General features: G+C 39.7%; 3 protein-coding genes across 3 annotated transcripts; 1 reads left to right on the top strand and 2 right to left on the bottom strand.

Moving 5' to 3' along the window:
* Positions 1-6073: 6073 nt before the first annotated feature.
* LOC139739008 (RWD domain-containing protein 3-like) lies at positions 6074-10955 on the bottom strand. The gene is made up of 5 exons (XM_071649626.1): positions 10841-10955; positions 8829-9155; positions 7805-7968; positions 6961-7076; positions 6074-6212 (listed from the first exon to the last, which is right to left on the bottom strand). Exons 1-5 carry the CDS (start codon positions 10953-10955, stop codon positions 6074-6076), a joined length of 861 nt encoding a protein of 286 aa, XP_071505727.1.
* A 4256-nt stretch (positions 10956-15211) lies between these two features.
* On the bottom strand, positions 15212-28388 carry LOC139739007 (1-aminocyclopropane-1-carboxylate synthase-like protein 1). The gene is made up of 12 exons (XM_071649624.1): positions 28115-28388; positions 25496-25555; positions 24324-24464; positions 23380-23446; positions 22609-22706; positions 21899-21976; positions 20960-21060; positions 20387-20528; positions 18905-19046; positions 17657-17799; positions 16315-16468; positions 15212-15261 (listed from the first exon to the last, which is right to left on the bottom strand). Exons 1-12 carry the CDS (start codon positions 28226-28228, stop codon positions 15212-15214), a joined length of 1290 nt encoding a protein of 429 aa, XP_071505725.1. The 5' UTR covers positions 28229-28388.
* Positions 28389-31019: 2631 nt separating this feature from the next.
* Positions 31020-56770, top strand: LOC139739006 (probable inactive 1-aminocyclopropane-1-carboxylate synthase-like protein 2). The gene is made up of 12 exons (XM_071649623.1): positions 31020-31272; positions 36263-36322; positions 36842-36982; positions 38884-38950; positions 41744-41841; positions 42817-42894; positions 44385-44485; positions 45101-45245; positions 46706-46847; positions 47982-48124; positions 48543-48696; positions 56706-56770. The coding sequence occupies exons 1-12, from the start codon at positions 31153-31155 to the stop codon at positions 56768-56770; spliced, it is 1314 nt and encodes a 437-aa protein (XP_071505724.1). The 5' UTR covers positions 31020-31152.
* Positions 56771-57727: the final 957 nt, after the last annotated feature.

Below are 57727 nucleotides of genomic sequence, written 5' to 3'. Positions count from 1 at the left end.
TGATAAACATTGAATGAGTGTCATACACAATGTGGAGAACTATTCAGGTAAACTAACATATTTCACATGATTGCCTCATACTTGATATGGCCTTACACTTTCCACCACACTTTTCATCAATGCGTGCATGTGGAATACTGATCGAGCTAAGATGTAATTGCATAATGTACATTGTATGCACACTTTTCATAATTGCTATGCATGGATGTACAATGTACATTGTGTGTTTACGAGTATAAGAGTATATGTATATACTGGAAGCCCCTATAACGAGGTCACTAAAACAGCTGATTTTACCTCATTAAATCTGGTACCTCATAAAAGTATGAGAAAAATGATACCTGCTGAATATACGTAGTAATGAAAAATCGGGACTGCCATATTCACCTTATTGAAAGTGGTGCCTCATTGTCAGCGAGCTTGTTTAGGTATACAGCTGTAACGGAATTTCCCTGGAAAATGTACATGTATGTGAAAAGCAACAAATGTGCTCACAATAAAGAAATGATGCCTTGAAACTTCAGAGACATTCCCTTGTGCATCATTTCCACTTGTCCTTTTTCATATTAACCTGTTGGTTACAAGAACCACAGGTGGCATGCTTACATTCGACAGGGAATTATGATTCCTGTAAGGTAAAGGGTTGAATTGTAAAAGCAGGGGCGTCACCAGCTTTTTTTCAAGGGGGTGCGTTTTGACACTAAATGTTTACGAGATTTTTTTGGACAGACATTTGGAATATAGGAAGCTCTCAATCCCTAGACTTTTACTGTTTTTTGAGGGAAACCAAGCGGGGAAAGGGCAACGGCGCGCCGGTAGCTAGGATTTCATCGGGAGGGGGGGGGGGGGGAGGGTGTGGAAGTGCCGGAGAGGGTTGCATCCCTTATAAATGAATGATGGAATGACGGTGTGAAACGACAAATTACTGGCAGCGATATCAGGGGAATGGCATAACGACTACATACGAGCGAGCGAGCTTGGAAATTTTGACATTTGACAGTCCAAAAAACTGCCGTTTGTAGCCATATTTTTTTGCTTTGTAAATTAAGGGGGGCGCACCGAGCGCAACTGCTGGCAATTACTGGCAGCAATATTAGGTGAATGGCATGATAATTAAATGCGAGCGAGCAAAGAGAGCGAGCTTGGAAATTTTGACATTTTACAGTCCCAAAACTGCCATTTGGAGCCATATTTTTTCGCTTTGGAAATAAAGGAGGGGTGGGGCGCAACGGGCGCAACTGCCGGTAATTACTGGCAGCAACATCAGAATGGCATAACGACTACATACGAGCGAGCGAGCGAGCGAGCTTGAAAAATTTGACATTTTAAAGTCCAAAAACTGCCGTTTGTAGCCATAATTTTTTGCTTTGTAAATTAAGGGGGAGTCGCACCGAGCGCAACTGCTGGCAATTACTGGCAGCAATATTAGGTGAATGGCATAATGATTAAATGCGAGCGAGCAAAGAGAGCGAGCTTGGAAATTTTGACATTTTACAGTCCCAAACTGCCATTTGGAGCCATATTTTTTCGCTTTGGAAATATAGGAGGGGTGGGGGTGCAACGGGCGCAACTGCCGGTAATTGCTGGCAGCAACATCAGGAGAATTGCATAACAACTAAATACGAGCGAGCGAGCTAAAAAATTTTGACATTTTACAGTCCCAAAACTGCCGTTTGTAGCCGTATTTTTTTGCTTTGGAAATCAAGGGGCGCACCAGGCGCAACTGCTGGCAATTACTGGCAGCAACATCTGGTGAGTGGCATGACAATTAAATGCGAGCGAGCGAAGAGAGCGAGCTTGAAAATTTGGACATTTTACAGTCCCAAAACTGCCATTTGGAGGCATATTTTTTCGCATTGGAAATAAAGGAGGTGGGGGGGTTCACCGGGCGCAACTGCCGGCAATTACTGGCAGCAACATCAGGAGAATTGGGTAACAATTAAATGCGAGCGAGCGAGCTTGAAAATTTGACATTTTACAGTAAAAAACAAACTGCCGTTTGTAGGTATATTTCTATATTTAAGGGGCCCATCGGGCGCAACTGCTGGCAAATACTGGCAGTAATATCAGGAGAGCATAATGATTACATTCGAGCGAGCAGAACGAACGAGCTTGAAAATTTTACATTTTACAGTCCAAAAACCGCCGTTCTTTTCTTAGCCATATTTTTTCGCTTTGGAAATTAAGGGGGAAGGGCACCGGGCGGAACTGCTGGCAATTACTGGCAGCAACATCAGGTGAATTGCATAACGATTAAATGCGAGCGAGCGAAGAGAGGGATCTTGAAAATTTTACATTTTACAGTCCAAAAACTGCCGTTCTTAGCCATATTTTTTCGCTTTGGAAATTAAGGGGGAGCACCGGGCGCAACTGCACGCAATTACTGGTATCTAGCAACATCAGAAGAATGGCATAACGATTAAATGCGAGCGAACGGAGCGAGCGAGCTTGAAAATTTTGACATTTTTACAGTCCCCAAATTGCCGTTTGTAGCTATAATTTTTCGCTTTGGAAATTAAGGGGGGGGGGCGCACCAGGCGCAACTGCCTGCAATTACTGGCAGCAACTTCAGGAGAATGGCATTACGACTAAATGCGAGCGAGAGGAGCGAGCGAGCTTGAAAATGTTGACATTTTACTGTCCAAAAACTGCCGTTTGAAGCTATATTATTTTTTTTTTCGCTTTGGAAATTAAAGGGGGGGGGGCGGACGCCCGGTGCGCCCGGCGCGCCCGGTGCGCCCCTCCCCCTGGATCCGTCACTGGTAGTCAAGGGTGTGGGTTTATGTTCATGACTGGGGGAGGTATGATAGCGAGGTGGCGTCGAAGTGACCAAGCGGGGAAAGGATGTCCAAAATCTGCACTTTAGAGCATCCCCTAAACTAATTGTGCGTGTTTGTTTGTGTGTGTGTATTATATGTACATGGAAAAGTTAGGAATTAGCCCAGGTCAAGTCTTTTTATTGGCAATGCAAGACATTTTTACATAGACTAATATGTAAAGCAACACTGCAAAAGCAATGATCTAGCTTTGATACAACGAAGCGTAAGGTACAAAGGTGCTGTACATTCTACATCACATTGCGAACCATTGTAGCGACTCTTCGTTCGGATGTACTGAGTACACTGCGCACATCCTGCTTATATGCAGAATGCCAACCAGGAATCACGCTGAATCACAATCTTTTGTCGGGTCCGGGCTTTTTGAACAATGTTTCACACTATATACCTATCTAATTATGGTTAAAAGAAATCATAGAAAAATATCTTATTTCTTGATCACCCTTTCATTCAAAAGCAGTTTACTAACACTTGAATTACTATTTCGGTAAGTCTTTTTTTTTTACCAGCGGATTATGAGGGGGCGCACCCCCCCCCCCCCCCCCCCCCCCCCCCCCCGTAGTTACGCCACTGCTTTTGGGTGAAATAATTGGACAGATTTCTTGAATTCTAACAAAAAAGCAAGACAATCTTTTCATCGCGGGAATTATGATCATGAGGGGTGGGGCAAATGGTGCGCTTGCCTTCCAATATTTTTATGGGGGCAACATTTTTGTTTTATTTCAAAAGCAAGAAAATTTCTCATTTCGGGAATTATTAATTATGGGGGGGGGGGGCAAAATTAAATATGCTTGCCCCTCCAATATTTTATGAGGGTAACTTTTTGTTTTTCGGTCCAAAAAAAAAGATAAGAAAATCTTCTCGTCTCTGGAATTATGGAGGGGGGGAGGTATAAGTGCTCGGTATCGTAGGGATGTACAGTACGGTCGATAAATAGTAAACACTGTAGAATACTAATAGATATGTATAAAATCAGTGCTGCCAGAACCAGGGGTGCGAATTGATTGTGTGTGTGTGTGTGTGTGTGTGTGTGTGTGTGTCCCTGGTGCAAAATATGAAAAAAAAATAGAAAAGAGTAATTATTTAGCGTCCGGCATTGAGGTCGCTCGCAGACTGATTTTTTTTTTTTTAAGGATCTGAAGGGGGGTGCGTTCGCACCCAACGCACCCCCCCTGGTGACGCCCATGTAAAAGGGGGGTTGGGGATAAAGGAAGGGGAAAGAATTACATTCCACCAAACAAAACAGACTACCTGTACATACTGTAAAACGAGAAATTTTCGCGTGCATTTTAATTTCGCGAGCGCCAAAATTCGCGAAATTAAAATGCACGCGAGAGTTTTTGTCTACAATACATGCATTGAATGCCAGTGGCAATTCGCGAAAATTTCATGCCGCGAAAAAGGCTGTCAGCTCCAATTCGCGAAAATTTCATGTCGCGAATATATCTCGTTTTACAGTAGTACATGTACACTCACACAAATGTTGGCATTGATGTCTCTTATGTGTCTAAGATGGATGTATCCGCTAAATCACCGTATGAAAGATGCTGGATTAACCAACCTAGTGTCTTGGGATGTGATTTCATGGGGTCAGATTGGCCATGTGATGGACCAAAGATATGGTACTCGTGGACGATGTGACCGTGTGTCTGCTTGGCCTGGACATGGGCAGGGTGGAGATGGACATCATTTACCTGAACTCCATTTTCATCATCATAATCATCATCGCCATCATCAATACCATCAATGTCAATACAAATGTATTATCCATACCATCATCATCACCATTGGTGTAGACTTTGAGCTCTGAATTCCACCTGCAATACCACAAACAAACAAATTTACTGGTGTCTTTGAATTTTACAGCACAAAGCAAAGCTACATTGTATTTTTATGCTTAACACGTCTTCTAGGAACTGTGATATCTGTCATAATTGCAGAATGGATACACAATTTTACCAGTCCTACCAAGTCTCCCATCTTTGGAGTCTCTCTCGCGTTGAAACACCTGAAAAGCTTTTCCTCACACCTCATAAACAAAAACAAAAACAAAAACTTGAAACATGGATTTCCAACCATAGGTTTAAATTTTTACAATCTTTTTGTTGTTCTTCTTTAATCAGAATAAGTGAAAATATTTTACAAAATTTGGTACACACCAAATCACACTACGTGTATTTACAGCTCAATAAGGCAAAAGCTCAATAAGGCAAAAAAGGTTGGGGGGGGGGGCGGGGAACTCCCTCCCACACCCTCCGATATTAAACAAAATGATGACTAGACATAAAACCTTGGAGTCATAGTCATCACAATAATCATTATCATTAATACAGTTACCATTATCATTATGACCATTATAGGTATGATAGTAATTTCATTGAAACGATCATATCTATAGTGCATGTTTCCCAGAACCTACCAACCTAGTACTAACCACATTGAGTTAAAAAACAGAGAGGAGATATTGCAAGAAATAAATATCCTCCACTGTGAATTCATTATGAGTAAAAATAGCCTAGTACTAGCACACTTTCATTTAGGATATTTACTCATATATAATCTAAATGATTGACTGTAAAAGTGCTAGTAGTCATGTGATAAATTTTCATACTCAGTTGAAAAAGATTGAATTCATGTGTTTTTACTACAGGCGACCCCCGTTGTAATAAATTCTCTAGAACTGGCAGTTTTCTTTCGTTATATCAAAATTTCTTTGCAGCCAAACATAAAGATATATACATGTAGATGATAATTTGGGGACCTGAATTTTTACTTTGTCACAACAGTTTTGTGAAAACTGCATTTGTTAAAACAGGAGTGCACTGTATTACAGATCGCTTTGCCTTACAAGAAAGTGAATACACTTTGTAAATTCATCTTGACGAAGCAATGTAATGAAAGAACATTACATGTGCCCTGGCACAGTGGACTCCTGTTATAACAAAGTTTTTGGGACCGGCAATTTTCTTTCGTTATGACGAAATTTTGTAATAACCGAACAAATAAACAATAAAAATCATAGAGAGGATAATGTCGTGGCCTGAATTTTTATTTCGCTGCAACCAGAATTTCGTTATAACCGTGTACGTTATGAGGGGAGTGCACTGTAGTTCTATTTGACAGTGCATGGCTAGACAAGAGTGTAAATCGTGTAAAGATTTTCACACCGTCCATGATACAATCTCTGGTTTACTTCGGCATTCGGTTCATCTAGCTTGACATAGAATCTCTTCCTGTCATGAGGCCGTTCCTTGATGCGAGTGACGTAGAAGAGGTTGAACGCACTGTGAGTATAGCTCTGCTAAATCCACTACATCAAATGCACACTTCAGTTCATGTATGCTGTTCAACTCGGCAACATCAAAAGACTCAAACCTGTCACTGCATAGGGAAAAAAAAAGATTCAAGGAAGAAAGAAAAATGCAAAAATGCCTAATTACAATGAAGCAATGTGCATTTAGGACACATTCAATTTATGGGTATACAGTGCACTTTTTTTTCCAACATCATTTCATGAATTGTTTTTCATTCATTTGGAAAAACTCTGCTTTGAGATTTCCCCTTTCATTGTGAGCATTACAGAGATATCATTTGAAGGATATTTATGAATCAAAGCACTTGTTGCATGTTGCCTTTACTTCATTGCTCACATATAAAATGCAACTCTGTGTATAAACAATTAATTGTGAGATAATGATGCCTAACAGTCACAGTTCAGGGCCCTGCTTCTTGACTAGTGAGCTGCGGTGTTGGCCCAAAAAAAATAAAGAATACTTGTATTCTATCTAACAGGCCTTTCAAAAACATGTAGGAGCCAAAGTGGACCTCGGGTTGAAGAATGGTTGAGAAGCATTGGTTTAGGGGATATTCTACAGCTTTGCGAGGAAATGGCTAAAAAAAATACATACACACATGGCTAAAAAAGTTTCAAACTGAGTAAAGAGCTTTCTTAGGTGATGTTAGTAGACGACAGGTGTACAGGTATCAGTTTGTGCCTAGCAAAGGAGTTCAAAAATTGATTTGTGCGATGTAGATTTTATGACATACATTGTATATTACTGTATCCAGTGATCACTTGGCGAAGCAAGCAATTCTTTATGTAACAGGTAGGTCATAAACTCACCTAGGACTGTCACCAGCAGAGGGTGCTTCTTTTAAGACTGTCATCATCTTTTCCTTGCAACTTTTGCCGCTTGAGTCGACGTCCACCTTCTGGGTGCGCAGTCTCAACACAAATTCCTGAACAAATACCAAACAAAAATGACCTCATAAGCTTAACCCATTGAGGACGGGCTGATTTTGCTACAACACACATTTCCCTTACAGACACTTGCCCGAGTATACTCAGGACTTATCCTCAATGGGTTACTTGGCATCAAGAGTAATTTCCATGTTCAGAATCAACACCGCACCCTGCAAACTCAACCACATATAGCATGTATACATGGTTGTCAACAAGTAGAATTTACTGGATCAAATGATATATCGCAGCAAAAACTGGAGTGTTACAACAAACATGTACCTAGTTTCTGTGCATTGGGATATGATGTTCAGATACAGTGGAACCTTTTTAAAATGTATACACAATGTCACAACTAATCACATTGGACAACGAACACAATAACAATAACAACAAGAAATGGCTACAATTTCCTGCAACTGAGTAACAAATTACCCGACATCGATGTCAACTCAAAAGACAAACAAACAACAACAAGAAACTTGACAGAAGGATTTCATGAATTTGACCAAAATGTACAATTTCCCTTACTGTTTTTAAATTCTGTTAATTTTACTGCAATCTTACTTCACAAACTAGTGTGTATATATATATATAAAAGGGCATACACAAGAAAACCTATGGAGCATTTCACTACAAAACCTGGCTTTGTGTATGAGACAAACATCCTTTTTGCCACATCCCTGACATTCATAGCTATCCTCCACATCTTGCCATTACCACTGACCTTGACATTTTTCTGCTGACCCTCCAAAAGGACCAAAATGAGTTTGTCGACAAACAAGATCTTCCCCGTTAGGGACAAGTCGGAGGCCCAGCCTTGTAGAGTCCGGATGTAGCGAGTCTTCGCCCTCATGTGATCTATTCTCAGCAGAGATATCATCCTGCTATCTAGGTTGAGAAAAAAAAAAGGGCTTTAGAATCTCTGCAATCTGATTGGTCAGTTATCATGCAATTGATTTCTACTGATCCACACTGAGCCATGCATCCAGTAAAATCCGAACAAGTGGCTCAAGCCTTGCATAGTTGTAGGTATACCGGATGCATGATGGGGGAAAAAGGATGAATTCCGTGAATTTACAGGCACATGTTATAAAACAAATGATGCACTGCAGGCCTATTTCATGAATGAGTGAGAATTTGATGCTTTCTTTTAACTTTGTAACAGTCTAAAACCCACTCACTACACTCATGGGTTTGGATAAGCAGTTTCAAAGATAAACTTATGCATCCAACTCTTACCAATCCACTCTGTTCTTCGACATGCATCATTTGTACATGTATAAGTCCTACTCGTAGCCCTTCTCATAATATTTTGCACTCACAATCTTTTTTCTCTTTTCTTTCGTCTGCACTCACTGTTAATCATGAAGTGACAGGACTACAGTGTATGCTACAATTTTACTTCTATCTCTGGTATGAGAACACTGTCATTCAATGTCAAACTATTGTGGGTATTTAGGTTGCCATGGCAACATAGATATCTCTCAACCCATTGCCCTCACCGGTAAACACATACACACAAACACAGACACATGCATGTACACCACTTCTGTTATGCTCTGTCTTTTTATACAGCTTCATTTGCAACAACCAATAATAATGTACTGTGTAAATCATAATTTAGTGCAGAGCATTTAATAATCACAATGATTACAATACTACTCTGTGGGATGACACAGGGTACACCAATACTCTGTGAAAACTGGCTTTCTGCATAATTATTGTAGGGATAGCCAAGACAGTCTCACCATTTACATCATCTCCCTGTGAAGCCATTCCTGCTGACAGTTTTTCTTTGGCTGTATAGCTGCTTATGTGTTGCTGGATCCATTCCAATGTCTGTATGACCACAGGTTCTCCTAACAAATGCTCCCTAACGAATGTCATTAGGTCTCTCTTCAGTTCTTCGGCAGCCTTTCGGGTCAAGGCACTGGATGTCACCATGATTTGAGGCGGTGAGAGCGGATAGCCTGGCTCGATGACGAACTTGGCAGCGAAGGGTATACCGTCGGCATCTCTGCTGGCAGGATTTCCCTCAAGACTCACAGTCGGAGTAATGGTAAAACAGGCTGAACCTGTAAAATGAGACAAAAGATGTGCAGATTTGAATTCAAGTACGGTACGATACAGATACTCCAGCTCACTACAACATGCATTGCAGACAGAAGTTTTAAATCCCAGTCTTGTCATCGCAGTATGAATTTCCTCTTACACTCTTAACAAACAAACCAACAAACAAAAATTACATGACATGATATGATCAATACCTGAGAGCAAGCTCTGTGGTGAATTCCAACTCGAGGGGGGGGGGGGTTGTTTCACGAAGTCGAACTTAATCTAAGATTGACTAAATATTATGGTATGCCACTGGTTTCCCTGTTCAATTTCATTTAAGGCTATTAAATCATCACCCACTTCAAATTATTAGTTATGTTTCACAGAATAATTCCACTGTTATTTAGTTTATCTTGTATTATCAATGGCTATTATACATGAAAAATGTCTCCAAAATCTTAATTTTCATTAGAAAGTTGGGCAACATTGAGGACACACGTACACAGCATACCATAATTTTTAGTCAATCTTAGATTTTATGTTCAACTTAAAATCTTCGTGAAACACCCTCAAGGCAAGTGTAAATCTTACTAAATGTACAGATATAAAAGTGCCCATGCATAGTGTACAAATTTAAAAGATAAATACATAAATAGATTCTATGTGCCTTTTCATTTAAAAGAGCATGTGGTGTGACCCAACATGAGACATATATCCTGCATCACTTCTGCAGTTATCCCGTTCCTCCCATAATTCTCTGAGCACCTTCAATCATCAATGCACCCAAACGAAATTCTTTTTTTGCAGGGCGACAGCTGGAGAACAAACAGGTTTGTAATCTGCCTGTGCGAAAGCAGTCAAGGGATACTGTAAAATTTACCAGTTTTTGACAGTCAACTATACATGTGCCATGGAAACAATGAAAAACCAGGTGCTAGGTATGAATGCAGCCTGCACTGCACTGATGGGCTCCCAAAATATTTTGTTCTACACAAAAGAGGCACCTGAGTGGGGCAGCAAACGCAAAAATCTACTGAGATCAGCCTCGTCGTTGCTTGCTATGTAGTATGTACCGGTACAATCTTCTTCAAACAATTACTCTGTCTCTTGACTCTAGTTCCTATACTCTACAGTCTCTAGCAAAACAAGCACACCATGCACACTGGAAAAAAAAAGGCAAACAATACTGCTTTTATACAGAAAGATAACTGATATTGATAGAATCAACTCTAATCTTTCTATTCTATTATAAATTCATCAGTTTGAAAGTTCTATAGATTTCTAATTCTACTACAAGAAGGTCTAGAATAAAGTAGAATAGAATGTCTAGTGCAAAACAAAAAACAAACAAAACAAAACAAGGGCAACGCCAAGTGGTTCCATAAAGCCATTTTAGGAATTGAATTTCGGCCACAAATAATGGAGACACTCTTGTCCTGTCTACATCCTAAATTTCGGGAACCTGATATTATATGCAGTCGTGCGGCGTCTGGTCAGGCTGCCGGGCTATATAAATCATCATTATTGTCAGTGCTTTTGTTGTGTGACAGTCAAACCAGCAGCAGTGGCCGTGCGTAGTTACTGCTAACGGCGTTAATAATACGTGGGACTGTTCAAACCACTTTCCATCGCGTGCACTCGCAAAAAGCAAAACTTTCGAAGCAAATCTAGCAGTAGTTAGTATAAGAGGTACAAGAAACCTTACCAACATCTTGCCGGATATCATGCAGCACAAACTCGCCATCCTGACAATAAACTGCTTCCAATACGTGAAGTTCGTCTGCAATCGCATCGCCATCATCACCACCAGCAGCGGACATCGTGTACACATACAGTACTAGAGTAGTATACGCCGCCGTTCCGGCCGTACGGATACAGTCACTAGCAACTTGTTGTTCTTGGAGGGGATTATACCAATACGAGCAGGAGGGATGTAACTGTTGTTATTGATGAGGGAAGTTGGTAGAGAGGCGAGGGTAATGGCCTACGTGAGATGAGCTGATTCAAACGAAAAGACAGGATCTTTTTGTTTGTGTTTTGTTGGATTTATTGGCATTCTCCGTGTAGGATTGAACATTTACACATGTTCTAAAGTGTCTGTCAATTCTTAGTCCAGTAGGGCCTGTAGGCCTACATGTATGATACAACGGAGTGAAGGATTATTTTTAGAACTCATCTTTCCAAAATGTGGAGGTAGTATTTCTTTAACAGTAGTTAGTTTTACAAAATGTATGAATTCCCATGAGCAATTTCCTACATAAAAAAACAATGAAATAGTTCTGTAGTCTTATGCTGTTGTTATTTTTTTAATGAAAAAAGTGGGGCCCTATGTGAAAAATAATTTGCTTCATCGTGCAACCAGAGTTGATATCGAATCAAGCATCGTGAACATATCAAATGATATCATAATTTAAACCTGTGCTGATAAGATGTCTCCATGAGGGAACTTATAGTAATGATAGCAGTCTCCATATTCAAAAGGAGCTCATGAGAAAGAGAGAGAGAGAGAGAAAAAAAAAAGTATCCATAATAGAACAGATGGGCCATAGTCTTCATACATAGTCTTATATTTGGTTCCAAATAGAGAGCTATAACATTATACCTCCATGTCACCTACCACCATCACCAGTTATACATCATACCATCATTCTTATGACTGGTACACATTCCATCATTTTTCATAACAGATATCAAATTGTCAATATACAATGTAATTGCATTATAATTACAGCACTACCACAATCATCATCCTATGAAATTGGTGTTAAACTTTTGATCTCAATACAAAATATCTGCCTCCAAAATTTCCAGCTGTCACACAAATTTTCAACACAGACAAGCTTCTATCTTATCATTATCTTGTCATCTTAATCATATCTTTATTATCATTATTATTATCAACATCATCATTATCGTGAGAGTCATCAACTTATCATCGTTTTTAGATATCTATCATAACTACTGTACAATCATCATCCTCTACATCTTTATCAACCTTTTATTATTATATACATGTAGTACTATCATCACTTATTATACAGAAACACATTGATCATCATCAATTTCAGAGTAAATTGCTTAGGCCTATACATGTTACTTCCACATCACAGGGTCAGATCCAGCTAGGAATTCTGTAAAGGCAGAGACTCCAACTCTCCCGCTCTCAACAGGAGATCTCCTGCCAAAAGCCCATTTTTGCAAAATCTCCTGTTCTCCCGCTTGAGATTTAATTTCTCCCGCTTGAAATGATTTTTTTACTCAGTGTCATCATATATATGTAGAAAAATAAGCCTTAGATAGCACAAGATAACATCTAGAACACTAGAGTTGGACCCCGGCAGCAAGGAACTTTGTGCTTCGCGCACATCAAGTTGGAGTCTCCCGTTTGCTAGGGGTTTCAGGGAGAATCTCCAGATCAGAAGGTACTTGGGGTTGGAGTCTCTGTAAAGGGGAGGGGCCTTTACAAAAAGGGAGGTGTATGGATGTTTTCCCCCCCCCCCCACCCCCCATTCGTTTCTTGTATTTCTTTTGTTTTCACAAAAAATAAGGAAGGGGCATGCACTGTCAATTCCTCAATTCCCCCTCTGGATCCACCCCTGCATCGAATCATCCTCAACTATAAGCTCACTCCCAAAATTTCGGGGATTACAAAGGAACCTCATGTTACCAATTAACAAGCTGCTGAATGGGACCACTGAAATCTCTTCATTGTGTTGGGCATTTCATGACATCATCAATAAAAACAGAAATGGACCTGTGAAAATATAACGAAGTCCTCAGGACTGGCAGTTTTCTTTCATTATATCAAAATTTCGTTATAACCGAACAAATAAACAATAAAAATATGTAGAGTAGATACTGATGCGGCCTGAATTTTTACTTTATTGTAACTGGAATTTCGTTATAACCATGTTCGTTATAATGGGAGTGCACTGTATCTTACTATTCTTCTTCTTCTTCTTCTTCTGATTAAGTCTGCCTCCTTCAATAGGCTGAAGATTCTTGCAGACTATTCATGTACCCATCCTAGTTATGACGTTCCACTGTATCACTCACTGCCAGGTGCTTTACAACCTCATCATCATTAAAGGGACGCTAGCCTATAGTTTTGGTTGAGATGTGGCTTCAGGTTTTTAACTTTTTTTGTAAGATAATGAGAAACCACTTATGAAATATGAAAGAGTGTGCAATTCTAAATGGAATTCAAAGTTTATTTTGATGAAAATAAGTTTTGAAATGGTTGAGATATCCAAAAACAAAGTAAAATAAAAGTTGGGGACCACCTTTTATTAGCACCACTCTTATTTTCATCAAATAAACTTTGACTTCCTTTTACAATTGTATGCTCTTTCATATTTCGCAAGTAGTTTCTCATTATCTTACAAGAAAAAAGAGATCTGAAGCCCCATCTCAACCAAAACTATACAATCCCTTTAAGTTACGCTCACACTTTCTTGCAGGTGACACCAAAGAAGGCACATTGTTGCATTGCATTGTACATGTAAAAAATATTGATTATAATATATAGTTCACTCTCTTACTGAGAATGGGTAGGCCTACACAGTGCATCAAACCCCTGTCATTTTAAGGAATTATTGTTTAAAACTGTGTACACAAATTTGATAATACGTTCTCTCTACACATGATCCAAGGTATCATACAGTTTGGGCAAGTATAAAGGTGAACAGTCAGACCTGTCTTCTTTTGATTTTTGTTTTTTGTTTTTTGTTAAACAAATTTAAAGCAAACCACACTATACGTTACACAACCTAAAATTACCATAAGAAGATGTCATTAGAACTTAATGTAAAAAAACAACTAAAGTAACAAAATTTAATACACTTTCTATACAACATTTCGTGAAGATTTTCTGATTTCTAGTTTTAAAAAAATACAACAAATGAATCTCTGCTCCTTGAAAAATTGTCAAAATATCTACTTTAGGACTTAGGGAAATAGCTTGAACAAATATTAAAAGACAAAATATTATATCACAAAGCAGCTGCTGTATTAGTGTCATTCTTGTCATGACTACATTACCTTCGGTACATAATCACACAGTAGGTGAGACCTCCTTCATACAGGTAGAATGATACAAATGTACTCTGTTTAGAGTCCCCCTAACTAGGTAGACTTCAGGAGGACATCCGGACGACATAAAAATGAGTGTTTGTTTAATACTACTCAAGAGAGACCCCCCGTTTAGAGCTCCCTGGTTGTCTAGCGCAAGGTCAGCATATGTTTCTATGAAAACCAGTGGGTGGGCATTTCACCTGAAGAGAGGCGGCAGTTTCTCTGGGCGCGTATGTGCACTCTGCCACAAACAGCGCAGGCCACTGGAAGTGTGTGCTGTGCTCACGCCGAGATAATTTAGAGTCCCCTCCTCTATGGTAAACATGGCTAGGCTGTCTACCACAACAGCTGCCTTGTGCCCTGACCATTACGAATCCACATACATTTGTAAGTTTTATGCAAATTCCCTTGTAAGCTATATCTGAGGTATACAAAGAGACTATTCCTTTATGTTTCTTTGGTTTTTAGTGCTTTGGCTTTTGAATGAATTAATGAAAGAAGCAGTGAATTATGTGACTGCAGACAAGTTCAGCAATTTATAAAACTAAAAGTTATCATATGGCAATGTTTTGAGCAAACACAAATTAATCATGATATAGATACTGATTACACTGAGTACAACAACAGTGAAAAGAACTTTATGTGTTGTATATTCATAATCAAATATGATGGATATAATTAAAGAGATCAATCCTGTGACATATTTCATATGTCAAGGGCAAACATGAATAATTAGTATTCTGGTTATTCAGATTATAATTTATCATACTCCCCACACACACGCAATAAAAAAAGAGAAGTGAATTACAAAAGTACAACCCTTTTTTCTCAAAAATTTAGAGCAGCATTTGAATCTAAATGATATATTTGCTATGCTGACATATGTAATTGCCAAGGAGAGGTAATGTAAATCATTGAAGCTGGAAACAGCCGAGCCCAAAAGGATGGGGATCAAACGAGGCCAGGACAGCTAATGATGAAAGAAAGCATCCGTGATGTTGGTCTAGGTCCTTGATGGGAACGACAAGCAAGCTTCCTTCATCCTCTTCAGTCCTGAATACATGAGCAACATTGGTAAAAAAAGAAAGAAAGAAAGAAAGAAAGGAACATGTTGGATTAACTCTAGTCTTTATTTAAGAGGATGTGACATAGAATAATATTATGTGAGACATCAAAATGTAAAGTTTGATCGTTATACACATTAACCCTATATACATGAACAAATACTGTACTAATTTTTCGCGCTTGGCCGGGTAAGAAGAAATTCACATGTTTTCAATACCGCGGAATCAAGACATCAACTACTGGAACATATGGCGGGCAAAAATATTTGCATGCTTTTATTTTCGCGCTTGCTTTTGGTTGCGCGAAATGCGCAAAAATTTGAACACCGTGAAAATTTCAACTTTTACAGTAACTCAAAAAACATCAACACTTTTGACGATGAGGATTGGAATGCTGTGTGATATTTCTCCAGCTCAGGGTAGTTGTTTAATTATGACTTTATTCAAGTTCAAGAAAGTGTTAGAATGACATGTATACAAAAGAACCAGGTCCACCATTTCATTCAAAACGAATGGCAGGTTTAGACACATACATGGGGTACAAAAAAAAAAACAACATTAGAGTTTACATTACTGCATCCAAAAACATGGCTATCATATCAAACATAAAATATCAAATATTACCGGTAATCAATCAATCAAATATCAATACATATACTATTTCTACGTAACAATAACAACAGTGGTGTAATTATCTTCCACAGTATTAATACAATAATCCGCATTAAAAAATGATAAAATAATACAAACATATAATACTTAAGCCTTATTATCATCATCATCATCATCTCATCAAATCTTCACCAACACAGATTTTTATTTGGCTCTGTGCCCCATACCCCCACGACATATTATAATAATCAAAACCCATCTTTACAACTATATCATAAATCATTTTCAACAAATATGACTCTCATTTCTCATAAAATAAAATCATGGAATATGGTTTGCTAGTTTTTATTCTTAATGGCAGCAGAATTGTCAGCCTTCTCCTTTTTCTATTTCTTTAAAAAAAAATCACAACATTATTTCGTTATCCTACCTTCTCTGAGTTGATGCGGGGGCACTGCAAACATGATCCGGTACCAGCCGAACTCTCCGCCACAGTAGCCAGCCGAGGGCGACAAACCAACCCCGCACTTCAGCAGATGATCGGTCAGTTTTGCTTCTTCCTCCGGCGTATTAGCTGCAAGAAACTAACCATAGCAGACCAGAAGACTTTCTTTTTAATAATGTAAAAGTGGTTTCTTTCGCATACAGATACTTTCGCAGTTTCCATCGGTGCCGACTTTTTCGCGTGTGTTAAAATTTGAGGTCGGCAAAATCTGTGAATTCACAGTCGGCATAAACTGTTTTATTTTGCACATGAAAACCCAAACTACAATCCAATTATTCTTTTATCTATCGAATAGAAATTGAAATTAAATGCAGGCTTATCTGAAATCCCGTCTCTCGAGTACTTTATAACATGACATTGCGCGGTATCGCTCTGTGTGTGTTGACCATCATTACACTCAATGTGCGGAATCTTTGTGTGTGCATGTGCACAATAGCGTTGTAACAAGCGGCGAGTTCAAAACATTTTCTTGCATGGTTAATTTTGCGTGACTTTTCAAAACATTTTCACGTGATGTTAAATTTGCGGTTCAAACTCAAAGCTCGAAAAGCGTGTAAATAAAACCACCGCGAAAGAAACCACTTTTACAGTACATGCTGCACAAGGCATCATCCATTGGATCCAACAACATTCAAATGGAGGGTGAGGGGGAGAGTGGGGTGGAAGGGGGGTGGAAGGGGGGGTTGGGTCAGGTTATCCCAGTAATGTATTTTTCATTGTGCATACACAGACTCCAGTTTGTCCAATACAAATGGAATTATGCTGTTGCAAATTAATACCAAACTCTGACAATGAATGACAACCTTGGAACTCAGGTAAACTCACAAATTTTGGTCTCATCTTATCTATCAGATATTTACAAACAACAACTGACATATCACACAAAAATACCCAATATACATGAACTCAAAGAACGTCATACATACTGTTGAAAATAAACAGACAAGAAAATAAATGCCTCCGGAGTCCCCTATTGCCACTAAAATTTATAAAGCATAAGTTTTTCATTTGACAAGACTAGAGTTAATTCAAAAAATCTATATGCTACACACATAAATATTTGGAAAAACTAATTTCTGTAACCTTTAAAGAAGGTTTCACAGACAAAAACTATCTTAGCAACAAGAGGACATAACTCCCCATTCATTTACCATTGAAACCGACGGAAAACATATTTTGAGTGCGTGCCTATGAGGCTCAGGAGAGTTTGAACTGCATTTTTTGTGGCCAGACATGCAAAGATTAAAGAAAATGATAATAAACTGACCTTGCTGAGATCTGTCCAAATGAAGAGCCCAGCACTGGGCTTGAAGTATGAGGCTCCTATCTCATCCAGGGTTTCCATGGCAACAAGAAGTGCCGCCCTCAGCCTGAACAGGTTGGTGGGGAAGAAGGTGCCATGCAGCCAGTCTTTGGGGTATCAAGAGTACAAGCAAAGTGATTAAGTCCTTCGAAAGAAGGTGCCTTGAAACATTTCTTTAATCACTGAGGTACATCTTGGAGAGAGGTTACTTGTAACCACATCCTTTGGGCACTAAGGAATGGACAAATGTTTTTTCCTCTACTTGCAAGAAGATACCTTACAATGAATCGTGAGGTATGAAGATTAACATACTTCGGGCACTGGGAAATATTTCATATACATTGTCAGTGAATGAATGAATGAATGAACCTTTTTGAAGCAGCATTATCAAAAGCTGAAGAATTATCAGATTATCAGCGGTATATTGATAAAAGTGAACAAGGCATCAGTAGGCCAAGCCCGCTATAAACTCAGCCTGCCTGTTTCCCTTGAGTAACTCGTATACTGCTCATGAAACTAGGTCTATTATTTGTGTATGGTAAAATTGTCTCTGCCTTGATATTTTATTCTTTTAAGCTTCAGTGTAGAATATAACACTCCTTCATGAATGCAAGAAATGGAGTGTGTTAATGAAGAAAAAGCTGCAATCTCCAATGCAAAAGAAGAAGAAGAGGAGGAGGAAGCAGAAGAGGAAGAGAACGAGGAGGAGAAAGAAGAGAAAGATGAGGAGGAAGAGGAGGAGGAAGAGGAAGAAGAAGAAGAGAAGAAGAAGAGGAGGAGGAGGAAGAAGAGAAGAGAAGAGAAGAGGAAGAGGAGGAGGAGGAAGAGGAAGAGGAGGAGGAAAAGGAGGAGAAGAAGGAGGAGGAGGAGAAAGAGGAGGAGGAAGAGGGGAGGAGGAAGAAGAAGAGAAGAGAAGAGGAAGAGGAGGAAGAAAGGGAGGAAGAGGAGGAGGAAGAGGAGGAGGAAGAGGGGAGGAGGAAGAAGAAGAGAAGAGAAGAGGAAGAGGAGGAAGAGGAGGAGGAAGAGGAGGAGGAAGAGGAGGAGGAGGAGGAGGAGGAGGATGAGGAGGAGGAGGAGGAGGAAAAAGAGGAAGAGGAGGAGGAGAAGGAGAAGAAGGAGGAAGAAGAAGAGGAAGAGGAGGAGGAGGAGGAAGAGGATGAAGATGGAGAAGAAGCTGTAATCATGAATCCAGGAAGGTAATTGTAAACAGACCTTTATCTTCCAGAAGTCTAGCAGCAGGAATCTGAACTGAGCTGGCGGCTTGCTGAAAGTCATTCAGCCGAACACAGACCTTCAGAACGTCTGGATTCCACGTGTAGAGGGCGCCCAGAGGAGATCCAGGTATACCAAAGTCCTGACAAAATCAACCAAATAAGCTACAAGGCAATGTAAAATTTAAAAAAAATGCAACCACAAGTAATTGGTAAGGAGACTTACTGGATCCAAACATGATTCAGAATGAAAAGTGTGCATGAGTACAGAAACTGCTGCTCTATAAATGAATACATGAAAGAATGATACATAGATCCTCATTTGATGATACAAACTAGAGCATAAATACATACATATGTTAATAAGAGTTAAAGGGTGTGTACTATTCTTGTTGAGGTGAGGATTTAGCTTTTAACGTTTTGCGAGATATTCAGAAACCACTCTTTGAGATGTCAAAGAGCATGCAATTCTAAGGGGTATCAAAAGTTTGTTTGATGAAAATCGGTTTTGAAATGGCTGATATATCCAAAACCAAGGTGAAACAAAGAGATCCTAATAAAAGGCGTGGCCTGTCGCCTTTTATTATTATCACTTTTTTGGATATCTCAGCCATTTGAAAACCAATTTTCATCAAATAAATATTGAATCCTTCTTAGAATTACATGCTCTTTCATATTTCATAAGAGCTTTCTCATTATCTCACTTTAATAGGAATGTTATAAACCTGAATCCCCACCTCAACCAGTACTGTACAGTCCCTTTAAGGTACAAAACTGGTATGTATGCTCTTTTTAAACAAAATTAAATACCTGTACAGGGATGATAAAAGGAATTGCAATATTACACACAACTGATCAACTGAACATCATACAAATACCAAAATAAAATCAAATATCAATTTAGATACTATAATACAACATTATGGAACTGCTACAAATTATTTCTTGCTCTAAAAAAAAAAAAAATCTGTTTTGTTTTGTTTTTCCAGCTGTGAGTCCATGCATATATCATAATAGTGTATTTTGTGTTGCCAAATAACTCTTTGTCTGCCGTGTTCGCATGCCCAATCAGTCGACGGTTTGCCAACTTTTGTTTCTAGCAAATTTTGCTCAAACGCACAACACAGATCAATTATAGTTGCAATATACCACAGTACATCAAGAGTCCTAGCACAGGTCTGCCATATATTCATATCACGGCAAAGATTGTAAGTTTCTATACCACTTAACAACTGTAGGCCTACTGCATTTCTTGCATAAACATTTCTACCAAATGTTACATCGCCTTGAAAAATGTCATATTGATAAATAATGTAAAACAAAAATCATAAAGAGCTCATTCGTTGTGAAAATAATGTGGTACACAGGGGGTTTACAGCTGTAGCACAAAGGGAGCTTACAGGGAAAAAAAACACACCAAAACGCACCCTCAAAAAAACACAATTGGCACAGTACAACTCCTCAATGCACAAGTCCAACACACCTTGCTAAAACCATACAACACATGGGTTCTCATCAAGTCAGGCATGTCATCTAGGGGAATTCCCAGTACACTGGAGTTTGGCACAGACTCGTCGTGGTTGCTGAACTGGTAAATCTCGTCCATGAGGACATGAAGCTTGTGCCTGAAATTTCATGCATTTTTAGATATTCATATACAACTCATTTCCATACAGAGTAAATACAAAAAAGAAGAAGAAGAAAACATCTTAATGCTGTGTCTAAATTCTCCCTCTCTCACTCAAAAAGAAAAATGACCAAATAGACTTCTATATAAATATGAGATCATATGTCATAATATACGATAACATAAAATAGAACAGTCATAAGATTATTATTGAATACCAGTATAAGTTTTTAATAACTCATTGTTTATATTGGGAAAGTTTGGAAAATAAAAGTACATGTATTTAAAAAGTGAATATGTACAAAAATTGCAACAAATAAAACACAAGATTGGAACAAATTTCATCCAAAATGGTCTGTCATATAAAGATATAGTACTTGCTTGATTAACTAATTCATAAACAGGAGGAATACTTTCATCCCATCTTACTGTTTGCAGAAGTCAAGGTAAGTGAGAACCTCATCTCTGGTGTACACACATCCAATGGGGTTGTTTGGGTTGACCAGGAAGACACCTTTCACTTTATGGCCCTGTGCATAGATGACAAGAAACGCAATGTTGTCAACACTAACTCATCAAAACTACATGTACAGTGCACTCCTGTTAATAACGAACACGGTTATAATGAAATTCTGGTTACAACGAAGTAAAATTTAGGGCTGCAATATTATCAACTCTATGTATTTTTATTGTTTATAAATTCGGTAATAACAAAATTTCGATATAACGAAAGAAAATTGCCGGTACCGAGGACTTCGTTATACCGGAGTCCACTGTATACCCCTTACACGCTTAACAAATTTTTTACAGGGAGATCTTGTAGCATCAAAATATCTCGCAGGTAATATCCTGGGTAAAATTCTGGTTAATTATTTTGAAACTTTCTGCACATACTGCCCCTGGAAGAACTCCTGGGGGCTCCTGGGAGCTATTTCAAACACTTCAGTAACAAGTCACAGGAATGTGTTCCTTTCAGAAAACATTCCTTTTTCACTTTCTTTATATAGGAGTAGTTCGATAGGTGTGGCATCACAAATTGTTGTAGTCTTCTAACGGTCAGTAATGATGGCACATGAAATTAACCCAGCCTTTAAAAGCCTTTTTAACCCATTGAGGATGGACTGATTTTGGTATAACACACATTTCCCATAGGCATCTGCCCAAGTATTCTCAGGACTCTTCTTCAACGGGTTAACAGATTGTCTGATTTTCCACAAACTTCGCTGATGTGTTCTACTCATACTTTTGCATTCACTGAATACATGTTGTAGGTAAATCCCTCTTCAGTTATTATATCTTTGAATGAAAATAGATGATGATGGAGGATGATTTGAAAGACGAAAAAGAAGAAAGAAAAAATCCCATTACCTCCTGAGTGGCTTTCTCTAGTGCTGCCTTCAGGTGCTCCGCAGTCAATTCAAATGGTTTCTCTCCATTGGGACCAGGCTGAACACAAGTAAAAACAAACATCAAAGGGCACAATTAAAATGAAATGCTTTGGAAATACGCAAAGTCCATACAGACCTGCTCTCCATTACACATCACAGTGCTGCAAACCCACATATTACCATCCACTACAAAATGTATTCATGGATAGAAAGATATACAAGCTTGTACTACTGTTTATGCTGTTATTTTCGCGAACTGACGCCGATGCTACACGTAACATAAATGCACTATCATCCAAGTGCATAGAGACATCTTCGCATGTTGTTAAATTCGCGATCCAACTGTGATTCGCGAAATTCTCGAAAATTAAACCCTCGCGAAAATAACAGCTTATACAGTAACTGCAACATATCACATGATCAGTATCTCATTGGAAATGCACAATGTTAAAGACAATTTATCATCATTATTCTCAGATAGGTGGCATGAATAATGTTGTGACTAACATTTGTCATTATACTCATTCTGTTTTTTTTTTTTTTTCATGTGGCTTCTTATTCCATTTTTCGACTTTCAGAAAATCAATTCTTTATAATGCTAGTCCTTGATTGGCATTTGGACAATGACCTGTTCACTCAAGCTGCAACAGAAACGGGAAAAATTTCACATGAACTATTTTCCTTTCTTACCTTGCTGCTGAGCTTGACAGGGTATATCTTGACCCCGGCTACGTCCATGATGTCACGAGGAATGGAATAGTACAATGGCGCTGGGCACAGCAGGGTGTCTAAGGAGTGGACATTGGACAAGAAAATGAAACCCCCAAAAAAGAAGAAAAAACACACATTATTGCTTGGCATGAACAAAACCATTCGCCTGGATAAAGTAAAGTCACATACACAGTGTGATTTACTCGCAACTCCAGACTCAACTCATGCATAATGAAGACTAAAAGTGAAAGGGTCTTGAGTTGATGTAGAGTTTTAAACATCCAAGTAACCCTCGCCTACCGTCGATTGCTACAAATTGGCTGTATGCCAATCATCAATTCAGTGCTCTCAAAGCCTGTACTGTAAAACACAATATCTTCGCGGCATGAAATTTTCGCAAATTGGAGCCGACAGCCTTCTTCGGGGCATGAAATCTTCGCAAGTTGCCTCTAACATTTAATACATACAGTGTAGACAAGAACTTTCGTGTGCATTTTAATTTCGCGAATCTTGGCTCTTGCAAAATTTGCGAAATGAAAATACACGTGAACATTCCGCATTTTACAGTAATCATTGCATCTTAATATGATAACTGCTAACATTTAAAATGAAATGGGCCATAATAACAATCTCATTACCAGAAATCTATCATTTTTTTTATCCTTTTTGCTGCAGGATCCAAATTACTGAGTATCTGATTCACTCATCTGAAAATATTTTCGAACCAAACTTGGAGAAGGAAAGTCTCACCTCCATCGTTAAACAGCACAAAACAGAGAAGATTCATAATTCCTGTAACTCCATTCATGATGCAGAACTATAGAAAGTATTGGGAGAAAGAAAGAAAAAGAGCCACAACTATAAAAACTTTAGCCTGTACTTGAATGAGTTGCAATATCATGAAGCCTAGCCTGAATATACACAAATATCTGACTGCCTTGGGACTTCTATACACTGTAACACACTTTTCCATTGTTTGCTTTCCATACAGTCTTATACATGTAGAAGAAAAAGTAAATTAAAAAGAACTTCTGAAATGGGATGGTGGAAAATATTGGGAGCTCACACCTGAGATCATGTTGCATGTAAATTGAAATAATTTGTTCTAATAATCTAATTTGAGAAGTAACAAAATCAAGTTCTGTGATAAAAAAGGATACAATTAACAAAATTTGTTTTTGTCAAACCCCCTGCGCATGAATATAAAGTCATATTTCAGGCTGATGATACAACCATGTTTTGATGGAATGCAGTAATACCCAAACCATGAGATACTGTATACGCCATACATATAGTGAGTCCAATTTTTCGCAAAGCAGAACTTCCAGACAATTTCGCGAGTGGCTACTTGTAGACCAGCAATCGTGGAGAACAGTAATGAACAGAGAAATAGAGGCATGCACATTGCATTCATGTTGGGATCAGAGTTTAACTTTGCATGTTGTTGAATTTGCTAATAGCACCAGACTCACAAAATTCGCAAATATAGAAACCATGCAAAATATATGGCATACCCAGTAATCCATATCATCTGAGGGTGATAGTTTGTATTGTGTTATTCCTGTCAAAAAAAGCAAAGGTGTAGTAAAGATCGTGGTAGTTTCTATCTAACTTCATGCGAGTTCTCAAGCCTAATGATGGATGGCCTTTCCCTGGACTGAAGATGTGGAAGCGGACAGACACTGACACCTGACCTTGTCCGGGTCGAGAGGTTTGGGGGCGCCCGTCTGCGACGTGAGGAAGTCCGCCAAGGCCACCCTGAGACGCCTGGCACCATTCCTCTCAGTGTACACCAACATCCCCTCCTCCCATCGGGTCACATCTGGCTGGTTGAGCTGCGGAGGAGTCACCAAAGAAGCTTAGAGGCATTATTTACCATTTGCAGATGAAATAAAAACCCAGCTTTAGTATTTCAAAATAGTTCTAAAATGTGAGTCAAGGAAGGAAACAAAAAATGTAAAAATTTGAATCAGTATAGTCAATGTTAAGTATTGTTAAATATACAAAATGTGAACAATAGTTATAATAATAATGTTTCCAGACTAAACCGTCTACTGTTATGGTTTATTGAGAAAGATAGTGATATCTCCGTATATTTTAGGCTTTATTGCAAACATTTTATATAGTAGGATGTTTTGTGAAAACAACTGACCTACACACATTTTGGATGCAGCATCAAGTGTGATAACTTGGACATTTTTTTTAAATCACTGCTTCCAAAGGTAAACAGGTCCTTTAAATTAAAAACGATGCAGCAGAATGAACTCAACAACAAATAGAATTGGGCCTAACACTTTAACTTTGTTCATAATTTTTAGTTTTAATTTGTTTGTTTGCATTTTTTTAATCATTCATAAATATTTTAAAGCCTGTTTAATAGGTACATAGCACACAATGATTTAAACTGAGCATTCGTATCAATACACTTCAAATCACTCTCAATGAGATGCCTCTTTCTTTCCACATTCTTTGCAAAATTAACCTTCTTGGAGATTTTCTATTTTTTTCATCCTGCAATAACTTTTCACAAAAAAGTATCGTTTCTTGTTTTTGCGCACCCTGGAAACACAAAGGTAGTCGGCATCTAGGTGTTAAGTATGATTAAGGCATTCATCTTTCATAGCACTGAACTAAAACTCTGTCAAAATACTTACAGCATTGAAAATAAGGAATACTTGTTGATGAACATTTTGTTTTTGTTTCTTATGAAAGCAACTGCGGAAACAAATCAGAACAAAAACATGTTCTCGGGCTGGATAAAAAGATGCATGAGAAAACAGTATTTGAAATAAAATCATTCTGGTTTGCAGCTCTACTCAAGAAAGAATAAAATAAGACTGAGAATGAATGATCAACTAACACAAACCTTTTCTAGGAGCACATCTGATATCAGAGTGTTTTGCGACATACACAAATCGACAATGCCCTGTAGAAAAGAAAAGAGAGAGAGGGAGAGATAGGGGAGATAGAACAAGAAGGAAAAAAGGGGAAAAGAAAACAGCTTTCATAATTGTAATGTAAAGCAACATTCTTCAGAGCTAGTGCAGTAAGCCTAGTATCTGTGTAATTGTGCATCGTCACTGACAAAAGAACCATTTCCCTCATTGCGGCCTTATTTTGCCGAGGTGCCTTTTCAGACTCAACTGCCTCTGAGTAAACACTGATGAAAGGGAGACTAGTGCTCAGCAAACCCGAAAACATGACAGTTTTCTTGTCACAAAATTGAAAATTACTGAAGTGGACACTTGTGGACAAGCATGACATACAAACTCTGTACCGTGTATGTAACATGGCCTAATCATGATAGGACACATTTCATCTACGGTTACTGTCCATGTTTACTCAGGAACAATGTGCGAAAAATGGGAAAAAATCAGATTGCAAATCACAACCAATCTGCCAAAATAGGTGCTTTCTCTTGTAAAGTACGTGCATTTCACAAATTATGGAATTTGATACTTAGAGCGATTTACCAATGTACACTAGTACAACTGCACATGCATTTTTCTTGATTTAAGAGAATTACTAATTAATCCACTCTTCTGTGCAGGTATACTTTTTAGATTTCTCAAAGTGTTGTCTTGTTTATCCAGGCTGGCTAACAGCAGTGATGAAAAGATCAATGCAGGAAAGCATGCTTAAAGGGATAGTTTTATTTTTGGTCGAGGTGAGAAGGACAGCTTTTAACTTTTTTGCAATTAAGATACAGTATACTTAGAAACCACTTTAAATGATAACAAGAGACCCGGGGGTCACGCCCTCACCCGAGTATCGCAATTTCACCTTCCATGCATTCTTTCACACTCTTACCTGAGAACATTGGAAACTTAGGTCTGCATATGGATCCCCCCCCCCAACTCCAGGGTGGGGGGGGGGGGGGGGGTTGGGGGCAGGCAGCCCTAGATCTGCAATGAACAAACTTGGAACTAAAGTCATCAATGTACAAACTCATGGTATTAACTTTGCTTTATCATTTCTGGTTCTAGAGTAGAAGATTTTAAATACTCCTTAATGTGTGTGTGTGTTGGGGGGGGGGGGGGGAGGGGCAACCAAGCAAGGGGCCCCCCAAGAGGGACATGGTGCCCATTTGAAGGAATTGAGATTCTAGGGATGCTACCAGCTAAGTTTGGTCAAAATTCATCATGAGGTTTTCAAGAAGATGAACATGTCAGTTCAGGCCCCATTAGGACCCATCTCCATCCCCTCTCATGGGCCCATGGGGGGGGGGCACCCCTGATTCCACCAATCCCATGAACAAACTTGAATCTAAGTCATCAATGTACTAACTCATAGTATTATCTAAGCCCTATCACTTCTGGTTCTAGAGAAGATTTTTAAAGATTCCTTGATTTTAGGGTGTTTGGGTCCCCCTGGGAGTCCCCCAGGTGGGCCATGATGCCCATTTGAACAAATTGAAATCCTATCCCCCTAGGGATGCTACCTACCAAGTTTGGTGAAAATCAGACATGGGTATTTCAAAGTGAAGATGAAAATTCACAATTTAGGCCCCATTGACCCCTCCCCACCCCCCCCCCCTCCCCTGGGTCCCAAGGGGGGCACCCCTGCTTCCCCCATGAACAAACTTGAAACTATACAGTCATCAATGTACTAAATCATAGTATTTACTAAGTCTTATCACTTCTGGTTCTAGAGAAGAAGTTAAAGATTCCTTAATTGTAGGGGGTTTGGGCCCCCCAGGGGCCCCCCAGGTGGGCCATGGTGCCCATTTGAACAAATTGAGATCCTATTCGCCTAGGGATGGTACATGTACCTGCCTACAGCAGTTTGGTGAAAATCGGTCATGGGGTTCTCAAGAAGAAGATGAAAATGTAAAAAGTTTACGCACGACGCACATAGGACACCGGACGAAGGGCGATCGCAATAGCTCACTTGAGCCTTCGGTTCAGGTGAGCTAAAAAGCATACAATTCTAAATAAAATTCAATGTTTATTTGATGAAAATCGGTCTTGACATGGCTGAGGTATTCAAAAACAGAGTAAAACAAAGCAATATCCTAATTGAAGGTGGATCCCATCTTTTATTAGTATCGCTTTGTTTTTTATATCTCAGCCATTTCAAAACCAATTTTCATCAATTACAAACTTTGAATTCCTCTTAGAATTATATGCTTTTTCATACTCAATTAGAGGTTTCTCATTATGTCAAAAAAATCATCATCAGAAAATGTTGAAAACCTCACAAGCCCCATCTCAGCCGAAACTGTACTATCCCTTTAAGCCTATAGTTTGAAATGCTTTTGTGACGCTTTTGACAGAAACAGGTGCATGAATTAATTAACGAGCGATGAATGTCAATGACAATTGTGTAATTTTTATACTAGTGTACTATAATTATTTATTAGAGGTCCATGAATAATTTGACATACTGATGTATTAATAAGCACGCTTGACCAATTGAGAATTTGACCTAGAGGCTCTACTCAAGCTACTCCAATGAATCAAATGATGATAAAAGGCTGAATTACCTTTGGATTTTCGGTTTCATGGTAAAGATTTGCCTCGACTTTACCACTTGACTCACGCACTGGGTCCACGTAGGATAACACACGGGCTGTTCTTCCGGCCAACTCTACCTCCATTGCGAGTTGCTCTGCTCCTTGAGTACTTAGCGAGTTGTTTTTAGTAGAAAACTAGATCAGATTGAAGGCCGAGACAGGAAGAAATCACCCGTGACATATGAAGGGTATTACGAAGACCATAGACCATCTAAACTGATGAGACTGATTGCGCATCTGATGCATCTAACGGTGGATGCTTCAAAGTTTATCAAAAGCCCAGGGTCCTTTCCAGGGTTTGCGCTTGGCTACTCTTTGGCGGCTGTCAAAGTGTGCGCGATCCACCGGCCAGGGACAGGTAAAGTGTACAGTACGCTAGTGCTAGGTGAGGGCCTAAACATCTCCCAGCTGGTCATGACGTATGGAGGACTCCCTCTTCCGGGTTCGGCTTGCGGAGAGTGTGGTATGCCGCCAGAGCCGGTAGGAGGCGCCAGGTGGATCCCCGTGTGGGGGCGGCGCAGCCGGGCGCGACGAGAACCAGCGGACAGCTGTACGGTGTATTACAGTACCTGCTCAGGGTTGTGTGGGTACAGTCAAACCTGTCTTAGCGGCCACCTCTCTATAGCGGCCACCTGCCTATAACGGCCACTGAAAATTCCCCCGAACGCAATTGCTGTATTATAGACCCTCTATATAGCAGCCACCTGCCTAACGCGGCCAGCGGCCACTCATTTTGTCTCCCGTGGTGAATATCAACCTGCGTATAGCGGCCACAAAAATTGAGTTGATCCATTAAATCAGCAATGAGTACGATGTCTTTTACGTTCATTGCGTGATTTCTACCGAGTCCTTGCTCAGTCACAATCACACAGACATGATTGACAAAATTAATGCAGCTCTTTGCCACGAAAACCCATCTTACCACCAACTTGACTAGATTAGATCTAGGCTTCAGTAATGCAGCCCTGAATAGATGCTACAAAGGCAAAGGCAACTCCTAATAACAACTTAGACTGTTACCAAAATGCAGACTTATTAGTGTTTAAGTCCCTTTCAATAAGGACAACATGGTACTTGTCTGGGTATTCACTGGTATTGTTTCTATAGTTTACGTAAATTTTTACACATTATCAATCCTCCATCGAACTCAGCTCTCGTGAACCCCGTTCATGCCAACCGGTATACAGTGCACTCCCGTTATAACGAAATGCTCGGGACCGGCAGTTTTCTTTCGTTATAACGAAATTTCGTTATAACCGAACAAATACGATCTATAACGAAAACAAGGAAACCACGTATATATATCATATTATTCTGCTTGCTGAATACTCATCATACACTGCATGCAAAGCTATGTGAAATGTGATGAGATAGCTGTAATACAATAATAAACGCAAGTTCCCCTCAGAAACTGTGCGTGACACAAGGAGCGAAGACTCAGTGGTGTGAAGCGTTCACCCATGCAGAGACGCTATAAATGCTTGTTCCGCTACGTATTTTCGAAAGCAATTCGCATTTCGTTATAACGGAGCACATTTCTTTTGTTTTTCTTTGTCTGTGGCGCTCGGAAAAGACTTCGTTATAACGGAAATTTCGCTATAACCGTGTTCGCTGTAAGCGAATTTTGTACCATAGACTTTAATGGTGATAATTTTGGGACCAGAAGATTTACTTCGTTATAACGAAATTTCGTTATAACCCTGTTCGTTGTAACGGGAGTGGACTGTATAGGGATGAACCAGAGCACTTCTCAGGCCCGAAATATTATTTTTAACATCAAAAGAATAGAAGGAGGCAATGATCAAAAAAAAAAAAAAAAAAATGAAGTGAATTGTACAACGAAAATCCCCATAATAGCAGAGCTGCTGCACATGCAAACTTATATGTTGGTTGTTTTTTTTTTTTTTTTTTAAAGAATAACATGCGGTATTTTCGGCTACTATAAAATGCAAGTAATGAAATTCAAAATGGCCGCCAACCTGTCTATAACGGCCACCTGTCTATAGCGGCCACTTTTGTTGTTTCCCTTGGGTGGCCGCTATAGACAGGTTTGACTGTATATCCTGTATACATCACATCCTTGACCGAAAGATCGGTCTGTATCTGTCCGTCGTGGAATGTTCCGCGGAGACTGCGTCTGGCTTCACGGATCCCCTCCGTATACAGACCGAAGTCAATGATTGCGGCTCCTGTGTGGAGCAGTCGCGCACAGATCAAACATTACGATAAACCAAATTTCAGACAGCTTTTTTACATTCAAACAAGTATGACATGACATGACACATTATGCAGCAATATTTGGGATAAATTTCTCACATTGTGCAGTCGAAATACTCACATAACCTCGGTTATAATGCAGAAATTTTATCGATATCGCAACATCGCCGTTCGCGAGCAGTAAGTCGCCATTTTGAATCTGTAACAATTGCTAAGCCAATCACATGCGAGGTACGTGTTTTAGTAAAACAAACACGTAGAAACTACCTCGCATGTGATTGGCTAATAGACTCATAGTGTATGTTTCTGCAGTTTGAATGTGACGACGCGACAGGCTGTGTTTTACGTTGAAAATTCTCCTAAAATGTTGGATTACTCATTAATCTGGTGAGTGTAACGTATTCTTAAAAAAATAATTTCACCATACAAGCTTAAATTTGCCGACCTAGGGCCGTGAATTAGACGCAATCGAGAAGGGTGAGGTACCTCACCCAATTTTCCATAGAGACAGTGGTTAAGAACATCCACACAGCAATGGGTACTGCAACCTTCCGTCTGTCTACGGAGGACAGCGTCAATGGCAAAATATAAAAGAGTCCTCCGGACAGACGGATCTTTCTGTCTAATCACATCCCTACAGTACATAAACTTACTGGTATTAAGAAGACCGAGATATTTTTCCGATCCATTCCATCAGCGACTAGGCGACTGACACCAGTTTCTTTCAATGACGACGCACTTCACAGGGTTCAAGGATCGCATGTTGAGCTGAGCCTGGGAGCAGAGGAAACATGGCATTTTCCGATCTGTCCAGCAGAATCAATCGAATGTTATCTTTCGAAACGCCACCGGCGCTTGGTCCCAGTCCCTTCAACATAGCGAATAACTACCACGAGGATTCTAATCCACAGGTGAGGAATGCATAGTGACCTCAATAAACAAAGCATGTTCCACTCAGAATCTCTTTGGTTTGAATTGAATTGAATTTATTCATTTCATTCCATTTACATTGCATTTACATTGCATTTACATTGCATTTGCATTTTTCATTTACATTGCATTGCATTGATGATTACATGTTGACACATAATATTACAGTAATATAACAACATGAATTAACAGAATATAGAGTTACTATACGAAACGGAAATGAGGTGACCCAACTAAAAGCATAGGCTGCATAGCTTGTAAAATTTGTTTCCCTCAAACTTTCAATGATGTGTTATACTAATGTTGTAACTAAGCCGGGTTAATGATGACACTGACAGTCTCCATTTGACGTTGCATAATTTGAACAAATCAAACAGTCCCAGTCTGCCGATACACATATAAACTCCACATTATCCTCAGCTACATGTCGAATAAAGAGTGAATAACAAATACAGGCCTATTAACTATTCAACATAGCAGAGCTCGTAGAGAATACATTTGTATGTCCATTCTCTCTCAAGTGAAAGTGAAGAATCCAGAATCAATCAAATCGGCGTCATTATATTCACATGAAAAATAAAAATTGCGTTGTGCCCATGCCAACCACACGCACACTGCGCCATGGCATGGACACAACGCGCCTCAACGCATTGACGCAACAATAACAGACCGCATATTTCCATTTACCACAAACTTCCCCGCGATTATATAACACAACCATGGGTTATATAATCCCAATTACATCATATCATTTTCATATCATTATACATAATAATACATAACAAAAAATTCATGTCAAATCATTACACTTTACAGCAATTCCATACAGAGCGGATTAACAGTAGATAATTAAAAAAATATATTTCAGGAAAGCGTGTGTTCCCCGCTTTTCCAGTCAAATATACAAACGTTGAAATACTAGTAACTACAAAATTGAACGTTATATATGAAATCTGCCAAGAGCTGAAACTCTTTGAACCTTCCAAATTTACAGTATAAAATCATACAAACTCATGTTTGATACATGGCATAAACGTTTCGGGCAAAGAGAATAACACATTAATGTTACAATTTTCGTCAGTTCCGTTTCGATGTAAAGCACAGTCGTCCCACATTGTCAGTTATGTACAGATTCTTCGAGACAACGATGCATAAAAGAACAGAAAAATCATGTCAACCGTGCCGTAACAGAACATTTACTGCGTCGCATACGACCATACATTAATGCCTGTAGTAAGTACATACAACAACACAACAACTTCCCTGCGATTATATCATACGACCCGTATGATAATAATCGATTTTCTAAAAGTAATGTATTTCTCAATGAATCAATATAACACATATCAGGAAATGCAACAGTTAAAACAAAGTGAAGTCACGGAATGTTAGAATTCACTAATAACAAATATGAGCTTCCCCGCTTTAGCAAGCGAATGATAAAGATAACTTCCCCGCTTTTTAATGTGTCATATCGTCACAGTTGACAATTTGCTCATTGACAAAACTTCACACAAATTAAGGGATCATTCAAAGCGTGAATTTTCGACCAACTATTCTCATTATCAAAAGTTCTTGACTCACTGAACAACCACTAATATTGTCAGAATGCCATGTTGTTCAGCTGCCAACAAAACAATTAAAACAATAATAGTTCCTTCGTTTTTCCACGTAATAGTGATTTCAAATACTTTCACATCACTATTCCAGTATCTCATTAAAAACTTCTTATCAATCACATATCAATTAAAACAAGCATATCATATTGATAATCCTTTCTCGCATTGATATTGCATCTCTAAATGCGCATAGTTCCTAATTCCATTGCTACTTGAGATGGTACACAAGTTTCAGCTGCAGTCATGAATGTATACACTGTAAGCGAATCAATTACCACTCACAATAAATTCCATGAACGGACAGCGGATTTCTAACCTGCAGCGACCAACCCAAAATCCGGTCTCCAATTTGACTCCCAGGGCCCCCATACCGTTCCCTGAACATGACATCCATGCTTCCACATGTTACAGTTAGGTATGCATGCCTCCCTTGTTGTTACATTATTGACAACAATGTCACCATGAGAAATATTCTCCCCTTTTGGAATTGACCGCTCCTTTGGCGCTACGTTAGTTCTTAGTGGCTGCACTTTTGCATGCTTTTGGACATCCTGACCTTCAAGTGATAATTCGGGAACCCTCTTGGTACCCTCTCCTACAGGATTTGCAATTAGAAGCACCCCAGCATCTAAATCCTTTGCATCAACCTGTTCATCACATGACTCATGTCCATGTCCCCTAGCATCAATTTCTGCACCACCCTCATCTACATCAACGCAACCCAGCATCTGCGATCCCCCATTCAAAAGAGTAGATATGGCATCCTCCTCCTCCTGTACAGCTGTATCTGAGGAAAGATCTAGCTGCTGAGCAACCGGGTCAGTGAACACTCCTTGTGTTCCAGCATCAGCACTCCCAGTTTTCAGCCCATCTCCCTCAAGCATACAGTCTTCACGGAGAACTAACAATGCTTCTCTCCTAAGCACTTCAAATCGGTCTCCCCTATTTCTCATGTGCAAACGCCTTAACAAAATTCGTTCTCTCTCCCGTGTTCCACTGACAAACTGATTTGACAGAGCTTTATCCCTAAGCTGCCTCAGAGCCGCAGCTTCCTTCTCATCGTCTGCAGCATCTACCAATTTGGCATAAAGACGAATGAGAGCCCTACTGAAGTCTGCCAAGTCTTCATCATCACGTTGAACACGTTCATAGAACAAACACCGCAAATAGTGAGAATTCTCTCGACTAAAACACAGACGGAGAGCTTTTACAACCTCTGTAAAACTCCTCCTCTTCTCTTCAGACAGGCAATAGATAATCTCCTCTCTTGCTGGCCCTGTGAGGTTGCTCACTAAAACTTTAGCCTTTTCCTCATCACTTAAACTGAAAGGCTCAACTGTCAGATTAAACATTTCCATCCAATTAGAAAAAGGTGTTTCTGTGCCATCTTCACAATACCCACTAAACTTTTCAATCAGTGCATGGCCTAGAGCGAGATTTACACACAACCCTTTCATTGCCTGTCCAAATGATGTCGAAGAGAAATTATCAATTTGCACATCCTTATAAACAAACTGTTCACACATGACTAATTACGCAGTTTGACCAATTAGAAATCTCTAATAGGGCCTACACGTCATTTTCAAACATGAAACGTAATGCCCAAATGGCATCATAGGTCCAAACTCTGCATGAAGTCCAATCGGTTAGACGAAAGTTCAGCATCATCCATTATTTCAGTTACCAAATACTTGCTCAGTGCGTGAGATGCCATATCGCAGCTCTGTAACCGTCGATTTCGCATCCCGATTGATGTTCAGCCGCCCCCGACGCACGCCAGCGCACTCCGACGTCCACAGCAAAACTCCCGACGCACCATCAGCTCCAGTCTCCAGCCCGCCATCGACGAGCCTGATCATCTTGAAGCTGCCTCACAGAGTAGTGCTGCTCTACCAGGGCTGATCAACATACACCATCAAGATCAAGATCAAGATTACCCAGCACTCCTGTCCGCTACCAAAGTGTAGTTAAAACAGCAGGTCTCCTCGGAGCGAAACGTGGACCATTATTCCGTCATACTCGAGGCTGTTATTCGTCGATCAGGGTTCTTCAACTGGATGAAGTGGATCACTCCGTCAGGCTGTCATCATCCCACTCCTGACACCATTTGTTGTAAGCCGGGTTAATGATGACACTGACAGTCTCCATTTGACGTTGCATATATTTATTTGAACAAATCAAACAGTCCCAGTCTGCCGATACACGTATAAACTCCGCATTATCCTCAGCTACATGTCGAATACAGAGTGAATAACAAATACAGGCCTATTAACTATTCAACATAGCAGAGCTCGTAGAGAATACATTTGTATGTCCATTCTCTCTCAAGTGAAAGTGAAGAATCCAGAATCAATCAAATCTGCGTCATTATATTCACATGAAAAATAAAAATTGCGTTGTGCCCATGCCAACCACACGCACACTGCGCCATGGCATGGACACAACGCGCCTCAACACATTGACGCAACAATAACAGACCGCATATTTCCATTTACCACACTAATAATGCTACATTCTCTCAATCCTTATGTTTATGAAGGTGAACTTGTCCTTTAAGTATGGACCTGATCGCACCATTAAGAGCTAAAAATTGAAAAAGTTCCCTACCGTGGGAGGCCACAGGGGAGAAAAACCCCTCCCACATCCTCGCTCGTGCGCACATTCGCATGCCGAGATGCCGAGTCATGAAAATATCACTCATAAAAAATTTTTGAACTTGGCATCCCTGCACATTTGTGTGTGTGTGTGTGTGTGTGTGTGTGTGTGTGTGTGTGTGTGTGTGTGTTTCTAGTGTCCTTAGCAAAGGTAAGTAAAAAACAATTGTGCCATCAAAAAAAAAGATCTTAGATATTTCATTGTTTTTCAGAATTTTTATTGTATCTCTGTTTTCCGAATTTTTATTTTTTCAGTGAAATATTATTGTCTGTGACAATGCCTATACCACATTGCTACCAGCATGAAAATATGTTATTAATTGATTTTAATCAATAGAAGCCAAAAAAATCATGCTTTTATCAAATATGACTGTAAGCACAATTTGCATGGAAATTGTACAAGAATTCATGTTTTCTAGCATTTTGTGGTCTGAAAAGCTTGTAGGCCCTACATATTTATACGTAACTTTAGAACCCTGTGCCTGGGGGTTGCAAATTTGATGTCAAAAGATGCAGGAGACTTGAAAGAAAAAAGTTGTTTAACATGGCGATGGCTTTGTGGGATGGTGACACACCACACAGAATGTCGAGGGGGGACCTCCAAAGCCCCCCCCCCCCCCCCCCCCCCCCCAGTCTATGGTTAAGACAACAGGCTGTCAATATCTGTAACATCTTTCCTTTTCTCTCTCTCATTTTAGGGTATCATTCAGCTTGGCATGGCAGAAAACAGACTGTTGGGTGATCTCATGTTAGAGAAGGTATGACCACTGCTTGCAGTGTGGGCCAAAATGGTCAGGTAATACTGCAAGATCCATATCATTGTTCTAGTAAATAGGTGAGATATGATAGATGGCAAATTACATCAGATCATTAGAAGCAGTCAAAAAATGATATTGGGAGGAGACAGGGAAATTAGTAAAAGGCAGGAAAAGAAAGGTCTCAAGATTTAAAAGCTCAACAAATCATCAGTTGTTGTTTTTTTTTTTTTAAGATCCTTTTTTCTTAAGCTAAACATGGAAAGTGATCTTTGTTTAATCTTTTGAGGATAGTAACAATTTTGCTACATAACAAGCAATTCCCATAGACACCTGCCTGAGTATACTCGGGACCCATCCTCAAAGGGTTACTGAAATGAAATGGAGAGTAAAGCTCAGAAACATCAGTCCTCGTATCAGACAAAACTAGACGACATCTAGTGTCTGTTTTATGTAATCACATATCATGGTCTAGTCGATCGTATTCATTGCACAAAAGTTATGCCTGCGTCTTCTGCACAGGTGAGAACTGTGGACCTGTCGAAGGTGAGCAAGTCGACACTGGTGTACCAGGATGGCAGGGGGATGGCAGACTTCCGAAGAGTCCTGGCAGAGTTTCTAGGGGACGTGGCCAAGGCTCCTCAGAAACTGGACCCAGACAAGGTGACTTTATAAAATATGATAGCCGAGACCTTTCCATCTGGCAGCCGAACAAGAGGACATTGATTCAAGATTTTGATGAAGCATGTCAAGACAAAGTTGAGGTTATCCTCTTTTTCTCAAAAAGTGATATCGGAATGGAACAGTCTATTCGTGTGTAGTAGAGAGCACTTCAATCGACACATTCAAAACAAAGTCTAAAAAAAAATTTGGGCAAGATCCGGTAAGATCGATGACTATAAACCCTGTCCATGTACTCCAGCTGCACAGAGCCTATCACACAGAAATTAATCATCTTTATTAGTGCAGAGGGGCAAGTATAAGTTTGTATACATATCTTTGAGCCCACTTCCAAGGTACTGTATAAGACCTGCTCAGTATCAAACTGCTGGTGACTTCTTTGATCCGTCAATATCATGGAACTGGGGCCTTCAGTTTCTGTTTGATTCCATAAACATTCACACAAAGTCAAATACTACGAGCACACGTGTACATGTAGCGGGTGAATGTATCAGTTTACAAAACTGCAGTAAACTTTAGTATGCATTGCAACTGACAAATTGCCCTTAATTGATGTAAATGAATATCAATTATTCAGCATTCTAGTAATGGCCATGAAAACAAAAATCATAGGCATAATCAATGCTTAGCAGGTTACATTCAATGAAAGGCAATTTGTCAATCAGTTGTGATAAAAACAACTCAGTGCAAGAATTCATCAATTTGGATAAACTCATGCATGGAATGCTGTGAGGGAACTAAATTAAGCACAACTTGTTGATTGAGGGTGGTCCCAAAGTATATAGAATATGTTGGTAAGTGAAAGTGATTTAAGCATGTGTGCCTTAGATAGCAAAGAAGGGAGAGCTGGGATGAAAAAGAAAGGGATGAGAGAAGAGTTGTAAGTTCTTCTCTGTATAAAGACTGTCTATACAGCAAAATCACTCTTGCCTTGGATGAAGTGATAAGGAAGGAATGTACTCTTATCATTTTATACCCAGGTACATTTGGAGTGACTAAGATCGGTTACACATGAGAGAAAATTCGTAACTTGAATCATCATTGTAATGATGATTGCAATTCGTCTTTAGAATTATCGGACCTTACACAAACTCGCTCGAAAACTGTGATTAGAATTCGAATTCTCGAGCTAAGGTGCTACGTAATCCTTGGTGACTTGTCAATCAAAACGTACGATCGAGTGCATGCATGCGGCGCGCGTATTATCTACGGAAGTGCTTGAAAGGTCACGTAAGCTCCGCCCCTCAAAAGATGTTTTGGAGGTCAAGCATTACACACGCAAATTTCACACCGTAATTTGAGTGAAACTTCACTGGAATTCACCTCCGGACCAGAATTTGAATTCGTGATTCTAATTTGCTTCCACACGTGCTAAAAATTCGTGATTAGAATTATTTTTGACTGAATCATCATTCAAATGACGAATTTTTGACCGTGTGTAACCGCTCCAAGAAATCTCTCTCATAATTAACTGCCTTCAACAGTTGCCAATCCACCAATATTGCATCCCTGTGGCATTGCCAAATCTGCTGCTATGGATGCCCCAACCTTTGTGTGCCTTGAACGAAGAATACCACATCCTTGATACCCAAGAGAGTGTCTCTATTATATTGACTGTTTAGAAAGAGATTTAGCTTGTTCCTCATTGTCAACAATTATATTACTGGTCTTTGTAATTTTAAGTCTTTATCATTTGGTCCATTATGTTCTGTAGACGGTACCTTCTCTTCTTTCACCGCTGTTCCCATTTTTCCAAAAAATAAAATATAAAGAATGATAATTCATGCATTAACGAATCACACTAGCTTGTTCCATGTGATGATGAATCAGAGACTAGTGCCGGTATCATCTAAAACCATTCTTCTTGATTGTTTGCTCCACAGATTCGTGTCTGCAATGGGGTTCTGCCTCTGATTGCGAATCTACTGTGCGTAATATGTGATGAAGGAGGTAAGTAAAAAAAAAAAGAAGAAATAAATATTATACATCATTGCCCCGCATGTTTCTTTTCTCTTTTCATTAATTTATATACACGTTAACTTGCAATTGTTGTTGACTCTTACTTTCATTTTGTTGCCTTTTCTCGGTACACCAGGTTAGGGTTGCTGTTTGCTCAGACCCCCCCCCCCCCCACTCTTTTCTTTTCTTTATCCCTCTGCTGTTCCCCATCTTGTTTGATGTTGCCTCCCTATTCATCCTTATCCTTCAATGGTTGCCCCCATGGTACTGGGGATCATCACTGACCCTCCTCTGCCTTTTGTCTGTCCACCCTCCTGTAATCCCCCTTCTTTTACCTGTTAGGCTCCTTGCCTGTGACCTCCAACCCTCCCTTTTTGTTTTCTTTGTTCTGTGTCCCTAGCCCTCCCCTGACTGTTCTTGTTGTGTGTAGTCCTCATATGTGATTGCTTTCCCTGCCTGTTTTGTCATTTTGCCTCTGACAAAGATTCTGCTAGGATCGAAAGTTCAGTTTTCAGCAGCCCTTTTTGCTACACTTTTCTCTTTTCAGAAATGTCTTGTAATTTTTCTCCAGCTTTGAGATGCATTCTTCAAAGAAGAATCCATCCTGACAAGCTAAGGAGTGTCTTAAGATAATCACTTTAACCTTTTGTGTGCTTTCAGTGCAGATAGGCATAAAAACCCCACTGTCCAAAGTCCCTGGTACAGAAAGGGAAAAACAACTACAAGTACATGATATACTGGAGTATGTTACACAATAAATTGACACTACATTATTAGTATGTGTATGAATACATGTAATTCGCTCAAATGTGCTATACTTTTTGAGCACCTGTGTATTGTGTATCAAATTCACAAGCAACTTGTATCGTGTTATCAATATTTCAGTACTGGTAGTCGTGAAATTAATAGGCTCCGTTGAGACAACAGCTTCACAGGAACTACAAGGTGGTAGTACCAGCAGAATAGATTGTTCATATGTCACCACATGTTCATATGTCACCACTTGTTTATGTACATCGTTTACATTGTATCTCTCTCACTTTGTCTGTTATTACACCTCACTTGCCTTTAATGTATGCCATTGATGTCACTCTTCCCCCTATCAGATGGTAGAAAAATCTCTCTTGTAATCACAATTATAATCAAGAGCACCGGGTTTGAGTCCCGAGTCTCACTGAGCAATGTTGTGCGTAAGCATTCCGTCCCCTCTAGTAAGGGGTATAACACTCTCTCCCTCGGATACGACATAAAATGGAGATCCTGTGCGTGTGTTAGTCATGACACACGCACGTAAAAGATCCCACATCATTCATTCATCGTAAAGAGCAGGGTGCCAACCCAGTGAAGTGTCCCCCTGCTCACTCTCACAAGAAAACAGGCGAATGTTGCCGACCCCTCATGGTTCACCCCAGGTGACAAGCAGTAGTCAGCAAATTGTGTGAACCAGGCACACTGTGCCATATGCGTGAGTGAATGAATTGATTAATTAGTTGTAATCTCTATTACGAGAATCATGATTGAAATTGAGATATTTGCATCTAAAAGCAAGTTATTGTACTCACACTTCTAGAACCTTGATTCCTAAATCAAGGCTCGCAGTATTTTCAAATCTTGATTTACTCAATTTGTAGTGCACACTTCCCATCTGAAAGGCTTGACCTCCAAAGAATGATTGAGGAGACAAAGCCTAGCTTGACCCTACATTTTGTATTTCTGCCCACAGACCGTGTGAAATGTTACGCAGTCTGCCTTCACCGCGTTAGCTAGCACACACTTTGCAAGTTTGATTGACAAGTCAAGAAGCTGATACCTCAGAACTCAAATTAACATTACAAATGGGATTTGATTCTTGATTGCAAGAGACTTTTCTGTCATCTGGAAATACTCTCTTTTTTTTTTATATTGGAGCATCTAAAATGTCCTTAACTCAGAACATGATTACAATCGCGATTCATAAAGATGATTACAATTGTACGTAAAAGTTTTTTTTTTAATGTCTTAAAGGGCTGTATTCTCAACCTTCCCATTTCTAGTTCTGTGTGAGCTGCTGTCATAGGAATTATTTGTCCAAGGTTCAATGTTCAAGTAGGCCTACTTCCCTTCCTTTTCCCATGAGAACTCACAATTTTATGAAGTTCCAGAAGGCATTAACCTCAACGGAACTTAACTGAGCCAGTGGCATGTGTCCTAGAGGGCTTGCTTTTCCGACCGGCACAAATATCTGGGAAGCTAATTATCAATGAATATAATAGATTGCCTTATCTCCTTGACCCCTAATGTGACTTTCACCATTGCTGTTCTGTTAGACAAGCTGCATTGTTAAACTGAGAGCCAGCAGGGCTGAATTTACTTGTATTTAGGTGTCCAATTATCTAGGTAACTGTAAAACTAGAAGTTTTCACGTGCATAAAACTTTCACGAATTCTATGAGGAGCCGAAATTCACAAAAGTGAAATGCACACAAATGTATGCAATGCAATGCACTGAATGCCAGTGGCAATTCACGAAAGATTCATGCCGCAAAAAAGACCATCGGCTCTGATTTGCGAAAGTTTTCATGCAGCGAATATTTCTGGTTTTACAGTATGTATGATGAAAAAGCATGGTGAGTTATATAGCTATTCAGGTGTCCAGACACGCACAGGAATAATATTACTCTGTTGTTTCTTTATTATATATTTCTTCAAAGTATGACAGATGAGAAATGAGGAGGATAAAATGGTGTCTGTTTTTCATTCTCCCATGTGATGTTGGTGACATGACTTCTCTTTCAACCCGTTTCAGACACAATTCTAATTCCCACCCCCTGCTTTGGAGGAATCATGCGAATCATGGGTCACCATCCCAATGTGAAATACCACCCAGTTCCCTTGTCCAACAAAGTAAGTCAGTTTCAGATTTATAAATTGAATTCTATTTAAATCATGGCAAGACATATTTTGGCATTAAATCACGACTGACGATTGTGTTGAAAACATTTTGTTGTATCGATGCCATGAGAAGGTATCAATCACAAGAAGGAATTAGTCAGGCAAAAAAGATAATCATATTTCCAAGCTTCACCATTCAGCCGTGACTTGGACAATCAGGAACACCATTTTAATAGGACGATATCTTGCCAGTATTTCCAAGACACATGAATTTTACCTCTTAAACGACTTAAGACATTTTAGGGTGTGGGGGGATGGTGGTTACCGTCCAATTAACCCCCAGAATCTTGTTTTGGGTTTGAAAGTTTTGATGTATGGATCCCATTCATCACCAGGAAATGAGAGCATGACACAAATTTTGAATTTTATTGATTCAAGTAAGTCACAAAACTGTACACAAGTGAAAATTACATGTAAAATGTCAGTTGACAACATTTTGAGCTTGTAATACGTGTGTTAGTTTGGATAATATCAATTATATTCCCTGTGATTGCAGCTGGCACAAGAGGGGAGTTTGCCCCAAGTGTATATTTGGATGTTGTGAATGCAGTAATATTTTATTGAATGCATCAGTGAAGTTTGAGGAAAATCTAACAATTCGTTTTTCAGAGTATGATAAATTTTCAAAGTTTTGATGAAATCAGCTTGTCATCATAGCTGGATAAGAAAACAACAGCAATATGTGAAGTCACATTAGGGCACGGATGTAAAGAAAGTAGAAAGGGAATGCAACATGTTTTCAGTTTTCTAGCATAGTTCAATAAAAAGAGCACTTCAATGGCCTCCTTCAGAAAGAAGGGGGATGATATTACCTTAGTCAAGGAAATCTGTACTTTTCATCAAGAAAGAAATCCACTCTGTAGTGTGTGTTGGGGTAATTTTCCATTCAATCTGAAGTCATCTCCATGGTTACGCTTTGTTTTCCAGACAGGTTGTGATGAAGGAGAAGAAGTGGGACTCACCGTGGAACAACTTGAGAGCAGCTACCAGGAGGCACGGCAGAATGTAAGTTTGGTCACATCAGGGCCATCGGCAGACAAGAGTCGGTGCCAAACTTTGAAAGGTTTTGGTGTACAAATGCATACACGTTGATTTGTGTTGATTTATGATACTCTCAATATCACTTTTGCGTTGAAATGAATATCTAGAAACATTCCATATATTTTTGAATAATTTTTCTTCTATTTTTCTTCAGATTACTTGGATACGCCCACAAAAAAACCTTCCAAACCACGATTCTGGTTGTGACCTCATCTGTCAATCATTGCTAAAGTACTGATATGTTTAACAAAAGACATTGGAATGCACCCTCCCCAAGAGCCGAGACAGAGCATAACTTGCATGTTCCCTCGCCATGTCTTTTGTTAGTCACATTAATATCCCAGAAGCATGCAAGTTATGCTGAGTCAAGGGGAAAGTGCATTCCAATGTCTTTTGTTAAACATATCAGTACTTTAGCAATGATTGACAGATGAGGTCACAACCAGAATCGTGGTTTGGAAGGTTTTTTTGCGGGCGTATCCAAGTGATCTGAAGAAAAATAGAAGAAAAATTATTTAAGAATATATGGATTGTTTCTAGATATTCGTTTCACCGCAAAAGTGATATTGAGGGTATCATGAATCAACACAAATCAACATGCATTTGTATGTCATAAAACCTTTAACATTAAATTTGAAATCTTGTGGCAAGCGTCTCTCATCTGGAATGCCCTTCCTGCAAAGGTCACCATATCGTCACAATTTTCTATGGTGTCGCAGTTTTCACCGTCAGTTTTCAGTGTTCCTCATAATGAAACAATGTTTGGAGATGCACTTGTTATTCCCCTTTTCAGGCTAGGTTCAAGAGCGCTCCTGAAGTGCTCTATCCTCTGTATTATGGTCATGGCTGTTTAGAGGGATTCAGAAGAGGTGTGCGGTGCATTGCTGTGCACACAAAGACAGTTAAACCTCTCTCTCTCTGCCATTTCATGAGTGCTCTCTGCATGAAGTATTAGGGAGCTTTAGATTTGCAATGCGGACGTTTGGATGACGAGTGCGTTGGCCGTTCTCCTCTCTCCCTGCGTCATGTCGCAAAGTAGCTTTAGATTACGCAAAGACGCAACCTATAAAAAGTAATATGGTGCCCCCATATGATCAGTGCATCAAGTAGCTCTCTGAACTTCATGAATTTGAGTGGATGCAAAAATAGCCCAGAACCGATAGTGAAAAACTCAGGCAACGCAAGATCAATTTTGATAAGCAATTTTGTGCATGCGCAGAATAGGGTTTTTTTTCCCTCTAAACATCTGCATTGTAAAAATCTTAAGTTCCCTATTATATCATATGAACAAACCCAGTGGTTATAAGTCTTAGCCCTTTGGGAGAACTTCTGTGCCCAACTTTGTGTATAGATTGGGTATAGGAAATAGGATTAGTAGCATTGGTTCTACCTGCAGGCAAACTAAATGCTATTTATTCTCCTTGTTACTTTGTTAACCCTTCCATTTCCCACAGGGCTGTAGAGTTAGAGCTCTATTCCTGATAAACCCACTCAACCCACAGGGAACATTGTTCACTCGAGAGCAGGTCCTAGCTTACCTGAATTTTTGCAAGAGGTGCGTACCAAATTGTGTTGTTTCAGTTTCAAATTAGTTCTAATCCTGAAGATCACAGCCAGCTTGTGTTATTTCTCTTAATTTGTAGCAAAGTTGGCAAAACAAATATGGCAGGACCCTTTGCAAAAACACTGAGTACCCTTTAAACCATTGGAGACTAGTCCTGAGTATACTCAGGCAGGCGTCTATGGGAAGTGAGTGTTGTGGCAAAATCAGCCTGTCCTCGACGGGTTAAGAGGATACTCGGGGGGAATGGTAAGAATGGTAGCAATAATACCACTAACAATAATTGCATCTGAATCCTGACAAATATTGTAGGCACTTATCGCAGTCATTCTGAACATTGTTATTGCATATTGATGTTGCTATCATTCTCATGATTATGATAACAATAATAATCATTAGGCCTACTTTTATAATTATCATCATTATCATTAATTCATTAGTAGCAGTAGTAGTAGTAGTAGTAGTGGTAGCAGCAGCAGCAGTAATACGTAAGAGTACGGCAGTCATCATCATCATCTTCTATCATTAGTATTACCATCATTCATAAATCCTTTTGTTGAGGATTGTTCATTTGCTATAATGCATGCTTGATTTTTTTTGTGTGTATAGGCATAACCTGCATGCCATTCTAGATGAAATCTACCTGGCTGGTATCTACGACCATGGCAACCAACTGTCGTCAAGCATCCTCAGCATCCCAGAGAAGGACGTCCCTGACCTAGAGAGGGCGCACTTCCTCTGGGGCATCAGCAAGGTCAGTCCCAGTTTCCCTTCTAAGTTTGTTGTAGATATTTTTCTCTTTTTTTGGCATTTAAAAGTACAACTGCATCCTCACAATTAGAGTGTTCTTCATAACTTAAAGTGTACAAAAGCAAGGCAGAATAACTCACAACTCACTATTTAACCTGTACTGTGCTTTGGCAGGCCTTCTGCCTGCTGACACAGCTGTCTGGAAACTTATCGCCAATTAATAGAAAATACATATAATCTCTATTGTATTACATGTACCATGGCCTTCCCTTGGAGTGAGAGACATTGCTACACCAGAGTAGGCTTTCTAACTTTGATCTACATAACATTGAAGGTCATGTTTGGATAGACTACCATACTTATAAAAGGGATGGTATAGTATTGGTGGAGATGAGGATTGGGCTTTAAAGGGACCGTATAGTTTTGGTTGAGACCTAATTTCAGGTTTCTCTCATTTTTTTGGTGAGATAATGAGAAATCTTTTATGAAAAATGAAAGAGCATGTAATTCTATGAGGAATTCAATGTTTATTTGATGAAAATTGGTTTTGAAATGGCTGAGATATATCCAAAAAACAGTGATTCTAATGAAGTGTGTTACCCACACTTTATTATGATCGCTTTTTTTACTTTGTTTTTTCATGTTTCAGTCACGCCAAACCCGATATTCATCAAATAAACTTTGAATTCCTCTTAAAATGGTATGCTCTGTACTACATATCATAAGTGTTTTCTTGGTATCTCGCAAAAAGTTAAAAGCCCAATTCTCATCTCCACCAGTACTGTACCATCCCTTTAACTTTTTGCTAGATACCAAGAAATCACTCATTAAATAGTACAGAGCATATCATTTTTAGCAGAATTCAAAGCTAGCTTATTTGATGAAAAATGGTTGGAATGGCTGAGACATCCAAAATAAAAATAAAACAAAGAGACCGTAAAAAGAGGTGGGTCCCACCTTTTATTAGGATCGCTTTGTGTTGGATATCTCAGCCATTTCCAAACTCCAATTTCCAATTTTCATCAACTAAATGGTGATTTCCTTTTGGAATCACATGCTCTTTCATATTTCATAAGAGGTTTCTGGGTGTCTCATCAAAGAATGTTACAAACCTGAAGTTAGGTCTCAACCAAAACTACATGATCCCTTTAATGTTGATAAAAAAGCTAGCCAAGATATACTAGGTACCTGGGCATGTAAGGTATTCTAAGAATGCTGCACAACTTTTCAGCCTTATGTGTAATGTACAATCTGCTGCATAACTTTCAATACACTGAAAAAACCAAAAAAAAAAAACCCAAAAAAAAAACAAGAAGAAAAGAAAACAAAACAAAACAAAACAAAAAGAAACTTTTGAAAACCTGCTCTAACTTGAAAAGTTAGAAGTTGTAATACTTTCTGGCACAAGGAGAGTCCCTATCTTTCTTTGCTGACCCTCTCTACCCTGCCGTCTTGTCTCAGCAGGATTTTGCCTACGCCAGCTCCCACTGCAGCGTCCTCTACTCGCACAACGAGGGCGTCCTTCAAGGTGTCTCGATGTTATCGGACTACCACACCGTGTCCAGTCTGACCCAAGTGGCCTTGACCCAGATCCTGGGGGACAAAGGTAAGACACTACATGGACCGTCCATCCCATTATAACTAGCCAGTTCCAGCACTCCCTTTAAATAGGTAATGACGAAAATGTGAAATATTAGCTAAAAGCTTCACTGGAAATACTACAGTATTGGAGCTTACTTGATCATGGTTGCTGCACAATATTTTTTTATCCAATTACATTATATCGGACCATGGTGGTATCCATCGCACAAGAGTCTGCATGCAATTCAATCCCACTGCTTGTGACAAGCAAATTCCAATTAGTGGAACATGAATTTTGAGCCCTTCAGAGTTCTATGTTTAAGGTTTAACCCGTTGAGGACAAGTCCCGAGAATACTCGGGCAGGTGTTTGTGAGAAATGCATGATTTAGCAAAATCAGTCCATCCTCGTGGGGTCATGCAGCTGTCTTGGTTGAAAGGGGTCAGAAATTTATGCCATTATGCAACAGGATGAAGTTGGAATAGGGCTGGGCTCTTTGCATGGAAGGACTGTGAAATGGGGTGTTTGGCAATAAATCGTAAGGTTCTGTTAAATGTGCCTGTGTTCATGTACATGTGATTTTCATGATGAATAAAAGGGTTACATGTATCACCTAGAGTGAACCAAGAGGGCTCTCTTCACCAGATTAGCACTCTGCTCTTTGTGAGAAAATGAAGTGAGATCTTGCCAATATATGCGTGAGTCTGGCTCCCTCAATAGGGGACCTCCATTTTATGTCTGAAAGATTTGAATACTACCCCCGTAATCAGAAATATTCTGAGGAAAGATATGTCCCCTATTTCAACAATTTTCAGATTTTTCTCCCGGTTAGAGACCCTAAAGTGGATATCCCTTTCCTTGGATAGTGACCAGTTCTAATTATGTCATAATGAAAGAGTGTAAAAAACCTCCCCACTTTGGGAATTACTACTGCTACATTTATCTGAGATGCATGTAACATGCATGTATCTCTGTGATGGCATGTGGGATCTTCTCCGTGGTGTAAGTGTGTGAATGAATGCTGATCTTGAGATCCCGTTTAATGCATACTATGAAATATTACACACCTTGTATGCTCGTGTCATGTACAAGATTTTCCCCTCATTTCCCACTAAATACAAGTTTTGTTCATTGTTCATGCATTGTGCATTTGCCATCAGAGTGGGTGCACGGAGTTTACCTTCCTGCCTTCTGCCGTCGCCTCCAAGAGGCACGTGATGCGGTCATAGCTGCCCTCGACAAGCTCAGTGTAGAGTATGTGCGTCCGAGGGCGGGCCTCTACATTTGGATGAACCTCGTAAAGGTGATTTTTTTTTTCCGATTCCCAGACCACTGCCCAGGTGTATCAGGGGGCATCAGATACAGCGAATGGCAATTTGTATCATTAATTCTTCCTGGGAGCAAAGTTGTACACAGATATGTGGATGGATCTATGAATCCTGTGGCCAAAATCATTATAAAATGAGTGTCAGAGGATGTCATCAAATTGCACACTAAGCAATACTCCATCAAAACTAAAAACAAAACATAGGAAAAAAAAACCAACAACAGTGATTATCAAAACTTTTCAGCAGCCCCCAATATTGCAGCCTCGTCTGGCTTACCTGTAATGTCTCTTTCAAAGCAATCTCTCACCCCAGCTATTTTCATTTCCTAGAAATATCACGCCTCCTCTTTGCTAAAATCACTAACCATCTCCTCTTACTGCCATACGCCTACAGTACATGGGATGCTCAACCTCTGAGGAGGAAGGCAGCCTCTGCCGACATCTCGTCTCCTGTGGGCTCCACATCCATCCATCATCCCGTTTCTATGGCGACGAGCCCGGATGGTTTCGCATGATCATCAGCGCCCCGATGCCAGAGCTGCGAGAAGGTCAGTGGTTCAAACCTCAATGGGAGCTAGGTTTTAGTTGAGAGACAAATTTGCACGATGGCGACGAGCCCGGATGGTTTCGCATGATCATCAGCGCCCCGATGCCAGAGCTGCGAGAAGGTCAGTGGTTCAAACCTCAATGGGAGCTAGGTTTTAGTTGAGAGACAAATTTGCACGAAGCAACTGATGGACAAATTGTCTGTCATGGATGCATGTACATACACACCAATTATTCAGTGTCTTTTACTAGTACCCGAGATAAAAATCATTGGCATATGTGCTTGGGTTGGATTCAAACCCATGAGCCCTCACAATTGAAAGACTGGTATCATATCGGCCTCGAGATGGCAAAACAATGTATGTCAAAAATTCATGAAAATTGACTTAGTCACATGTTTCAGCTTATTCTAGTATACGAATAATTTATGAGTTGTGAGTGCATAGGGCACGAATATCGCACGAGGCGCGAGATGAGCCACTGGTCTATTCAACAAGGCGCGTAGCGCCGCGTTGAATAGACCAGTAGCGAATCTCGCGCCGAGTGCGGTATTACGTGCCCCAATGCACGAACAAAATCATAAATTATTCGTTTTATACAACACCTTGTCCACAATCACAATACAAAATTAGTGACCGCCAACTCAGGAAGGCCCAAAAATAAATGTAACAATTAGGCCGAGAATTGTAAACCACCCTGTGTACTGCTTTCAAACACTCGTCATGATTCGACCACACAGTCAATCACAAACTCCGCAAGGTCTATACCCATTCTACGCTAACGTTAGATCGAGTTAGGCCTGACTGTTAGGCCAATCTGAGATGTTGGTAGATCTAGCAGTAGGTCTAGACTTTGTCTATTTCCGAAAATGATTTTGTATAAAAACACAGAAAAATAATCAAATTACGGTTTCTCAACTTGAAATGAAGTCTTGATTTTGGGATCACTGTGGTCCACGTAGCAGATCAGAGTCAAAAGTAAAAACACAGCAGTAGGTATAAAGGCCGCGATACATGCAACTAGCTAGGTGTACACGTTAACGTTGCAGTACTCCACCGCGCCTGGTCTGTGAGACTTACCGGCAGCGCAGCGCAGCCGGCCAGCACGTACACTGTACAATGTAGTTTGCTGGCGCTTTGCTACGGGTGTGAGCCACAGAACTCTGTGAGCGGCCATGCATTAGTAGCCCCCCGCGAAGCCGTGCTATAGTACCTTCGAGCCGTGCAATAGGCCCATGCCAGGGGCCTATTGTATGGCTGTCACTCTCAATGAGTTTGATAGGTATTTTCTATTGAATGTCATGTGACATGTTCTTGGCCAATCACAATTCGACATCATTCTGAGGTGTTGTATAATATAATCTAACTCCTGACCAATCTTGAAATCAGAACCCATTCCGTTACTGAGATATGACGCTCCCTCCCAGTGGGAATTGTTCAAATTTTGTTGGCAAAACAATGTAAGCGGCGATACGCTTGCCCCTGCTCAACACATGTCAGGCATGGACTTGGCAAAACAATGTATCTACATGCGATACGTTGCTTTGCCGTCTACATGTTTATGCAGTAATAGGCTGCGCAGGGCTCGCGGCTGCGTAAGCGCGCATATATTGACATCGTAATCGTAATACATTATACGCGCGTCAGTGATCGAGACTTACATTGTTTTGCCGTATCAATGGCAATAGTGTGGTTATTGTGAGACGGCAAAACAATGTATGTTTTGATTAAATGCAAATTATTCTAAAAATACAGGGTCTAGTGAAATCAGTTTGCATGCACTGTATTACTGATACTGTTTGTCCTTCTAGGATAAGATATGAAGTGTTGAACGAAAACAGAAAAAGAGCTGTAGGTTTGCGAAACTTCAAGCTCGATTTACTGGAAATGAGGTTGGATGTCGATACATTGTTGTGCCATCTCGTGGCCGAATAGCCATTATAAATATCAAGGATGTACATATTCAAGTGGGATTTAAACTCACTACCTCCTGATTTTTAGACAGACGTCATATCCATGGCTATCACTAAATAGAAGTAAATAAGCGGTGTGTATTTACGTCAATAAGCGACATTTTTTTCAGGCAGTTGCAATGAATAAACTTGATGCAAGAATCATTAAAGGAAAACTTTCACTTGTAGTTATTTTTGCTTCCTTGCCTTCTATAGAGCCAGCCTGTGCTAATGGCTGTTTCACTCTTTTCACACATGTAACAACAGGTAGAGTGAAATATGAAAGCCTTTACTTATGAGAAACAGAAGATACTTCACATACAGCATGAAAGTATAATTTCTACATCACGTTCAAGGTGCATCTGATAGATGAGTAACAGAGGATGTACCAGTATATCATTGTCGAGCCCACCAGAGGTGAGGGGAGACTAAGGGATCGCCTGCGGCGTCTGTCCGTCCGTCGTCCGTCCGTCGTCTGTCCGTAACGCTACAAAAACTTGAATAACTCTCTACTGAGGATTTCAATTTCAATCAAACTTGGAGGGAAGAGTGGTAATACAAAGTTACACATTTTAATAAACATGAAGGGCACCTCAAGGTCAAAGGTCACAGGCAGAGGTCAATGAACTTTAGGGCCCAATGTTAAGTTTTTAGGGCACATTTTGTTTATGGCTCGTAACTTTTGATGTATCTGTCTGTTTGTGACCAAACTTGGATGGTAGATGTCCCTTGGGGAGGTGAAGGTTACCACAAGGTCAAAGGTCACAGACAGGGGTCAACAAACTTTTAGGGCCCAATGTTAAGTTTTTATAGCGCGTTTTGATTATGGCTCATAACTTTTGATCCCTTTGTCTGTTTGTGACCCAACTTGGATGGTAGATGTCCCTTGGGGAGATGAAGGTCATCACAAGGTCAAAGGTTACATACAGGGGTCAAGGAACTTTAAGGGCCCAATGTTATGTTTTTATGGCACGTTTTGATTATGGCTCATAACTTTTGATCCCTTCGTCCGTTTGTGACCAAACTTGGATGGTAGATGTCCCTTGGGGAGGTAAAGGTCATCACAAGGTCAAAGGTCACAGACAGGGGTCAACAAACTTTTAGGGCCCAATGGTTTTTAGGGCGCGTTTCGATTGTGGCTCATAACTTTTGATCCCTATGTCCGTTTGTGACCAAACTTGGATGGTACATGTCCCTTGGGGAGGTGAAGGTCATGACAAGGTCAAAGGTCACAGAAAGGGGTCAACAAATTTATAGGGCCCATTGTTAAGTTTTTATGGCGCGTTTCGATTATGGCTCAGAACTTTTGATCGCTTTGTCCGTTTGTGACCAAACTTGGATGGTACCGGTAAATGTCCCTTGGGGAGTTGAAGATCACCACAAGGTCATAGGTGGGTCAATGAACTTCTGGGAGTTCGAAAAATATTAATTTCTTGTACGCGAATGGGCGAGACACAATTTGGCACTTGCCTTGTTATATCTTTTCACTGTATATCTGTCGTAGGCTCTTGGTGGTCACTCAAATAATGAGTAGTGGACACACAGAAGTGCGTTTCATATTTTATTCAGTGTAAGTGAGGAACGACAAGAAAAACCTGCAAAATACAATAAAGACAATCATGAATGTACAATCAAATAATGACGTTAATTCATCATATTTGACTTCTTTCCTATTACAATTTAAACACATTAGATGCCGGAAATTACAGTGGATGACAATGTCATCAAAATGCCTATATCCTTTAATAAGCATTACACTGTTCAGTCATATGAAGAATTCAGGTAAACAGATCTCAGTTCAATAATATGAATCAGGGATGTACTAAAAACAGAGGGATCTAAAGTGAGTATTGAGTAAAATGAATAGAACAACGACAGCGAGAGATGTGGTGGCGATGAATAAGATGGATACCAAATTTAAAATTAAATTGAAATTCAAGTACTGATGCTCAACATCCCTCGTAGTCAGCCTGTCTTACCACCCTTATCCCCTAATGTTTGCATCACAGTCAAACCTAAAGGATGGCAAACAATAGAGGTCATCGTTGTTATCCCCTAAAGAACAACATACAAAGCCCCTAAAATTGTATAGCCTCACTAACTACACTCCTCACTGTATTCTAAGGCACAGTGGACGTCTTAAAATCCCTCAATCGAATGGACAGCATCAACAGCGCACTTCATTTCTTCAGACAAAATTAGATCAACATCTACAGAAATATACCAATTAATCTCAGTCAAAATCTCAATCATAATAATACATTTCATCCTTAATTGATATAATGAACATTACAGATACAAAAGTTTTCAGCTTAAACCATACTTAGAACAATACAGCACTACAGCTTACCCAGGCACAACACCGACTCGTCACGTGGACCGACAAATCACTAGATTCAATTCCAATGAGGGAATTACTGTTAGATAGAAAACAAATTCAAAATTACTTACTTTAGTTTCATACTTTCAGGTCGACAAGGCCAAAATTAACATATCAACATTTCCTCGACAACGAGTATGACAACTGTCACATCAACTTCATGTGCATCATACATTGGAGACTGCAAGGATGTAAAAACATTTCAATTACTCATCCATACATATTTAAACTTACAATTAACAGTTTCTAAATCCTATTAATTAAAACTGTCTCATACTAAGACTTTAGAATCAACAGAGACAATTCACAATGTCTTCAATCAATCTCTCATAATTTTGGCTTCTCTTAAACCATTGACCTTTACGAGTCTTACATGTCACCATGCATGTATCACACACACAGAACTGTGGTTGCATTAGGCAACGATGAATTTTATCACAAAATAAATCCATCATAACACTCTCCTTTACGTCAAAATCACCATTAACCTTTAAGGACAATTATAATATCTTAAATCAAAGATACATACCACAATTCTGAAGAGTTAACGTGTTGAAGCACCAAATGCTGACTACGAACTCTATAGACCGCAGAACTATCTGGTATGTGTGATGTTGCTCTGTAGACAAGCACAAGTTGGAATGGATCCCCAAGTCCCAGCCCGACCAATACAAGGACATGTGCTCTGTACCGCGCCACCAGCTAGACCTTATCACTAACCAATCAATGCGCATTGCATCGTTAGGACTTTCAATCTTCGTCTTCTACAATCTTCCCAAAATTACTGTTAACAATATACAACTGAACTAATTTACATACACCTCCGGCTCTTGGTTTGTTAAGGAACGTGAAACCAGCTACGTCACTTTTACCAGGTAGAACTACTTCGCGTACTGTAAGAATATTGCGGTGATGTGTCCCTCTTCATGCGGACACCACTGATGCTATCACGGACAAAACAAAACATCTTAAGAATCTCACATAGCGATTACTCTCATTAACAAGCACAATACAGACGTGATTCCGAGTTGCAAAGATCAAAACAAGAAATCTAGGACATGTTACATCATTCTCAAAAATGCTCCTGCTTCTAAAGGCTCGCAAGCCACCTGTGGTCTATTAAAACTGAGGCTGATTTAACAAATTTTTTCAAACGATTTTGTGGAAAACGAAACAAGCCAACTTCAAATACCCTGGTAGCTCTAAAGAAGAAAAAAAGCCATTCTAGACAAAACTCAGCTTTCCACATATCAGTGATGATACAGTTTGTTTGTTTATGAAGTCGGAACTGTTGGAACTGTTACATCATTGATATGCTTTTTGATATTTCATTATCGCACAAATTTTCCATATTAGAGTATGAGAGAAAAAAAAAGTTATGTGTTTGTATATAATGTCTCTCAGAATTCAATTGGGGAGTCTGTATTGTACACCTTTTTGAAAGTATGTAACCACAGGGAAAATGTTTTTGATTGTGTCTGTATGTTTTATGTGTGTGTGAGTATGTGTTTGTGTTTGTGTGTCTGTGTGTATGTCTATGTCTTTGTGAATATGTGTCAGCCATGCAGGGATGTACTGGTTTGCTGACACACTTTTTCTTTTGTGCTTCCCCTGGATTCTTCGAACAGAGGATATTGGCAAAACAAACTGCATGCTGTGTCATTGAGGTCAGCCAGCATCCAAATGAGATATATAAAAATCTCTGGCCGGGAAAATGCCTTGCTCTGCCAAATTCACATAGAGAGAGCTCTAGAGAAAAAGGAGTCTGACTCATTCCCTGGGGAACATGGAAACAAGAGATGAGTGGCTAGCTATGAGTGAGAATGATAGAGGCCATTGTCTGTTGTCATCTGCTTGTAGGGATCCTGTGTGTGAGTTTGATTCTGTAGAATCTTAGAAGGGGGAGGGAGGGGGAGGGGAAGGGGGAGGAGTTACTTTAATACTCATGGCCCGTGGTGTGTTTCCGATGTTTGTTGGTAGTGCTATTGTTGTTTTCACTGCCAGCAGTTTATCATGTGACCATGCGTCGACAGGCTGTTGGCACGCAACAAAGTGTGAGCGACTAGTCACCGGTCCATTCTTGTCACCTGTCATTGAGAAGTTGACGGGACGGATGGAGGGGGGTGGGGCAGACAGTGATAAGAGTTCAACCTTGATAATTATGTGGTGGATGGCACTCACTCCTCAAAAATACCAAATCATCTCTCCACCCGAATAGCTGACTCATGCCATAGGTACCTACAGCTTCTTAGTTTTAATGCTCGTTTTGTGCACAAAAACAGAGGCAAGTAATCAAATCTTGCATAAATGCTAGAAAACGAACACCCCCCCCCCCCCCCCCCCCATGCTTTGAAAGGTCTATGAATCCTTGTAGGGGAGGAAAGGAATGAATTTATCAAAACACAAAACATTATTTATCTGTCCCTTTGTCAGAGCTTCCAATTCTCTGTGATTCTTGAGGAGACTTTGGAAATGATTACTGTAAGACGAGGAATGTTCATGTGTATTTTAATTTCGCAAATTTCGCAAGCGTCAAGATTCGCGAAATTAAAATGCACGCGAAAGTTCTTGTCTACACTACATATATGCTTTGAAAGCCTGTGGCAATTCGCGAAAATTTCATGCCACGAAAAAGGCCGTCGGCTCCAATTTGCGAAAATTTCATGCCACGAATATATCATGTTTTACAGTAACCCTTTCTGTGCCAGGGACTTTGGACAGTGTGTACAACACTATGGGGGTTTTATGCCAATCAAAGCGCACAAAGAGTTAAAGGGTGTGTACAGTTCTGGTCGAGGTGAGGATTTAGCTTTTAACGTTTTGCGAGATATTCAGAAACCACTCTATGAGATGTCAAAGAGCATGAAATTCTAAGGGGTATCAAAAGTTCATTTGATGAAAATCGGGTTTGAAATGGCTGAGATATCCAAAAACAAGGTGAAACAAAGAGATCCTAATAAAAGGCGTGGCCTGTCGCCTTTTATTATTATCACTTTTTTGGATATCTCAGCCATTTGAAAACCAATTTTCATCAAATAAACATTGAATCCTTCTTAAAATTACATGCTCTTTCATATTTCATAAGAGGTTTCTCATTATCTCACTTAGGAATGTTAAAAACATGAATCCCCACCTCAACCAGTACTGTACAGTCCCTTTAACTGTTTCTTGGTGTCTTGACAATGGTATGGAAGTACTGGAACTTCCACCAACTGAGTTTGAAGGGGATGGTATAGGACTCAGCGTGTGGTCGGTCGGGCAGTCGGTCTTTTGCAGATGTTGCAGATGGAAATGTTTCTACACTCTTTGAGTGGTTCAAATAAATGAAAAATTGTGTGCAGGACACATTTTTCAAGAGTACTGGAAAGTGTGTTACCAAGGAAACAGCACATTATAACCCTCAAATCAGGAAAAAGACTTACATATTGAAATTCTTCTTCAGTGTTTGAGCGATTAAGAAAAAAATAATTGACATACATGGCAACTCGAACTGTGATATAAAGTTGCACAGGACAAATTTTTCTAGAGTAGCAGAAAGTTTGTTGCTAAGGTAACAGCACATGAGATACTGCTTATAATTTTCGTCAGCATACCAGTACCCAAGTTTTAGGCAGGGGTAACACTCACATTTAGTGATATTTCTAGTTTTTGTTTTATTCTTATTTCCCTTCTGATTCCAGCTCTAAAGAGACTTTCCACGGGCCTTCTCAGCTACGTCCCAACTGCCACGTCGGGCAAGCCATGACAGCGTCGCATGGACTGATGCAAATTCTTCTCCAGCGAGGGATCACTCACCCCGATCATTTTCAGCAGAGAAGTTTGCCTTCTCTTGCATACTGGCAGGAATTGTTAGTTTTGCTTGGATTAAATCGTCAGTACTACATTGTAAATTGACAGAGTGGGAGTAGATGCCAGATATGGCTTTGGACCAAGCAGCGGTTTTATAGAATATCATCAAAATGATTGCCAAAGCACTAGGACATAATGCACGCGAAAGTTCGTGTCTACACTATGTGCATTGAATGACAGTGGCAGTTCGCGAAAATTTCTTGCCGCAAAAGAGGCCGTCGGCTCCAATTCGCGAAAAATTCATGCCGCGAATATATCATGTTTTACAGTATTAACTCTGAGCCCGACGTAAATGTGACGTGTGTGCATACATTTCTATGTACATTGCTGCACACCATAGTTGCGAATCTTACCACTCACGAAATTGTTGGAAAGTCCCGATTTGCAAAAAATTAGACTTTCTACATGTATGGCGTATATAATAATGGTACCTGTTTGCCGTGGGTGTAGTGTGTCACACTGTGAAGGTATACATTTGGCTGATGTTGATATTGAGTCTACTTTTTCAGCTTGATTTCCTTGTCTTCACTTTACTCCATCTGCTCCAAGAAACCAGTTTTTTTTTTTTTTGTGCTGTATCTTTATATTGTAAGTTCTACTACTCATTATTAGTGTTTTAAAAGATTTAGTAAGGAATTTGTATTCCTATTATGAAATATTATGGTACTTATCATATCATAGGAGAACCTCGTTATAAGAAGAACCTTTAAATCCGGGCAATTACATTGTAATATCAGGTTTGTCATTGTACTAGGTTACAAGAATGAACAAATATAAAGAGATGGGACCTGCAAAATAATTTTGTTATAAGAGAAGGTTTTATCCAACCTCCGTATAGTGAGGTTCCATTGTA

The sequence above is a fragment of the Diadema antillarum genome, unplaced genomic scaffold, assembly GCF_040938485.1.
Source record: "Diadema antillarum isolate AM-2024a unplaced genomic scaffold, OU_Dant_1.0 seq00000778_RagTag, whole genome shotgun sequence".
NCBI lineage: Eukaryota > Metazoa > Echinodermata > Echinoidea > Diadematoida > Diadematidae > Diadema > Diadema antillarum.
The sequence above is the reverse complement of the archived record's forward strand: the minus strand, read 5'-3'. Positions and strand labels throughout refer to the sequence as shown.

What these genes read in the sequence shown, in the direction of transcription:
- LOC139739008 (XM_071649626.1), bottom strand. Translation starts at nt 10,955, where the DNA reads ATGTCCGCTGCTGGTGGTGATGATGGCGATGCGATTGCAGACGAACTT. An exon ending in TGATATCCGGCAAGATGTTG is followed by an intron (nt 9,156 to 10,840) that starts GTAAGGTTTCTT and finishes CTCATTTTACAG; the next exon opens with GTTCAGCCTGTTTTACCATT. An exon ending in TCTGCTGGTGACAGTCCTAG is followed by an intron (nt 6,213 to 6,960) that starts GTGAGTTTATGA and finishes ATGCAGTGACAG; the next exon opens with GTTTGAGTCTTTTGATGTTG.
- LOC139739007 (XM_071649624.1), bottom strand. Translation starts at nt 28,228, where the DNA reads ATGGAGGTAGAGTTGGCCGGAAGAACAGCCCGTGTGTTATCCTACGTG. An exon ending in ATGAAACCGAAAATCCAAAG is followed by an intron (nt 25,556 to 28,114) that starts GTAATTCAGCCT and finishes TCTTTTCTACAG; the next exon opens with GGCATTGTCGATTTGTGTAT. An exon ending in TACCTTGACTTCTGCAAACA is followed by an intron (nt 20,529 to 20,959) that starts GTAAGATGGGAT and finishes ATGAAATTTCAG; the next exon opens with GCACAAGCTTCATGTCCTCA.
- LOC139739006 (XM_071649623.1), top strand. Translation starts at nt 31,153, where the DNA reads ATGGCATTTTCCGATCTGTCCAGCAGAATCAATCGAATGTTATCTTTC. An exon ending in GTGATCTCATGTTAGAGAAG is followed by an intron (nt 36,323 to 36,841) that starts GTATGACCACTG and finishes TCTTCTGCACAG; the next exon opens with GTGAGAACTGTGGACCTGTC. An exon ending in CCAGATCCTGGGGGACAAAG is followed by an intron (nt 46,848 to 47,981) that starts GTAAGACACTAC and finishes ATTTGCCATCAG; the next exon opens with AGTGGGTGCACGGAGTTTAC.